We start from the raw sequence: 60,948 nt of genomic DNA, 5'->3' as shown, positions 1-60,948 counted from the left end.
AAGTCACCAAACCAGCTAAAAAGCAGATACGTGTGTGGCCAGAGAGGTCCTCAGAGGCACTCCAGGACTGTTTTTCCACCACTGACTGGAGCATGTTCAGACAGGCGGCCACCTACAACAACACCACAGATCTCCAGGAATACACGGAGACCATCACTGCCTACATGAGGAAGTGCATGGACGACATTATGGTCACCAGAACTGTCTCCATTTGGGCCAATCAGAAGCCATGGCTGACAGGGGAAGTCTATAGGCTCCTGTGGGCTTGGAACACCGCCTTCAGAGCTGGGGACGAGGTGGGCCTGAGGACAGCTAGGGCCAATCTGTCACGAGGCATCAGGGTGGCCAAGAGACAGTATTCCAGGCACATTGCTGACCATTTCAATGACAGCAGAGACACCAGGAACCTCTGGCGGGGGATTCAGACCATCACAGACTACAAGCCCTCGCCACAGACCTGTGACAACTCCACGTCTCTGCTGAATCAGTTGAACGACTTCTTCACTCGCTTTGAGGCAGACAACAGCACCACTGCACAGAAGACCCCACCACCGCCCGGCGACCAGGTGTTGACGCTGTCCCCAGACAGCGTGAGGAGAGCTCTCAGGACGACAAATGCATGAAAAGCCCCGGGTCCTGATAACATTCCTGGTCGTGTCCTGAAAGACTGTGCTGAGGAGCTCACAGATGTCTTTACAGACATCTTCAACATCTTGTTAAGCCAGGCTGTTGTCCCCACGTGCCTCAAAGCCACCACCATCATCCCAGTCCCAAAGAAACCGTCTCCCTCCTGCTTCAATGACTACCGCCCTGTCGCACTCGCTCCCATCCTCATGAAGTGCTTCGAGCGGCTAGTCATGAGGCATATCAAGTCTGCCCTCCCCCCCCGCCCTGGATCCTTTCCAGTTTGCATATCAATCCAACCGTTCGACCGATGACGCCATCTCCACTGCCCTCTACTCAGCCCTCACCCACCTGGAGACAAAAGACTCGTACGTCAGAATGCTGTTCATAGACTTTAGCTCAGCATTCAACACAATCATTCCTCAGGAGCTCATTCATAAACTGGACCAGCTGGGACTCAACACCTCCCTGTGCAACTGGCTACTGGACTTCCTGACGGGGAGACCACAGACTGTACGGGTCAGCAGCAACTCCTCCAGCACAATCACACTAAACATGGGGGCCCCCCCAAGGATGTGTGCTAAGCCCCCTCCTCTTCACTTTGCTGACCCATGACTGCACACCAACATCCAGCTCAAATATCTTCATTAAGTTTGCGGATGACACGACTGTGGTGGGTCTCAACAACAGCGATGAGACAATCTACAGGAGTGAGGTGAGCCGCTTGGCCATGTGGTGCAAGGACAACAATCTCCGCCTGAACGTGGAGAAGACAAAGGAGATTGTTGTGGACTTCAGGAGAGAGCACACCCAGCATGCTCCACTATCTATCAACGGTGCTGCAGTGGAGAGGGTGAGCAGCACCAAGTTTCTGGGTGTACACATCTCTGAAGACCTGTCCTGGAACAACACCACCGCATCACTGGCCAAAAAAGCCCAACAGCGTCTGTACTTCCTCCGCAAACTGAGGAGAGCAAGAGTCCCGGCCCCCATCATGCACACATTCTACAGAAGCACCATCGAGAACATCCTGACCAGCTGCATCACCGTGTGGTACGGCGCCTGCACTGTGTCCTGCTGCAAGACTCTGCAGCGCATCGTGAGAGCAGCTGAGAAGATCATTGGTGTCTCTCTCCCTTCTCTTATGGATATCTATAACTCCCGCCTCACCCGCAAAGCCATCAGGATTGCAGGTGACCCCACCCACCCATCTCACAGCCTCTTCAGCCTGCTGCCGTCGGGGAGGAGACTGCGGAGTCTCCGGGCCAAAACCAGCAGGCTCAAGAACAGTTTCTTTCACCAGGCGGTCAGGAGGCTCAACTCCCTCCCTGTTCTGCCCCTCCTCCCCCCTCTGCCCCCTGCCACAGATTCTGCTCGCACACCCCCCTTCAGCATCTGACATGTCATCCTCACAGTTCCTCCCCCCCCAAACACACGCACACACATATATACATACATCTCATCGTTCATTAACACACTGAACTCAGGGACTGCACATCTCACTTTACCTCGCTCATTTGCACTATTCCGCACTACCTCACCTTAACAGCTGCTAGTTTGTTTATTCTGCTTATTTCATGTTTCATGTTTACCTGCTATACCTCAAGTGCCCTTGACTGTTTGGTTATTGTACCAATTTGTGTGTGTGTGTGTGTGTGTGTGTGTATATGAGCGTTTAGTCTAGTTAATATCTAGAATGTTTATACTGTTTCTATTGTCTGAGTATTTAGTCTGTCTTGTTCTTATCTAGTGTTTATACTGTTTATTTATACTGTTTATATTGTTTGTTTAGTCTAGTTCATATCTAGAGTGTTTTATATTGTTTATATTGTCTGAGTGTTTAGTCTGTCTTGTTCTTATCTAGTGTTTATACTGTTTATTTATTCTGTTTATATTGTTTGAGTGTTTAGTCTGTCTAGCTCCTATCTAGGGTGTTTATATTGTTTTGTTTTTTTTCAATTATTCTATTTTTATTTATTGCATTGCCAGTTTGCACCGTGGGTCAGAGAGGACTGATATTTCATCTGTGCTGTATGTCACCATGTATAGCATATTTGACAATAAAGTTGACTTGACTAAAATTTTACTGTGCAAAAAGAAAGCCTTATGTTAACTGTGTCCAGAAGCACTGTCGACTTCTCTGGGCTCAGAGGCATCTGGGATGGACCATCACACAGTGGAAATGTATTGTGGTCAGACAAATCAGTATTTCAAGTCTTTTTTTATAAAAAGTAGACACCATGTATTCCGGACCAAACACAAAAAGGACCATCCAGACTGTTACCAGCAACAAGTCCAAAAGCCAGGGTCTGTCATGGTATGGGGTTGTGTCAGTGCCCTTGGCAAAGGTAACTTACACTTCTGTGATGGAGCATTAATGCAAAGAATTACATTTAGATTTTGGAGCAACATATTCTGCCTTCAAGACAATATATTTCCCATGGATATTTCAGCAAGACAATGCAAAACCACATTCTGCACACATTACAAAGATATGGCTGTGGAAGAAGAGGGTGCCTGTCCCCTCTGTCCCCAATAGAGAATGGGTGGCAAATTTCGAACAAAAACATATATTGCAACAATGATGACCCCGTACTGCTGCACATCTTAAGACCTGTTTTAAAGAAGAATGGGACAAAATAACACCTGAAACAATCACTTGATGTCTTCAGTCCCTAAATGCTTAAGTGTTGTGAAAAGGAATGGCAGCATTATAAAGTAGTAAATGGGTTGTTGGGCTGTATGTTCACCAGCTTCATGAGGTACTTGCAGTCAGAAGTTTACATACAGTACATGGACATTGTTGGAATGCAGGCACTTATGGATGTATGCACAGAGGAGAGTGGGGAAGTAGACGGTCGACAAAGCCAAAACAATAGACAGAAACGAGGTCAGGAAACAAGCGAGGGTCAGGTGATCAACAAACAAAGTAGAATAGGCGAGACAAAGATCGTAGCAGACATAAGGCAAGCTAAGGTCAGAAAATCGAGAGACAATCAGAGAATGCAAGGCTTGGTATGTACTGGGAAAACAGGATGATACTTCATACTGGAGTGTTGTGAGAGAGTGGCTTAAGTAACAGGAGAGCTGATTAGAGGCATGCATGACAGCTGTGATTAGTACTCAGGTGACAGGGGGTGCTGTGGTTCTTGGGGATTGTAGTTCTGAGTGTCCATGTTTGCAGTTTGTGTGTTCTCAGCAGATTTACTGACAGACATGAATGTTACCAGGGACACTTTTATTGTTATAACAACATATGACTTATCTTACACATACTTATTACAATACCATTGTAATAATGGTATTGTACATACCATCCACCGTGCTGAATACCAGCAGAATCTTGCCGTGTTTCAAACCAAACATGAAGGATTTTTTTTTTAACAATTTGCGTAAATGACCCAAATTCCTCAGTTTATCTTTTCTCTTCATACCGTTTCTTCATTCAGTCATGAGTTTCATGTTATAGCCTAACAATATAACTTATCTTATTAGAACTTAAACATTTCATGTTCTAACAATAATTTGTCACTTTATAACAAGATAAATAACATTGTGAGAACAAAAAAAGTATCTTGCTCATCATCATCTCCTTTGTACAGCACTGTTGCCAGGTTGGGGTCCATTTGGACCCTACTGATCCACACCTCATATTAATTGGAGCATAGTTTTACACTGAGTGCCCTTCCTGCTGCAACCCTCCCATTTCTGAGCTTGGGGAACAACCATTCACACCTACGGTCAATTTAGAGTAGCCAGTTAACCTAACCTGCATGTCTTTGGGCTGTGGAAACCCACGAAGATATGGGGAGAACATGCAAACTCCATACAGAAAGGCCCCCATCGTCCACTGGGCTCGAACCCAGAACCTTCTTGCTGTGAGGTGACAGTGCTACCCACTACACCACCGTGCCACCCTAGAGAAAAGTATCTTGTTATAATGTGATGTTTTTATGTTGTAATAACATGAACGCTATCTTGTTAAAACGTGAAAAACACCTTGTTATAACAAACATTTCAAGTTATAATGTGATACTGGTCCATTTTCCTTCTCTGGCACAGCAGCAATATGTTTCTTTACTTTTCTCCTCTGTTCTTGGTCAATGTTTGTTTTCGTTTTAAATTGGCTATAGCATTTCCCAGAGGAATCCAATTTTATCTGATCCTGAACAGTGTTGTTTTCGTTAACGATGATGACGAAATGATTTCGTTAACGCACCTTTTTTTCATGACTAAAACGAGACAGTGACAAGCTAAACATAACTCTTTGATCACGAAAATATGACGAGACGTATCTGTTGTTTTCGTTGACGAGACGAAAATGTTAGTGTGTTGGCTATAGGACTATCAAAATGCATGGCGTTTCCTCCAACAGTGCGTGCAATCTGTCTGCCAAATGCTGAAAATATCAGCAATGCACCTGCATCCTGTCCTTGTTTGGTCACGCCCACCATCAGGCATGTCGAGGCACAGTGCACACCGGGGCAGCCACACACAGTTCATGGACCATGGCGGCGGCAAAGCCAGCACAAGGGCTTGGTGGGCGGAAAAGACGTGATGATTTATGGACATACTTTACACATAATCCAGCAGAAAATAAAACGGAATGCCTTGTAGTGGGAGACAGAGGTACACACTGTGGCTATAAACTACGTGGCAAGAATACAGCGGTGCTTGAAAGTTTGTGAACGCTTTAGAATTTTCTATATTTCTGCATAAATATGACATCATCAGATTTTCACACAAGTCCTAAAAGTAGATAAAGAGAACCCAGTTAAACAAATGAGACAAAAATGTTATACTTGGTCATTTATTTATTGAGGAAAATGATCCAATATTACATATCTGTGAGTGGCAAAAGTATGTGAACCTCTAGGATTAGCAGTTAATTTGCAGGTGAAATTAGAGTCAAGTGTTTTCAATCAATGGGATGACAATCAGGTGTGAGTGGGCACCCTGTTTTATTTAAAGAACAGGGATCTATCAAAGTCTGATCTTCATAACACGTTTGCGGAAGTGTATCGTGGCATGTACAAAGGAGATTTCTGAGGACCTCAGAAAAAGCGTTGTTGATGCTCATCAGGCTGGAAAAGGTTACAAAACCATCTCTAAAGAGTTTGGACTCCACCAATCCACAGACAGACAGACTGTGTACAAATGGAGGAAATTCAAGACCATTGTTACCCTCCCCAGGAGTGGTCGACCAAAAAAGATCACTCCAAGAGCAAGGCGTGTAATAGTTGGCAAGGTCACAAAGGACCCCAGGGTAACTTCTAAGCAACTGAAGGCTTCTCTCACATTGGCTAATGTTAATGTTCATGAGTCCACCATCAGGAGAACACTGAACAACAATGGTGTGCATGGCAGGGTTGCAAGGAGAAAGCCACTGCTCTCCAAAAAGAACATTGCTGCTTTTCTGCAGTTTCCTAAAGGTCATGTGGACAAGCCAGAAGGCTACTGGAAAAATGTTTTGCGGACAGATGAGACCAAAATAGAACTTTTTGGTTTAAATGAGAAATGTTATGTTTGGAGAAAGGAAAACACTGCATTCCAGCATAAGAACCTTATCCCATCTGTGAAACATGGTGGTGGTAGTATCATGGTTTGGGCCTGTTTTGTTGCATCTGGGCCAGGATGGCTTGCCATCATTGATGGAACAATGAATTATACCAGTGAATTCTAAAGGAAAATGTCAGGACATCTGTCCATGAACTGAATCTCAAGAGAAGGTGGGTCATGCAGCAAGACAACGACCCTAAGCACACAAGTCGTTCTACCAAAGAATGGTTAAAGAAGAATAAAGTGAATGTTTTGGAATGGCCAAGTCAAAGTCCTGACCTTAATCCAATCGAAATGTTATGGAAGGACCTGAAGCGAGCAGTTCATGTGAGAAAACCCACCAACATCCCAGAGTTGAAGCTGTTCTGTACGGAGGAATGGGCTAAAATTCCTCCAAGCTGGTGTGCAGGACTGATCAACAGTTAACAGAAACATTTAGTTGCAGTTATTGCTGCACAAGGGGGTCACGCCAGATACTGAAAGCAAAGGTTCACATACTTTTGCCACTCACAGATATGTAATATTGGAAAATTTTCCTCAATTAATAAATGACCAAGTATAACATTTTTGTCTCATTTGTTTAACTGGGTTCTCTTTATCTACTTTTAGGACTTATGTGAAAATCTGATGATGTTTTAGATCATATTTATGCAGAAATATAGAAAATTCTAAAGGGTTCACAAACTTTCAAGCACCACTGTACGACCAACCTCAAGAGCCATCTAAAGGCTCACCATGCTGCTATTTCTGTGACGGTAAGTTAACGTTACAAGAAGTCCTTAACAGATCATGTATACATTTGCTAGCTTTGGTTAATGTCACTCAACAATCAGTCTGTGATGAATTTCCTATATAGTTTTCCAAAACACCGTGACCTGGAGAAAATGAATGGGACCGCTAGCTTCATGCTAAAGTTGGCTTGGTTAAGCTAACTTAAATTCAATTAACATGTCATGAGTAAAACTTGTCCTGCAGGGATTTTTGGTGGGACAGCAACTGAATGCTTTGTCATATATTGACCCATATTTGAGTTACTGTGAACATATGAAATGTAGCTTTTCAGACCTGTTGCTGTGCCTTAATATGTCTAAATGAGCAGCAGCACACCTGGCTACTCTAACGTTAGCAGCATGTTTAGCCATCATATTTACATTAACGGACAGCGTGGTCATCTTCTAGTTGTGTGTTCATCATGACATGTTTGTGCTCTATCAGCGCATTGTGACATGTTAAATGGAGGCAGGAACACGAGTCTGTGAACAATGGAGTATGCACACTAGACAGCATTTATGTAGAGAGCATGCACACGAGACAGCATTTATGTAGAGAGCATGCACACTAGACAGCGTTTATGTAGAGAGCATGCACACTAGATAGCGTTTATGTAGAGAGCATGCACACTAGACAGCGTTTATGTAGAGAGTATGTTATGCACAACCTGTCAACCTCGAGTACAATTTCCTATCTCTGTATTGGCCCAATTTAATGTTTTAAAATAATTATTTTTTCGACTAAAATGAATGACTAAACTGGACTAAAACCCTTTTAGTTTTCGTCGAGTAAAACTAGACCAAAACTATCAAGGATAGAATTGACTAAAATGTGACTAAAACATAAGCATTTCGTCCAAAAGACGAAGACTAAAACTAAATCAAAAATGGCTGCCAAAAACAACACCGCTCCTGAAGCTTAACACATTTGCATTTGAATCAGCCCATTTTTTGGCAACTACACTTTCTATAAATGTCATGACTGTGTGCATAGCTACAACTTGGTTCAACCTTTTGTCTGTAAAACTGACTGTTATTTGGAGACTACATGCATACAGAACGTTGTTACAGATTGTCCTTCATGCTAATATTTCCACTGGTTTAATTTCAGATATGTAGCAAAGGTGCGCGTTACTGTGCACATCAGAAGAAAGTCAGACAATTTTGAATACAGGCATTTTATGCAAAAGTAAAAATGAACATGCGTTAGGACAGAATGAAAAGGTTTTAATGAATTTTTATTAGGCTGTCATTATCAGTCATTGCTGTTTTACCATCACCATGGTCGACAAAATAGGTAATGTCTCATCTCATTATCTCTAGCCGCTTTATCCTGTTCTACAGGGTCGCAGGCAAGCTGGAGCCTATCCCAGCTGACTACGGGCGAAAGGCGGGGTACACCCTGGACAAGTCGCCAGGTCATCACAGGGCTGACACATAGACACAGACAACCATTCACACCTACAGTCAATTTAGAGTCACCAGTTAACCCTTGACACAGTGTGATGGTGCCCCGCCCCCTACTTTGAGTGGATTTGAGCATAAATATCTACAGCTCACGTTCACGTTTGTTATTATTTACCTTGTTTCTGAATTCAGCATGTAGTGTCTCTAATAATAATAATTAGTGCTGTCAAGCGATTAAAATATTTAATAGCGAATCGCACATTTTTGTCACATGAGAAACCATTGTAATTCTCTGATCAGCATAAAAAAGTGAATGGGCTTGCTTTGTACCAATGTTTTTTTTTTTATTGCAAAGCAGAGTTAACAAGAGAACCATGAGTGAACAACTCTAATCAGAGAGACAGGTTACACAGTGACGGTAGGCTTGACTCAATGCTATCCCAGAAATCCTTCCTGTAATATGCAAATTTGGCCGCCTCTGATTGGACAGCCAAATTTGCATATTACAGGAAGGATTACTGGGATAGCATTGAGTCAAGCCTACCGGCACTGTGTAACCTGTCTCTCTGATTAGAGTTGTAGACTAACTCAAGCAGTAAATCACTTCACTCATGGTTCTCTTGCTAGCTGGGTGTGAACAGCGAGTCATTAGAGTGATCAAAGGATTTCCCGTTAGGGTGATCAATGGCAAATTTAAGATGCCATTTCTGGCAATCTGACTCTCTCTGCAAATTTAGGCATCTTAAAATGTTTTTATTAATGCCAAATAAAATATCCAGCACAAATTATATATGATAGACATAAATTAATAATTTATAAATTTTATTTCAAACACGTTTTTAGTTAGCGGGACTGCAGCTTATCACCGCTCCCGCCCGCGCTGCATATGTGCACTCCCGCTCCCGCTCGCATATGTGCACTTCCGGTCCCGCCCGCGCCCACAATGAGCTTTCAAAATTTGTCCCGCGCCGCACTGCTTTGCGGCGGGTCCCGCGAGAGTGCAGGGCTCTACCCCACAGCCACACTCCATAATCAAGTGGAATGCCAACCTTTTTATTACCTTCTTATTAATGCTCATGACTGTGGAAATCAGCAGGGATCCACATACTTTTTTGGCCATACGGTGTATTTTAAAAATGGATACCAAAAAATTAACATAATTCAAGTCCAAAATTGGGTGAAATTAATGTTTTTGGAGCCCATAGCTTTAAAATGTTTGTTAAATGTACTTAATTGTATATTGAAATGGATCTTTGTGGTGATCATGCACAGACACCTCTCACACATGAACTATATATCGTTCAATTCGCTAGACCAGCAGTAATGGCTGAAGTGCCCTTGAGCAATGCACCTAACTCCCAACTGCAACCTGGGCAGCTCTGGGTAAGAGTGTCTGCTAAATGCCATTAACGTACTAATGTAATGTGTGTATAATTTATATTCATAACATACTGATTTAAATAATTATTTACAGTGGTGCTTGAAAGTTTGTGAACCCTTTAGAATTTTCTATATTTCTGCATAAATATGAGCTAAAACATCATCAGATTTTCACACAAGTCCTAAAAGTAAATAAGAGAACCCAATTAAGCAAATGAGATAAAAATTATTATACTTGGTTGTTTATTTATTGAAGAAAATGATCCAATATTACATATCTATGGGTGGCAAAAGTATGTGAACCTCTAGGATTAGCAGTTAATTTGAAGGTGAAATTAGAGTCAGGTGTTTTCAACCAATGGGATGACAATCAGGTGTGAGTGGGCACCCTGTTTTATTTAAAGAACAAGGCTCTATCAAATTCTGATCTTCACAACACATGTTTGTGGAAGTGTATCATGGCACGAACAAAGGAAATTTCTGAGGACCTCAGAAAAAGTGTTGTTGATGCTCATCAGGCTGGAAAAGGTTACAAAACCATCTCTAAAGAGTTTGGACTCCACCAATCCACAGTCAGACAGATTGTGTACAAATGGAGGAAATTCAAGACCATTGTTACCCTGCCCAGGTGTGGTCAACCAACAAAGATCACTCTAAGAGCAAGGCGTGTAATAGTTGGCGAGGTCACAAAGGACCCCAGGGTAACTTCTAAGCAACTGAAGGCTTCTCTCACATTAGCTAATGTTAATGTTCATGAGTCCACCATCAGGATAACACTGAACAACAATGGTGTGCATGGCAGGGTTGCAAGGAGAGAGCCACTACTATCCAAAAAGAACATTGCTGCTCATCTGCAGTTTGCTAAAGATCATATGGACAAGCCAGAAGGCTATTGGAAAAATGTTTTGCAGACAGATGAGACCAAAGTAGAACTTTTTGCTTTAAATGAGAAGCGTTATGTTTGGAGAAAGGAAAACACTACATTCCAGCATAAGAACCTTATCCCATCTGTGAAACATGGTGGTGGTAGTAGTATCATGGTTTAGGCCTGTTTTGCTGCATCTGGGCCAGGATGGCTTGCCATCATTGATGGGACAATGAATTCTGAATTATACCAGCAAATTCTAAAGGAAAATGTCAGAGCATCTGTCCATGAACTGAATCTCAAGAGAAGGTGGGTCATGCAGCAAGACGACGACCTGAAGCACACAAGTCGTTCTACCAAAGAATGGTTAAAGAAGAATAAAGTTAATGTTTTGGAATGGCCAAGTCAAAGTCCTGCAGCCGGTTTCACTAAAGTAGTTTAGACTGGTCTATGGGTTAAGATTGGTCTCAAGTTTCTTTATAGACCAGTCTAATGCAAGTAAGACAGTTTCACAAAAGTTAAGACTTATTTTTTAAGTCTAACTTTAGACTTAAAAAATAAGACACCCTCCCCCCCGGTCTAACATAGGTCTAAGGCACGGGCGATTGCTCTAAGACAACAAGGGAGGCTCAGCCTCCTCTAAAAATGACGAACATCGTGTAGGATAATTGTGTTAGGCTTATGTTATAGCCGACCTTATAACATTGCTATTTCAGATCCAGAATCATAGAAATATATGTGCTCAACCCAACTACAGTGCAAAATCATTCCTTTATAACTTTCCCCAGTTCGCCTAATGTGTGCGTGAGTTTTTCCCCCTCGTGACAGCGCGATGCAGCCCAGCCTCAGTGGATTGGGAGCTATGTGCTTGTCAATCTCAAAATGCAAGACGATTATTGGACAAATACTGCGAAAATGCCCGCCCACGGAGTCTCACGGACTCCCAGCCTCAATGGACTTCAACGGCATTTGGGAGCTATGCGCTTTTCAATCTCAAAATGCAAGACGATTATTGGACAAATACTGCGAAAATGCCCGCCCACGGACTCTGAGCCTCACATGGGAGGGACATGGCAGTTTCCGCGAGGAGACTGGTGATTGGTGAAAGCGGCCGGATATTTTCTTTGATTGACAGCTCATTTCAACTATAGACAGGCAGCGGTACAGTGTTGCCAGATTGGGGGTTTCCCTCCCAATTGGGCGGTTTTAAGTGCATTTTGGCGGGTTTTGAACATATTTTGGGCTGGATAACGTCAGCAGTATCTGGCAACATCAGTTCAGTCTCATGCGGATTCGCAAGTGCTGTGGTGTATTGTAAGAGATCAGCTTACATTTCGATTTCATTCATTACATACGGTTTCTACCAGCTTTTTTAGTTTGTATATATTTTCATTGTAAATAAAGTGTAAATATAGTGTTGTCAAGTTTGCTATCTTAGTTCCAGAAATTTTGTTTTTTTGAGTGACTGAACTTGAACTTGAGGGGGCTAGTCAGCTAGCAAGAAAGCTACGCACGGATGCCAAGCATTGCTGATTTAATTTTGGCGAAGCCATTTGCCAGTCTTCCTTTCGAGGAAAAAATTAAAATTAAAGAGCAGGGTAGACCAACGCCTCAAATTGACTTGGTGAAAAAGGTAGGGAATAATACTCGTTCCTTTCAGCTCTCCTGGTATGAGAAAGTGAATTGGCTAACAGCAAGTGACCCACATCAACAACAGTAAATAGGCTACTTTAGTAATATGTCATGGATGGACCAAAAATATAGAATCTATTTAAAATGTTTATGCTGAGTATATTATATTGGAATATATATTTTTCTGAATATGAATTAAACACCGCTACAATTTGGAAAACATTTTTAAACAAAAACACAGCCGAGTTCAATTTTTAAACAACATGCCACAATTTTAAAATATAAAATGTTAAAATATCCCTCCCCTCAACACCACCATCATGTATATTGGACAGTAGGCTAATGGGCCAAAAGAACCTGTTATTTCACAGTTTGTGATGCTGCCAACAATCAGCCAGATCAGAGGCAAGAGTATGGGCAAAATTGATGTGTTTTTTCTTTTAAAATCTGGAAATATCGTAACCGACCAGCCTCCCCTGTTTGAAAGACTACCAGCCGCCACTGGTCTAAGGGCTATATCACCATGGTAATGACAGAAATAACAGACAAAATAGCAACAAGGGAGAAATGGCACAAAATGTGTGGCTTGCTGTATTGATGGAAAGAGCAGTGAGATGGGAAAGAGTTTTCAGGGACTGGACTAACCCACTGGAGGTTTATAATGATGATGAAATAATTTCTCGGTTTAGATTGACTAGAGAAGCCATCCTTAGGCTGACAGATGAATTGGGAGAAGTGCTAGGGCCTACAACAGCAAGGAGCCACAGCATTCCAGCTCTGCTGCAGGTTTGTACCGCATTAAGATTTTATGCCACAGGCAGCTTTTTAAATACTGTTGGAGACACAGTGGGCCTTAGTAAAGCCTCTGTCTCCCGGGTGGTGTACAGAGTGTCGGGGCACTCTCAGAAAGGCTTCCCCAATTCCCTACCGAACCCGCTGAGTTATCCCATCTCAAAAGGGGTTTTTACAACATCTCAAGGTTCCCCAACGTTGTGGGAGCCATCGATGGGACACATGTGAAAGTACAGGCGCCATCTGCAAATGAACATTTGTTCGTTAACAGAAAAGGCTACCACAGTCTCAACATTCAGGCTGTGTGTGACCACAATTTAAAGTTTTTAAATTGTGTGGCCCGCTGGCCAGGATCGGTTCATGACTCGAGGATCCTCCAAAATTCTCAACTGTGCGAGGCATTTGAGGAGGGTATCATTGATGGCATCTTGTTGGGCGATTCTGGGTACCCTCTGAAGCCATGGCTCCTGACTCCCTTCTTGAACCCCACCACCCCTGCACAGAGGAAATACAATGCAGCACACTGCTCAACAAGAAACACAATTGAGAGGGCCTTTAGAGTCCTGAAACGGAGGTTCCACTGTCTGCATGGAGAGCTGAGGAGGATCCCTGAGAGAGTGTGCAACATTGTGTGTGCAACTGTTGTTCTGCACAGCATGGCAAGGTAAGCCTGCCTGTCCAAAATAAATAAAGACCTTTATGATATGGTTTAAGGACATATGTCATTTACTGACACATGATACTTATACGCATCTTTTCTTTTCAAATTGTAATTCATAAGGGACCTTCAGCTACCTGACCCAGAAGAAGAGGAGAGAGTTGTCCATCACAATGTAGAAGACAGAGAGGATGAAGAGGACCAGCAAGGAGCTGGTCGATTTGTACGTCAAATGTATGTGGAGAGAATCTTCAATGCACAAGACTGACCCATCTACTAAAAGAAACTAAAGACCACTTGAAACACGTCATTATTTACTATAGTGTTGTTCTTGTTATTATTGGGGGCCAAGCAGCGAAGCTGCGAAGGCACCCATAGTGTTTCTACTGTTTCTTATTATTATTCAACGTTCTTCCGCCTCTGCAAGTCTATGGCAACCCATAGAACCGTCTGGTAAAAAGTTGGGAAATTTTGCACACTGATTCTAGACAGTCTCAACATTACTCTCAGCAAAGTTCAGGCCTCTACCTCAAACCCCCTAGCGCCACCAACAGGTCAAAGTTGCAGTTACATTTCTGCTTGTAACTTTTGAACCGTTGGTCCGATTTTCAAAAACTTGGTATCCCTGTAATCCTTGGGCCAAGACTAATCCAACGCACCCTATGACATCATTTTCCGCCCATATAGTTTTCCCGCCATTTTGAATTTTGTGAAAAACAATTAAAATGCTTCTCCCTCAATTTTTGACCAATTTTTCCCAGACTTGGTTGATAGTATAAGTGGACCAAGCCGCACAAAAGTTATGCTCAGTGTTTTGAATTTCATAAGCATTTGGCCGTGGCAGCCAATCAAATTTGGCTGCGCAGACGCAAAACAGGAAATGTGCTCATATCTCAGCCGCCCTTTGGCTTATCTTAACGAAACTTGCTGGCATGATGCCACACCCCTCCAAAAAGGCCCACAAAACAATTGGAACAAATTGGCCGCTAGGTGGCGCTATAACTAGGAAAAATGACTTTTGGCTCATATCTCATGATGGTTTTTGGGTAGAAACAAAATTCCACTATCGCTGGAATCCTTGGGTCAAGCCGAATCCATCGGATCCTATGACGTCATATTCTGCCTTGCGGATTTTCCGCCGTTTTGAATTATGTTAAAATCAATGAAATTCTAAGGCAACCCATAGAACCGTCTGATGAGAGGTTGTGAAATTTGGCACACTGATTCTAGGCTCCCTCAAGGTTCTGGTCAGCAAATTTCAACTCACCACCTCAAACTCTCTAGCGCCACCAACAGGTCAAAGTTGGAAGTACATTTCTGCTTGTTACTTTTGAACCGTACATCTGATTGTCAAAATCTTAGTATTGCTGGAATCCTTCCGTCAACACGAATCCAACAAGCCCTATGGCGTCATATTCCACCTGGTAGATTTTCCGCCATTTTGAATTTTGTGAAAATCAATTAAAATGCTTCTCCTCCCTCAGTTTTTGACCAATTTTTCCGAGACTTGGTAGGTAGCATAATTGGACCAAGCCGCACAAAAGTTATGCTCAGTGTTTTGAATTTCATTAGTTTTTGGCCGTGGCAGCCAATCAAATTTGGCTGCGCAGACGCAAAACAGGAAGTGTGGTCATACATCGGCCGCCTTTTGGCGTATCTTAATGAAACTTGGTGGCATTATGCCCCACCCCTCCAAAAAGGGCCAGAAAACATTTGGAACAAATTGGCCGCTAGGGGGCGCTATAACTAGGAAAAATGTCTTTTGGTTCATATCTCATGATACGCTTTGGGTAGAAACAAAATTCCACCATCGCTGGAATCCTTGGGTCAAGACGAATCAATCGCATCCTATGACGTCATATTCTGCCTTGAGGATTTTCTGCCATTTTGAATTTTGTTAAAATCGTTGCCATTCTATGGCAACCCATAGAACCGTCTGACGAGAGGTTGTGAAATTTGGCACACTGATTCTAGGCTGCCTCAAGGTTCTTCGCAGCAAATTTCAGCTCACCACCTCAAACACTCTAGCGCCAACAACAGGTCAAATTTGGAAGTACATTTCTGCTTGTTACTTTTGAACCATATGTCTGATCATCAAAACCTTAGTATTGCTGGAATCCTTCAGTCAAAATGAATCCAGCGCACCCTATCTCGTCATATTCCACCTGGTAGATTTTCCGCCATTTTGAATTTTGTGAAAATCAATTAAAATGCTTCTCCTCCCTCAAATTTTGGACAATTTTTCCCAGACTTGATATGTAGCATAAGTGGACCAAGCTGCACAAAAGTTATGCTCAGTGTTTTGAATTTCATAAGCGTTTGGCCGTGGCAGCCAATCAAAATTGGCTGTGCAGACACGAAACAGGAAGTGTGCTCATATCTCGGCTGCCCTTTGGCGTATCTTAACAAAACTTGGTGGCATTATGCCACACCCCTCCACAAAGGCCCACAAAACATTTGGAACAAATTGGCCGCTAGGTGGCGCTATAACTAGGGAAAATGACTTCTGGCTCATATCTCATGATGCTTTTTGGGTAGAAACAAAATTCCACCATCTCTGCAATCTTTGGGTCAAGACGAATCCGACTGGCCGCTAGAGGGCGCTATAACTAGGGAAAATGACTTCTAGCTCATATCTCATGATGCTTTTTGGGTAGAAACAAAATTCCACTATATCTGGAATCCTTGGGTCAAGACGAATCCGTCGCACCAGTGCTGCTTGGCCCCCACATTGCTGCTTGCAGCTATATTTATTATTACTACTGTTATCGTATGCTCATATTTTTACTGAAGTTAAATTTAAAAACATATTCAAGTCATAAGTGCCATGAGTGTCAATAACTAAGAGTAACTTTTAAATGTTAAGGCAGTGAAGTGCATTGCACGTGTTCAATACATAAATTTAGGTTATTATAACCTAATTATAAAGTATGAAATAAAGTATGAAATAAATAAGAAACAGTGTAATGACAGCTCATTCATTTTTACATTTAGTTATATTGTTTATAGCAATTAATTTACATAAATAATTGTCATCACCCATTCCCCTCTCTCTCTCACACACACACGCACGCACACACACACACACACTACTGCTTTACTCCTCCATCTGTCTCTTCAATTTAAGCTGGAGTCTTTGTTTTTGGAGCTGTAGGACTTCAATCTCCAAAAGGAGTTTTTTCTCTTCCAAATTTAGATTGGTATACTGCTTCTCAAGCACCATGGCCATGGTGGGGGTTCTAGTGGTGGTGGTGGTGTTGGGGGTGATGGTGGTGGTGGTGGGAGCAGCTGTCACAGTCTGGGAGTACTCAGGCACCAAGGTAACTTAAAAAAAAAAAAAACAGACCAACCAAGGTGTTCGTTAGATACTGTAGCCTATTCACAGCACAACGTAATATAGGTTAGCTTGTTCCAAATGTCTTTCTATACCAGGGGCGATTTCTCAGAGACAAAAAGGGAAGCCGAGCTTCCCCTAAAATTCTCTCCCCAAACTGCGGCATCTATGACGTTGAATTCTCATTAAAAAAATAACTTGCATAACATAATATATGCCCAAGATTGTATTTACGTTCATAACTATCCTGTAACTTATTTGAGTGATGTCTGACGAACTTGCAGTTCGCTACGAGAATCACCTTTGCTGCCAGGCTGTAACCAGCGTTGCCAGATACTGCTGACGTTTTCCAGCCAAAATATGTTCAAAACCCGCCAAAATGCACTTAAAACCACCCAATCTGGCAACACTGGCTGTAACCTTTCTTATTTCAATGGGCTCTATGGACTGGCAGCCGGGTATCCATTGCAGTCTATGAGAGGGCTCTGAACAGCCAATTTCGGCTAGTTGTTATTGGTTAAAATCGACAAAATCGTCACTTCCAGGGAAGCCGGGCTTCTCTGGGACTAAACGAGACAGTGGGAGGGGCAAGAAGCCGGGCTGATGAAGGATTATTGGAGGTGGTGTTTGAAAGACATGAGGAGGGCGGGCTCTGTACTTCGGCGTCGGCGAGGAACACGGAAGCATGATCAGTCCCTAGCGGATGTCGAGAAAGTGTAGTCGTGTGCCAAAGTGCTGTCCGAATTTCTTTTCATATAAATGTTTCTTCTCATTGATGTCTCTGTACATTACTCTGTAAATAAATGTAAATCTTACTCGTTGTGCTCCGTTAACTTTCATCCATTCTATCAGTTTGATCATTCACGAATTCACTCATCTCATCATCTCTAGCCGCTTTATCCTTCTACAGGGTCGCAGGCAAGCTGGAGCCCATCCCAGCTGACTATGGGCGAAAGGCGGGGTACACCCTGGACAAGTCGCCAGGTCATCACAGGGCTGACACAGACAACCATTCACACTCACATTCACACCTATGGTCAATTTAGAGTCACCAGTTAACCTAACCTGCATGTCTTTGGACTGTGGGGGAAACCGGAGCACCCGGAGGAAACCCACACGGACACGGGGAGAACATGCAAACTCCACACAGAAAGGCCCTCGCCGGCCACGGGGCTCGAACCCAGGACCTTCTTGCTGTGAGGCGACAGCGCTAACCACTACACCACCGTGCCGCTGCGAATTCACTCGTTTATTTCATTTGTAGTTCAATCTGGTTGTAGGCTAGCTTGAGCCTTATTGGGATCTGCAGTGCTAGCTGCTAACAGAAATTGGTGAAGTCTCTGGAAAGCACAACCAGCTAGTATGACAGGGTCACAGACCATTTTCTGGAAAAGGAGCGGAGGGCAGAATTTGTGTATAAATAGTGTGCATCATATAATGTTCATGAATCTGAAGTGTGTATTGTTCAGTAATGTTAAGAGAATGGTGGGCTCTGTGTTATAGGTTATACCTGGGTATAATATTCAAGGTTCTGTGTGTTGCATAGCCTACCTGGTTATGAATTTCCAGACTGTGTTGCAGATGATGTTCAAGGATGTGTTGCACAGCTGGGTGTTGTGTTAAAGACTCTGTGTTGCATATCAGGGTATGATGTTCAAGGCTCTTCGTTGACTAGCCAGTGATTTTTGGATGTTTGATATTTTTGATTAAGGATATGAGGCACTAGCCTGGCAAGCCAGACTATAACATGAAATGTACAAGCAGAAATACTTTCTGCCACTAGGTAGGGTTGTCTAGTTCACTATGCTAATGGGGCACACCTTTCTATGCTTTGATATCCGGCCTACAGGTTTTACGATGAATGCCTAAAATGGGCTTCCCCTGTTTTAAAAACCAGCAGCCGCCACTGTTCTATACGTATACAACTTACTGTAGTAGCACCATTCAAATCCATGTTGGTCAACCCTATGTTCTCACAGGTTAGCATTAGGGATGGGTTTGGTCTGGGCACAGCTTAGCATTCTTTCGTTTAGTGCACAGACCTTGGTATCAACCCAGTGGGAAATTTTGCCAGCAAGCTAGCTTAGCACAGTGCTGTGGGAGCATACAGCTGCGGGAGCATATAGGTACGCTCACCTACTGTTTATGCTGAAATGACGATAAAACCCACTTGACTTAACAACGTTTATAAATAAAACAATTTAATTACCTGCAATTTCCTCCTGGTCGGCAGGCTCTTCTTCTTCGGGTACTGCTAGTATAACATCCACACAGGCACTGGGTGATGACAACTGGGAAGGTGAAGGAGCGTCCTCAGTTTCCCCGTTGCTAGGGGAGTTGTTGCTGGGTCTGGTAACTCCGCTCTCCTTTCCCCCTTTCACTCCCCAAAATAACGGTGACTCGCCTCCGTAGAGCTCTATCACCATTTCGGTGGTGACTTTTAGTTTCTTCGCTTTCCCTCCTCCCGTTGGGGGTCCCGTTTTCCGCTTGTATATTTCCTTTTTTGCCTCTTGCACCATATTTTTAAACCTCTTCTGCACAGCTGACACGTCTCGTACCGCAGCGGGGTTAACGCTGTTCACCGCATCAGTGATTTTTTTTCCACACCTCATGTTTCTTTTTTGTTGGTGCACTCCTCATTGAATTTCCCCAACAAAACCCCTTTGTAGGAATTAAATTCTTCAAGAATGGCTAAATTCTCTGAGTGCATGAACGGCACTGACCGGTTGCTGTCCGCCATTTTTTTTGTTTTGAAAAAAAGAGTCTTAAATTACCAACAATCCTTTGCGGCATAGTACGACTTAAGATAGTCAGAGTCTTAACTGCTGTGTGCAACAGTTTTTGTTAGACGTCTATGCTAAGTCCGACTATACCCTCTGTCTAAGTTATAGTCATAGTCTATCTTAGTGAAATTGGCCACAGGGCTCGAACCTGGACCTTCTTACTGTGAGGCGACAGCGCTAACCACTACACCACCGTGCCTGATATAATAATAATAAAGTAATAATCAGTTCTTCTCTTAGAATTGGCTATGTACCCAAATCCTTTAAACTAGCAGTTACCAAACCCTGGTTTAAAAAACCTGACCTTGACCCCTGTCCAACTATAAGCCAATATCAAACCTCCCCTTTATCTCCAAGATCCTAGAAAAAGTTGTGGCGCAGCAGTTATATTCATATCTACATGGGAATAACATCCATAAAACGTATCAATTAGGATTTAGACCTCATCATAGCACAGAGACAGCAGTGGTTAAAGTAGTAAATGACCTACTCCTGGCCTCTGATCAGGGCTGTCTCCCCCTGCTTGTATTGCTTGACCTTAGTGCAGCCTTTGACATCATGGATCATTCCATTCTCCTAGATAGACTAGAAAATGTTGTAGGAGTTAAGGGAGCAGCTCTTTCCTGGCTCAGGTCTTATTTAACTGATCACTATCAGTTTTCTTGATGTAAATGGTGATTTTTCTATACATACTGAGGTCAAGTTTGGTGTTCCACAAGGTTCTGTCTTAGGCCCACTGCTTTTTTCTTTATATACATGTTACCTCTGGGTGATATTTGTAAGCATGGCATTAGCTTCCACTGTTATGCTGCTGACACACAGTTGTATGCTTCTGCAAAGCCAGATGAGAGACACCAGCTTAATTAAACTGAGTAATGTCCTTTACACATTCGATACTGGATGCTTATTAATTTCCTTCTGCTTAATTCTGACAAGACAGAAGTACTTGTACTAGGACCACGTGCAGCTAGAAGTAGGTTTTCTGATTACACAGTAACTCTGGATGGCCTTTCTGTTTCTTCACGTGCAGCAGTAAAAGACCTCAGTATGATAATTGACTCCAGTCTTTCATTTGAAACTCATTTCAATAACATTACCCGGATAGCTTACTTTCATCTCAGTAATACTGCTAAGAAATACATCACTACATGACAGAAAAACTGGTTCATGCTTTTGTTACGCCCAGGTTGGATTACTGTAATGCCTTACTGTCTGGGCATTCCAATAAGTACATAAGTTAGTTCAAAATGCAGCAGCAAGAATCTTTACTAGAACTAGAAGATATGACCACATCACCCCTGTCTTGTCCACACTGCATTGGCTCACAATCAAATTTCGTATTGATTATAAAATACTACTATTAAATTTAAAGCATTGAATGGTCTCACACCACAGTACCTGAGTGAACTTCTGGTCCTTTATGACCCACCATGCCTACTTAGATCAAAAGGTGCAGACTATCTGTTGGTACCTCATATAGTGAAGGCTACATCAGGGGGCAGAGCCTTTGCTTACAAAGCTCCACAGTTATGGAGCAGCCTTCCAAGTAGTGTTTGGGACTCAGACACAGTCTCAGCATTTAAGTCTAGGCTGAAAACATACGTTTAGTCAAGCCTTTTGTTAATAGTGTTTGAGGTAAAGGAGTAGATCTGGAGGGTCCTCAAGCATAGTGTGTTTTGGCAAACTGGGATGTATGGACGTTGACGCCCCTGCCCCCCCAATTCTCACTCATTCACTCAGGTTTGTTGACAGTGTAGTGGCTGGCTGTTTTATGTCCCAGGGTGCCCTCATGACTGTGATAGCTTTTGGCTCTCCCCTTTTAGGTATGCTCTCAGTTAGTCTTGCCAGAGTCCCTGCTGGCACTCAGTGCAAAATGTATACTGTTCTTACTCATTAGGTGACATTGGGCATATCTAACCATCTGTGCCCCCCCCCAAAAAAAATCTCTTCCCTCAGTCTGTCCATCTCTGTTGAGTTACATGTCGATCCTGAGACACCAGTGGTGCTGACTACTTCTGCTCCTCAGACTTGCCTGAACCCCTACGTCTGGCTGGAGTCGCATCACATTGCTCCCATGGAGGTCAGGGCCGTCTTATGGACAATCGAAAGTTGCACTTGGAAGATGGCTCTGGCCACTTACAGTAATGCATTTTTGTCATTAACAGTTTTGCACTCAAATTTCCATCAATGAAGTTTATAACTTCAACAAAACAGACTTCATATTAAAACTATGATTGACACTGTTATGGAAGCCAGTTATTTATAAAATCACGCTGTTATCACCCAGATGAGGATGGATTCCCTTTTGAGTCTGGTTCCTCTTGAGGTTTCTTCCTCATATCGTCTGAGGGAGTTTTTCCTTGCCACTGTCACCACAGGCTTGCTCATTGGGGATAAATTAAGAATAAAATTAGCTCATGCTTAAAGCCTTTAGTTTTCTGTAAAGTTGCTTTGCAACAATGTCTATTGTTAAAAGCGCGATGCAAATAAACTTGACTTGATAGTAATGAATCATGTCCAAACTTTTGACTGGTACTGTATTTGAAAATGAGTCATTTTACAGTACAGACTCCCACTCAAGGGCAGGGGCTGGATGAGGTGGGCCGCCAACCTCAGATTAGAGGACTCTACATCAGCATCGCAAGGATCAGGATGATTTAATGGCATGTTGAGCTATTTTCAACCCATTAAATTAACAGCAGCATTGATGCGTTTCATCAGAGTACAGTAGTATTATCAATTTAGTTTACAGCTTAAAAAAAAAAGAAAAAAAAACATTCAACTCTGCAGCACCGGTTTAATTTAGTTCAGAGCAATTGATTCATTGTGCTTGAACAGTTTGAATGAATCATAGTTACGATAACTAAGACAAATCAGAATGGAGAAATTGCTGGACCATGAAACATTTGCACGCTGATTCTTAAGGCAACAGCTGCTTAAGGTGGTGTTCTTTAATTTTAAACCATTTAGGCAACATGGGGAAAATTACACTTAAGTCACAGCAGGATACATTTTTTTTCCCAAGAGGACTACAGTGGTCAAAGTTTGTGCATTCCTAATGCGTTTAATTAAAAAAAACTCCACAAACCTTGGGCCACTGCGTGTGTTAATTTACAGATGAAACATTTTTACTTGCTTGATAACACCGAGACAGACCTGAGCTAACACTCCGATTCAAATTAGAACAATTAAACCTATTCTGTGCATCATAGATTTTAAAAATGTATCTGCATTACTATGATAAAATGTGAGATACAAAGATCACACTGAACAAACCCTATCAAGTAATCATAGTAATACAACTGCTGGTTAAAGTTTTAATGACTTAAAGAATACATGTGCACCATTAAAAAGTTAGCTCATAAATGTTAGGTCAGGCATCTCTTCTCAAAACAAGCAGCTGGAAAAAGACTGAATTCACTTCTACAAAGGAACAGGTTCTGTACATGTCATTTTTGCTGGGTCATCATGATTAGGAGCCACAGATTATAAACAAAATTATTTTTTATACATCTATTTTAAAAAAAACACACATGGGTAACATGGCTAATCATTTCGTCTCTTATTACACAACTCAATCTCTCATCACAGGTAACAAAGTTAAAAGTAACATCTTGTGGTGCAACAGGAAATTAAATAATCTGCTAATTCGCCAATTGATGCTTGCCATCAGGAAAGACTAATTCCATTCAGATATACCTTTCTTCCCAAACTTCTAAAAATTATGTAAAAACTCACTCATGATATTTATAAAAATTACATAAAAATATTTGAATAAAAGCCAAATGAAAAGCCTTTCACTATGATGCCCCTTTTCCACCAAATCAGTTCCAGGGCTGGTTCAGGGCCAGTGCTTAGTTTAGAACCGGGTTTTCTGTTTCCACTGACAAAGAACTGGCTCTGGGGCCAGAAAAACCGGTTCCAGGCTAGCACCAACTCTCTGCTGGGTGAGAGGAAAGAACCGCTTACATCAGCAGGGGGGCGGAGTTGTTAAGACCAACAACAATAACAAGACCGCGAAAGATCGCCATTTTTAAGCGACGAGAAGCAGCAGCTGTACAAACGCGAAGTCATCCATTATTATTGTTGCTGCTGCTTCTTCCGTGTTGTTTTTGCTTTGATATTCGCGCCAAGGTTTATGCAAACGTAGCGACGTAACTGACGTATACAGCGACGTAATGACGTGGCTCCCCTTAGCACCGCGAGCTATGGAAAAGCAAACTGGTCCTCAGCTGGCTTACAAGTTGAACGAGTTGTGAACCAGCACCAGCCCAGAACCAACCCTGGAACTGATTTGGTGGAAAAGGGGTATGAGTGGGCTTTTTTTTTTTTTAAATCAGGTTCATGCCCCTACAATTCTGGCATATGTGAGACACGAATTTGATTGTGTTATATATTTTAAATTGTGGCCCAAACCATATACTATGCCACAGCTATAAAAACATGTCAAAATGAAATGAGGAAGCCATATGGGACTTTCGGGTTTCCAGTTTCCACATAAAACTCTAAAGAGTCTCATCCACTCAAAGCATCTCAAGCCTGTCTCCAACCTATAAACCAAAACATGTTTTTCTTGTCTTTCGTCTGCTTTGCAAACCTTGAAAACCTAACCCCTTTCTGTCAAAGCCTCATTCCTCCCTTATGCACAGCTTATCTCTTGCCACCCCCAGCAGATTTCTCATCCTCCTTCCCATGGCTCTGTTGGTGAGCTTTAAGGTTGCTCTCTCTGCCAAAGCTCTTGCCACATGTTGAGCAGGAGTAACGGCCAGCCTTATGCGCGCGGGCCATGTGGGCCTCCAGCTGCTCAGCACGGTTAAAGCTCTCCTCACATTCTTGGCAGGGATGTGCCTTGCGCTGTGTGTGCTTCTCTTTCTTATGCACCCGGAACTGAGCTGGTGTAGAGAAAACAAGGTCACACTCTGGGCATGGGACGTGGCGAGCTGTTGGAGAAGCCGCCTTTGTTTTTTTACTGTCAGATTTGTCTTCGTCAGCTCTGGGATCCTGTGAGGCAGATTTTGGTGGCCGTCCTCGCCTTCCCACTGTTTTAGGTTTTGCCTCAGCTGCTGGGGGTGCATCCTCCGACTTCTCTGCCATTTCATTTTCGCCCAATTTTTGCTTCTTTTCTCCAGTTGCTGAGCTTGTTTCAGCTTTAGGAGGCCGGCCGCGCCTCTTGACAGGGCCGCTGCCATTGCAGTGCTGGTTTGCCGCATGGTTTTCTTGATGTTGCAGCAGCTCAGACTCCTCTTCAAATCCCCTGCCACATTTACCACAGCGGTAGGTTTTACTTGGATTGTCAGTGTCGTCTCCATCTGGGGGTGCAGGGTGCTGGGCTAGACGGTGTGCACGGAGAAGTGCTGGACTCCGGAATGTCTCGTTGCATTCTTTACACACAAACTGACGCTCAGGACACACCTGCCGCCGGTGTGTGGTCAACTAGGGACATGAGAAGACAAACTGACTAATTAAATACAGCTGATAAGAGCTTTAGTTTATACAGGTTAGTTACAGCCTTAAATTGCTTCTTTGCTGCAATGCAGCCAAGAACAATGTATGAGGGCAAACCAAAAAAATAAAGACAATATGAAACTTGTGATCGCGATGAATGAATGAATCAAATCACAATAACCAATTAAACTGGTGGGGAGAAAAATAGCCAATTAACTCAATCATATTTTTATTAGATCCTTCAAACATTTTTAGGAAGTAGATCTGGAGGGTCCTCAGGCATAGTGTGTTTTGGTAAACTGGGATGTATGGATGCTGTCATCCCCCACTCACTTGCTCACTTGAGTTTGTTGACTGTGTAATGGCTGGCTGCTTTATGTCCCTGCTTTATATCCCTGTTCTTACTCATCAGGCGACACTGGGCATACCTAACCCCAGAATTTAGCCATATCAAAATGTGACCGGTGTTTCCCAGACTGCCATACATTTGTGAGCTCTAAATAGGTCACAAGATGAGTTGCTGGAGTCAATGCTCCTGCTCCAAGGACAGAGACATGAACTATGACACAATGGAAGAAAACTCATAGGAATATTCCTTCACCTCTGAGAATGTACGGAAACACTCTCTGCAGTGTGCACACTTGAAGGGCTTGTCTTCCTTGTTGTGAGTAGACTGATGCAGTGTCAGTTCTTCAGAAGATGGAAATGTGCGATCACACACATAACAGGTGAAGAGTGTGTCACACTAGAAAGAAAAAAAAAAAAGCAAGCAAAATATATTCTAGTTTTATAACGTAACTCAACCAGACATCAGCAAAAAAGTTTTAGGTCAATTTATGATTTGAACAATTCCAACTCCTCTGAAAAGCACTGCCATGACCTACAAAATATTAGGAGGGATACAAAGACTTTTCAGATAAAGCATGAGCACAGTTGCAATCAGAAATATTCAACACTCCTCACTTTAAAAAGTTATGGTGATTTTTTTTTAAGAATTGAATGAAAATACAAGTCTCAATGAACAGAGAAATACACTATATTGCCAAAAGTATTTGCTCACCCATCCAAATTATCGGAATCAGGTGTTCCAATCACTTCCATGGCCACAGGTGTATAAAATCAAGCACCTAGGCATGCAGACTGTTTTTACAGTTTGGAGCTGGCCCCTTCCTCTTCCAACATGACTGTGCAACAGTGCACAAAGCAAGGTCCATAAAGACATGGATGACAGAGTCTGGTGTGGATGAACTTGACTGGCCTGCACAGAGTCCTGACCTCAACCCGATAGAACACCTTTGGGATGAATTAGAGCGGAGACTGAGAGCCAGGCCTTCTCATCCAACATCAGTGTGTGACCTCACAAATGCGCTTCTGGAAGAACGGTCAAAAATTCCCATAAACACACTCCTAAACCTTGTGGACAGCCTTCACAGAAGAGTTGAAGCTGTTCTAGCTGCAAAGGGTGGACCGACGTCATATTGAACCCTATGGATTAGGAATGGGATGTCACTTAAGCTCATATGTGAGTCAAGGCAGGTGAGCAAATACTTTTGGCAATATAGTGTATTTCTTGATGCAAGCAAATCTGATAATTTGAGTTTAGATGAAAAACATCTCATTCGCTTGACACAGTACCAGTCAAAAGTTTGGACACTCACTACTATGAATGACTAAGTGTAAGCGTGTCCAAACTTTTGACTAGTAGTACATGTCCATGTGCAGTATTATTCAACCCCAACCTCAGTACTTGGTGGAGCATCCTTTTGCCTTGATAACCTCTAATAAGTGATTCAAGCAAGTGCTGACAAGCTTCTGACACCTTGCTCATGGAATCTTTGCCCCATTCTTCTCATGCAAGAGCTCCCAGCTCACTGCGGTTTGATGGCTTCTGTACAGGAACTGCTTTCTTTAAATCCCACCAAATAGTTTCCATGGGATTTAAATAGTAACAACAATAATGGGGAGGAAAAGCAGATTAAGCAGTAAAAGGAGGAAGTGTTCACTGAAGAGTCTTTAATTCAGACTTGAAAGTAGACAAAAGAAGTCATGGAGAGATTGAGGAAGAGAGCATTCCAGAGTTTAGGGCCATGGTACTGAAGGACCTGCCTCCCAGAGTCAAAAGTCTGGTGAGTGGGCCAGCATGGAGATTACTGGTAGAAGATCTGAGAGCACAAGCAGGGCAGTAAGAGGTCAGGAATTTCTATGGGAGACTGAGAAGGCTGCTCCAGAACAGATTCCTTAAGCAAGCTTTGGTTGACTTGGAAGTGTACTTGGGATCATTGTTTTGCTAGAGTGTCCAATTACCACCAAGGTTCAAGTTCACATAACATTCCTTCTCAAAATGGCTTAGTTTCTCTGTGAATCCATGTTGCCAGTCATATGGTAAAGACTGCCAGTTCCTGAAGCAGAAAAATCTCCCCACATCACTGCAGCACCTCCAAGTTTGACTGTGTGGAGAGTATTCATCTGGTCAAGCCTCACCTTTTTGCACCAGACAAAATGCTAATCCAAACGGCCAAACAGTTCCAGTTTTGTTTCATCACTCCATAGAGTGGTGTCCCAGACTTCTGCAGGCCTATCCAAATATCTTCTGGCATATTCCAGTTGACCATTCTTGTGCTTCTTGGTCAAGAGTGGTGTACATTGTGGAGACTGGCCATGAAGTCTTTGGTTGCCAAGTGATCTTATGATTGCCACTGACACATTTGTCCCAGCTTTAATCAGGTCATCCTGCAAGTCATTTACAGTAACACCGGGGTTTTTCCTTCATTGTCCTGCTCTCTCCCAAAGCCAGGTAGTTCTGTTTGCTGTGCCTTAAGTTTTGAACAATGCTGCCAATGATAAGAGTCTAGGAAATTTTCAAGGTCTTGGAATTATTATACCCACCACCTTTTTGGTGCAATGAAATTATTTCCTTGCTCAGCATTTGAGACAGCTCCTTAGTCTTTACCATGGACACACCTTGAACACATCCCTGGGTGGTGTTTATATAAGCACATCACAGCTGAAGCAAATTAAGGGTCACTGAGTTCTCAATGGGTTGATCACGTTTTAACCAATTTAGGTCATACAGACTAGCAGCAAGTTTTAAAATCAGCAATATTATATAGGGGTTGAATAATAGTGACATTGCAGTATCAACAAAATATCCTGCTACTCTAAAATACTACTTTCGTTTTCTTTGTTCAATTACGATAATCAACTGATAAAGACTTAATTTAAAGCAAGATCTCACTCTGCAGAAAATCTAAAGTTATAAATATGTACTTTCATTGAGGGTTTGAATATTTGATTGCAACTGTACATGTTTTTTGGTACTCATCAATACCAATACAAAAACGTGTAAACTATTTAGTGTGAATCAATCAGGGATGTCTCAGACATTTTATCATCTTTTCATTGCACAGGAACTGTCAGTGCCTGATGCCAAATTTTATGTTTAATAGGTTTTATGTGTTACATACAAATTACATGGATTCTAAGATGATGCTGTAATCACCTCCTCTTGATATTTGCATGATAAGCATAGACAAATAAGCACGGTATCAGACTAATACATCAGAGCCTAATCTAGGAATTTGAAATAGAGGACAGATCCCTCACTAGTTGTAGAAACAGGGGACAGAAAATATTAACATGGGTAAAAATATCCCTCATTTGTTCCAGTTAGTGGGGACAGAAAAATAAGTAATATTTTCAAGAGTACATCTATAAACAGAACAGTTTTATTAATCTTTACTTTTAGAATATCATTAACATAATACTAAATTGAACTTTCAACAAGAAAAATTAAACAAATTACTAAAAAAAAAAAACCCTAGCAATCATGTAGAATGTGTAAGATTACCAGGACTACAAAAATGCAGAAAAATAGGCTTTACTTATGCAAATGCACCTGTTGGTTCAAAAGTTAAAGTGCATAGAACCTCACAGCACAACATGAAGTTACCTTAAAATATAATAGAAATGCCTCAGCTTTCATGTAAGAAAAAAAAAACTATTAATACTAGTACTGTGTGCAGGCAGTCTCTCCTGAAGACTAAATTAAACAATAATTATAAACTAATAAAATAAATGGCTCAGGCTTCATAGAAGAAAAAAAAAAATTTGAACAGAATCTCACAGTATGATGCTGAAGCTGCCTAAACAATGGAAAATAAAATACCATTTTGGCAAAAATGTTGGCATCCATTAATTTCTTGTATTAAGTAAAAAAAAAAAAGTGCACACAGTCCTTCACTGTAAACATAACACACTTTCATGCAGTGTTGCCAGATACTGCTGACGTTTTCCAGCCTAAATATGTTCAAAACCCGCCAAAATGCACTTAAAACCGCCCAATCTGGCAACACTGCGCACATGCTGCTTCTCTTGAACGTATACACGGAAGTAAGGTGGAAGGTAGTTTGTCGACGTCACCGCAAGACGACGCCAACGATTGGTCAAATTTGCGGTGATTGGATAGAATTGCAACACCGCCCTGAATTCACGGGGATTGGTTGAATTTGCGTTGATGTTGCAAATCGCGAAATCCTGGAGGCTCTGAATGTTATGTTTGGATGAGACAGAATGATATGCCATGTGCTTTTGGGTATTTTTAAAACACTTCACACGATTGGCTGAGATGCACTGTCTTCCGGTTCAGTGACCAATGATATAATAGTTCACAAAACTGTTTTACCCGCCAAATAAACCATTCGGAATACTTCGGTCCTTTCCGATTGGTGTGTAAACAACGCTATATAGCTATATAACACAGTGCTTGCTAGCGGGTGCTGACAAATTGATACGCACAAGATTCAGTAAAACGCGACTACATGCTCTCTACTTATAAATGCGCGACAAAATGAATAGATGCGCGATATCACTCTCACGCCCGAAAAGTGGCTGTACGACAGACAGATAAACGCGCATTATCGCGTATTACACGCCCTAGATTAGGCTCTGATACATGTCTGGTATTAATATTACATTACAGTCATAAAACAGTATTAATACTGTCTGAACCCTAGTTAAAGAAGAGTGGTCTGAGAGCACAGTAACCCCCGCTGGAAACTATGCCATAACTCTGGTAAAATGCGACTGAATTGAATGAAATTACAATATGCGTATTACCGACATGTAACAAAGAATCCTGTCACGTTTCATGAAATTCCTCCAAAAATTGTGAGAGGAGTTGATTTTTGATTTCAGAAGGTGAGCACCCTTCCCAGGATGGACAGACACCGCCACGATATAATCCCCCTTTGGGCCTTTCGGCCAGTGGGGGATAAAAATTGTGAGGGAAGTTGATTTCAGAAAGTAAGCACACACTGATGAAATTGCCAAAGTACACGTTTGTTAGTAATCAAGGGCATAACTCTGGTAAAAGTTGCCCAAATTTAATGAAATTTCAATATGCGCGTAACTGTCATATAACAAAGCCTTTTGCCAAGTTTGGTGAAATTCCTCCACAAATTGTGTGAGGAGTTGATTTCAGAAGAACGTACACACTCATGAAAAGGTCAAAGTACAAGCTATTTAATCAAGGGTTAAAAAACTCGTCAAATTTTCACAAATGAAATTAAAATCGCAATAAATAGATTAGATTAGATAGAAAGAACTTTACTGATCCCTTTGGGAGGGTTCCCTCAGGGAAATTAAGATTGCAATATGCATATTACAGTCATAAAACAAGGCCTTTTACTAAGCTTTGAGAAATTCGTCCAAAAATTGTGAGACGAGTTGATGTCAGAAGGCAAGCATACCTTCGTGAAATTCTGAAAGTACAAGGTTATTATTCAAGAGCTGTAATCCTGGTAAAATGTGACCCAATTGAATGAAATTACAATCTGCGTATTACCGACATAGCAATGCCTTTTACCAGGTTTGGTGAAATTCCTCCAACAGCTGTGAGAGGAGTTGATTTCAGAAGGTGAGTGCCCTTCCCGGGACAGACATCGCTACGACATAATCCCCCTTCAGGCCTTTCGGCCAGCGGGGGATAACATTATAGACCCCAGTGATTTAAAACTAACCTGCTGCAGTTGTTGTTTGTATTCTTCACGGTGACTCTTCTTCATATGCCTTTCCTTGGCTTTAGAGTTACAGAAGGTTATAAAACACTGGAAACACTGCAAGCTCTCGTGCTGGTCTGTAAATTTAGCCAAAAGAGAAATTTTAACACCTACGATATGAACACGTCTAGATGACCAACAAAGTACAAAATATTCCTGGTTACTACTATAAACAAGATGTCCCTTATCTTGTGCTCGGTGATTACACCTCAGTTAGATGAAAAAACAGAAGCAAGCTTCAACTTGTCCCATTTTCGATTTTAGTTATTAACACGCATATTTCCTACTGTATGACCTGAAAGGGTGATATTATTTAGATGCATTATTTAATCCTGTGTAATCTTTCTTTATTTCCTATTTAATCATTTATAGTTATCTGAACTGCAAATGGTTGCTATAAAAGCAGGACCATACAGAAAGTGGCAAATTAATGGGATTACTTGCACTTTGTGATCACAGTACAGGCTTTACAATCAGTAAAAGCTTAGGACCCTCTCAAATCCACTTGCAACCACCAAAAAAAAAAAATGTGCCTCAAAAGTTTAGACTGCACCTCTGAGACACAACATACATTGGAAAAGCGAAGTTAATCCTCCTACTGCAAGGTGTGAAAGATGAGCCGTGCTCAGAAGTACAGTAAATCCAGGGAATCGTGTCAGAAGTTTCAAGGTACAAGAAAGCAGTACTAATCAGTCGATTCAATACTATTATACTTATCCTAACTTTGCCTAGCTATCTTAAGCCTCTTATGGGCAAAAAGAACTGTTCTTACAGGGCTGAATGACAGGGGCTGGAGGAGGATCCTGGATGATGATTGTGGTGTATGGTGTCCCCACTTTCTCAGCGCTCGCGTCAGCAGGGGCAGCAGTCTCCCCACCTCCCATCACGATTTCCTCTATCTTCAGTAAATCAGAATCCATTCTGAAGAGTGGGACGAGATGTATATCTACAACTGAAAGGAAACACGTCTATATTTATGAACCTACTTAGATAACTGTAATCACAAAAACAAAAATGCTAATAATTATTTTTTTCGCAGTCCAAATCCTGCGCTCTGATTGGCTGGTGAGCAGGTCCGTATCCTACGGTACGGACCCCAGTTACGGACCTCTGGTGACTCTCTCGTTCACAACAACAAACATAGCAATTTTTGTCAACATTTACCTTTTTTTTTTAATAAGATTTATTTATAAGATTATCAAAAATCTTATACATTTTTGCCAGCATTTCTCAGCATAATAGCATTAATTTTACAGCATGGATAGCAATAACGACAGTGTTCACAGCAAAAGCGAGTTTTACTACCCTGAGGATGAAGAAATAAAAGAAAACATTTCAGGAGAAAGCTAAAAACCTGTCATTTGCCAACGCCGAGCAAAAACATGGCTGAATCCTGAATGACTCCTATTTGTATATACAGGGGACTACATAGGCACAAAATGTAGTTTTTTTCCTGCCATGGAAGTGCACTTGTATATTGAGGAGGAAGCAATTTGCATTACAGCCGTGAACGAGGATTCAAAATGGCGGCTTGGCTCGGTTTTCCCTTTCGGGCAATCTCGTTTTCTGTTAGAATTTGGTAAAGAAAAAATATAGTATTTACCAACTTAAGTTTGGTCCGTATGGTGAAATACCATGACCAGGGTATCTGCACATTTTTCAAGTACAAATTTAAAGACTTTTAAGACCTTTTCAAGACCTCGAAATGGAAAAATTAAGACTGTACCAGGGCAAAGAAAATGATAAATACGACAACTTAAAACTGTTTTCTGCAATAGTTTTTTTTTTACTAACTTTAAGAAGAATGCACACAATTGGTGAACAACAGGGTGCATCAATGGCAACTGTTAGACATGCAAACAGCTGAAGCAAAGTCGTGTGTTCTGGGCCTGCAGAACTACTGTAGCAGCAAGGAGAAGACTGGTGTTTACTGGAGAAAACACCATGAATCATTTTAAAAATGAAAACAATAAACGGCAAGTAGAACCAGCTGAACAACCTTAGCCAGCATTATTTCAATCCCCAAAGATTATCTTTGATGTGTGATTTTGTGTCCGACAGCAAAATCAGTCTGAGTGTCGTACAGTACACAGCTGGCTGAGGAAGTTCTCAAGTATCTTCTGCATTATAGCAGGTAACAGCATAAACCTGTTTATGCAGTCATACAATCATCAGAGCGTTACATTAAACACAGAAAAACAACTGTCACCTTTCATAACCATTATCTCATCTCATTATCTCTAGCCGCTTTATCCTGTCCTACAGGGTCGCAGGCTAGCTGGAGCCTATCCCAGCTGACTACGAGCGAAAGGCGGGGTACACCCTGGACAAGTCGCCAGGTCATCACAGGGCCGACACATAGACACAGACAACCATTCACACTCACATTCACACCTACGGTCAATTTAGAGTCACCAGTTAACCTAACCTGCATGTCTTTGGACTGTGGGGGGAAAACCGAAGCACCCGGAGGAAACCCACGCGGACACGGGGAGAACATGCAAACTCTGCACAGAAAGGCCCTCGTCAGCCTCGGGGCTCGAACCCGGACCTTCTTGCTGTGAGGCAACAGCGCTAACCACTACACCACCGTACCGCCTCATAACCATTATTATCAATATTAATCAATGTGTTGTAATAACTAAACTAATTATCATCAGTGCAATTGTTATATTAATGTTCATTATTCAAAAATAATCATTAATTATCTATAATCCATGAATAATTGTTTGTATTACTACTAATAACTACTTTTTTAATAATTAAAAAAAGAACTCAATTTTATAGCATTTTAATTACTACTTAATTAATAAGCAGTGATTATCAAAATGTAATTTAATAATTAATAAGTAGTAATTATCAACTACTACTTAATTATAATAATTAATAAGTAGTGATTATTAAAATGCTATAAAATTGAGTTATAAGATTAGTTAAAATTATTATTAAAAAAGTAGTTATTATTATTATTATTAGTAGTAGTAGTAGTAGTAGTAGTGGTGGTGATACAAACAATTCATGGATTATAATAATTTAATAGTGAACATTGATATAACAATTGTACTGATAACATTAACAACAAGTATTACTAGTAGTATTATTGTTCATTAGTAGTAGTACAGTTATATCAATGTTCACCATTTTAAAAAATTATCTATAATCCACGAGTATTTGTTTGTATTCTACCAATTACTACTTTTTAATAATTTGTAATAATTTTTAATAACTTAATTATAACATTTAATAATCCCTAGTACTTAATCACTAATTCATAAGTAGTAATGATTAATAATCAATAATAATTACTACTACTAATTATTATTAGTGGTTGTTAATATTCTTATTGTATTAAAAACACTGTTGTAGACGATAGGTAATGAAACTAAAAAAAACTTTGTACAAATTATTTATATTGTACTATATTTAGAATTATTGTATTTTCTGTAGTTCTTTTTAATTGAGTTTTGAAATAAAGGTTTACAGGGTTTCCCATACACAGACCATTGTGTGGCGCAGCGCCACACAATGGATTCCTATCGCCACACAATCAGACTCGCAATTTTGAAAAAAAAAAATAATAATAATAATAATAATAATAATTATTCCATTGCGTATCGCTCCGTTCATTCATAGTGCTCTTTCTTCTCGTTCATGCGCGCGCACACACCCACACAGAGAGAGACAGAGAGGGCCTGTTAGGCTAATTAAAAATAACGCAGCCTTCCTGATTCGCCTTCCAACCCCTTATTTTAAAAGGTAGCCTACGTCGTGCTCGTGATGAGCTTTATCACAGCCTTCTTGGCTTACAGGAAACAGACATCCCCGAGTCAGGCTAGAAACCAATTTTGATGCAGACAGTAGCAGCTTGACGCGAGGAACCGGCCTTATTGCATTATCCCGTTTATCCCGCTTCAGCAATGACTTCCCTTACGATAGGGGACTTGAGTTTTTTTCAGGAAGCCACGCAGAATTAAATGTTCTGATAGGGCATGCAGGCTTTGCACCAATTAGGGTAATGCTTTTTCATTATTATGCCGCTTTTCCACTACCAACGCGGCTGAGTTGGGCTGAGCCGTGCTGAGTCAAGCTGAGTGGGGCTGTTGGAGTTGCATTTCAACTACAACCGCGCTGAACCGTGCTGGCTGGAAGTGGGTGGACACATTGGGTGGAGTTAGCGAAAGTGGGTGGACGTCACGTGATGTCGTTAGGCGGTGCAAACAGTGACATCAGTGACCTTTTAAGCAGTAGTCTCACGACCCAGATAGTAAACAATAAACATGGAGGACATGGAGTCGTTAGTGTTGCTGGTCTTGGTGCTGTGGCTTGTTGTTACCGACAACGCCAACAGATACTGGCAAGAGCGTATAGATGAGGCGAGGCGCATAAGGCTTCAGAAATTCTCGTAATTCTTCTTCTTCCGGGTTTACGGTGTTTACAGATCCCAGCGTGCTCGCGGGGCGTGTGTGGGCATGTGAGGACACTCCTCCTCACCAATCAGTGCACAGGGGAGTGTCTGCTCACGCCCCTAGCCCCACTCGGCTCGGTTGGGCTCGCTTCAGCCCTACTCCAAAACCGTGCGAGTTTTGGGTGCTGAGTAAGGCTGAAGCGAGCTGAGTGGTGCTGCTCTAAGGTAGTCGAAACGCGAGCCGTGTCGGGCTGAAGTGAGCTGAAAAAGGGTAGTGGAAAAGGGCCATTAGTTGCCTTGGTGTTACCTTAAGTGGTTTCTTACATCTAATTATTTTATTTTATTATTATTTTGTTACATTATACTATTTATTTCATTTTAGTATTGGTTGAGGTAAGTGTTGAGTTCAATATTTAAAATAAAAACCTCCAGCTTATTTTTTGCAATTTATTCCTTGAATGTCAACTAAAGAATGATTGAAAGATTGCCACCAAAAAGGCAAAAAACTAAGGTAAAAACCAGAGATGCACCGATTGACCGGCTGCCAATCGGAATTGGCCGATTTTCACGTGATTGGCCATGACCGGCGACCGGCCAGTCAAAATTAAAATATGCCGATTTTCTGCCGATCAAAACTTGTGTATCACAGAGATGAAAGTGGAAATACTCGTAATTCACAACTAAAAAGACTGCAGCTACACTGGCACAGGGGTGATAGCGTTCCGGTGCCGCGCCGGATTTCCGGCGTACCGTGGCTGGGGGAAAAAAAAAAAAAAAATCTAGTTCGCCCATTGTCCTGTGTCATTCTGAGATGCGCAGATAGACAGTAAAGGGAATTCCCTTAACTGTCTATCTGCGCATCTCAGAATGACACAGGACAATGGGCGAACTAGATTTTTTTTTTCCCCCCCAGCCACAGTACGCCGGAAATCCGGCGCGGCGCCGGAACGCTATCACCCCTGCTGGCAGCTTGAACATGCTTTCTAGCGCGATTGTGTTGCGCAGAACGGTGTCAGTCCTGCGCGCCTAACTGGCTCCGGCGCGCGCGCTGTTAAAAAAAAAAATTTCCACTATATTTGGATATCCAAATATAGTGATTTTTTTTTTGGGTGCCAGATATTGAATGTGAAAAGAAGAAAACATTTGTGGTTGTGTGAATTTCCCATTACAGGAATTAATATGTTAGCCTGTTACCAAATATCTAGTTAGATTTGTACAAAGAGACAGAGAAAAAAAAAAAAGTGTCTTTTTGTTTGTTTTACGACCTTGGTTGCGCTTGATTCCATTGGAAATTACTCTACAAATACACATTTGACAAAGATGATAGAATGGCTATGGTATAAGTATGACTGGAAATTATTTTTGTATTTTGATACTGAATGAAGAAATGGGTTGTTCTATAAGGCACAAGTTTTCAGATCTAAATAGGCTTATGAAAGTGTGTTCCATAGCAGTAGGCAAATAATATATGAGGGGGAAGTTGTTTTTGTGCCAGATATTGGATGGGAAAAGAAAAAATGTTTGTGTGAATTTCCTATTTCAGGAATTAATATGTTAATACCAAACATGAAGAAAGATTTTACAAAGAACAATGCCTTTTTGTTTGTTTTCAACCTTTGAGGTGTTGAAAATGTATTACTGAAAATCTGGCAGAATGTTCGATTAAAGAAAAGATAAAAAGAAAATAGTCTTTGTGTGTGCTGTGAAGTGGTTTGAAAAAATGAAATCGGAATCGGCCAAAATTAGTATCGGCAGGTCACACTCCATGGAAAATCGGAATCGGCCCAAAAAATTGCAATCGGTGCATCTCTAGTAAAAACTAAACTTTAACTTCAATTTTGGTGAGTAATTTTTATAAATTTAAAAGACAGGTTTTACACCAACATCAAGCCCAGCAAACTAATGGCCTGCCCTGTAATGTAAAGTTGGGTCAAGGAATGAAACCAGGCAGGGTTCTGGGAAAAATTGTTTTAGCTGTCTTCTCTTAAAGAACTTAAAAGAATTTAGATTGAACTGAATAATCTCAAATGCTTCTTGTAGCTTTAAAATAGTCCCAGCAGGTGACTCTGAAGAAAAATAGTGTGTGTTTGAACACCGCCCGCTGTAAACACTTTGCATACACCCCAATGACCGACTCCACCGACCGCCACGACGACACCGCGCACGATTCCCTCATCGGCACAGTGGAGCACCACAAATTGCTACCTGGTCTGTGGGAAATACTGGGTTTATATATTTATATTAAACTTAGTACAATAAACAATGTTAATTATGTAAAAAAAATGATGCTAATCATTATTATTAGTAGTAGTATTATTATGTCCTATAAGTCCCATTTTCCACCTGACTCTTGTGCGCATGTGCGAACCCCCCTGTGTTTCACTCTGGAGCGCTTGACCTCTAACGCGCGCACGTGCGCCTCGTGTCCGTGAAAAAACAGGTTTCCCAGTCCGCCGTGTCCCCAGCGCTGCGTTATCGTCTTTAAACACATTTGTGCGATCCAGCGCTTTTTATCGCAAACGATTCTTCTCCTTATTTTGGGGGCGCTTTCTAGCGCCCACGAAAGCTACCTGCGCATCTCTCACTCTTCACACCCACCACACCACACCACACTTCCTCCAGTAGCCTCCTAACGTTAGTTCTTGATCTACAGAATGCACAGAACCAATGCTGTCCCCAAAAGGTACGCTGGTCACTTTTAAAATTACGGTTAAAAAGATACCCCAAACTGAATGGAGACATTTCACTCGTTCGGTCCAATATTAAATTTAATACCTCCCTTGCGAAAATTCCAGTCATTCCAAACAATTTAAGACGTTTTAAGGCCTTGAAAACCGAAACTTGTATTTAAGACTTTTTAAGGACCCGCGGGAACCCTGATGACCTCGGCATTTCACAATACGGACCTCCCAGCTAGTAAATTAAATAAATGAAATTTTTATATATATATATATATATATATATATATATATATATATATATATATATATAGCGGCACGGTGGTGTAGTGGTTAGCGCTGTCGCCTCACAGCAAGAAGGTCCGGGTTGGTGGTGTAGTGGTTAGCGCTGTCGCCTCACAGCAAGAAGGTCCGGGTTCGAGCCCCGTGGCCGGCGAGGGCCTTTCTGTGCGGAGTTTGCATGTTCTCCCCGTGTCCGCGTGGGTTTCCTCCGGGTGCTCCGGTTTCCCCCACAGTCCAAAGACATGCAGGTTAGGTTAACTGGTGACTCTAAATTGACCGTAGGTGTGAATGTGAATGGTTGTTTGTGTCTATGTGCCAGCCCTGTGATGACCTGGCGACTTGTCCAGGGTGTACCCCGCCTTTCGCCCGTAGTCAGCTGGGATAGGCTCCAGCTTGCCTGCGACCCTGTAGAAGGATAAAGCGGCTAGAGATAATGAGATGATATATATATATATATATATATATTTTTTTTTTTTTTTTAACAATTATTCACCGAAGGTGAAGTGAATATTGGTAAATAATAACTGAGACGAAGCTGAGGTTATTATTCACCAATCTTCACTGAGCGTGAGGCGAATAACTGTTTTTTTTTTTTAAAGATATTTTTTTGGGGCTTTTTGCACCTTTATTGGATAGGACAGTGTAGAGACAGGAAATGAGCGGGAGAGAGAGAGACGGGAAGGGATCGGGAAACGACCCCGGGCCGGAATCGAACCCGGGTCGCCCGCATTCATGGCATGGCGCCCTAACCACCTGAGCCACGACGCCCCCCGAATAACTGTTTTAGTATAAATACACAGGTGATTATTTTTTTTTAAAAATCATTTATTTCAAACTTCAAAAGCAGCATGCAAATGTAACAAAGGCGCGGCGCAGACTTCGGTCACTTATCTACACCGACTCACATAAAATGCTTTGTTCTGAAACAGAAAAAATTAATGAGAATTCCACCTTACCTTTGAATAGTTTTAGACCAAACTTCGTAGCATCTTTAGTACTTTTAGGAACAGTGTTTTCTTTCTGAATTTGCAATTCTTCCGCACTTACAGTGACGAAGTGCTTGGTCGCCATTTTTGCCGAGTCGCTCAAGGTGATTATCGAGAAATAGTCCAAGTTTCTCAACCAATCAGCGCATGCAATTTCCTACGATCACCTCTGTGTTCATACTAAATGACCATATTTAATTGTGAAAGGAGTAATGATTTAAAATCAGGTCATCTGATGTCACCCAGAAGAGGATGGGTTCCTTGAATCTGGTTCCTCTTGAGGTTTTCTTTTTGCACCAGTCACTTGTGGCTTTCTCATTAGGAATCAGAATATAAATAGACATCTGAATTTTTGTAAGCTGCTTCATAATGAGCTCTATCATTAAAAGCACTCTATATATAAAACTGAACTGAAGTCATTCCTCATTTAAAAGGTAGACTACCCTTCAGATTTTTCAAGTGTAGGTCATAAAAAGGATTTTCCCTGACACCCAATTATTTTTGTCTAGTGGACCAAAAGCTACTGAATTCGAATCACAGACTTCCAATTAAATAAAAAAAAAAGAACAATTAATAAATTTAGGGCCACATGGCCCTAAATTCACTGCTATTTTTTTCTTGCTTCACCATGACGATACTACGTCATGCATCGCGTGGTGGGCTTTCTCCATTCGAGCAAGGCATTGTGGGATACAAATTTGAAACAGGAGAGAAAAGTTGTGGACGTGCGCATGCAAATGAAACGTGAAAGACTGATGACAATAATGGAAAGTGAGAAGAAAAGACGTTATGTTGCGAAGGAAAGGAAAGGCCATTATTAAAAAACTTTCTGTTTCCAGTCCACTGGCCAGGTGAGTGCTGTTTGTGCGGTTGAAATTTTTTTTTTTTAACGTCGGTTTTTCGACATTTCTTCGGGTTCGTAAATCTAAAATCGAACTTGACATTTACGCATTCTACGCAGAATAGAGAATCAAATCAGCTTTGCGCATGCGCCGTGCGGCACAAAAAAATGGCAGCCACCATGAAGGAAGGAGATCCGGAGTTTTCAAACATCTGCTTAAGTGTGAAATCGCAAAATGGTATTCTAGCGAACAACAAAATAGTAAAGATTCAGAAAAACAAATCATTCAGTGATCATTTTAATAGTGTAATTTCATCCGAACTAGGCCTAACGGTCGATTTAGAACTACAAAAAGTCCGTGTGTCGGACCATCACAAACCGTTACTGGAAAATTCGTTTGATCTTGATCCATCCGAGACGTTACAAACAGCTTTTGAGTTTTATGCGAAATTCATTACCTACTTTGTTAATGACCCTGACAGATCTGTAGGAGAACCTAATAGAGCTATTCAAAATGAGAACGGAACTGAACAAAAAATGCGTTTACGGAACTAATGCAGGTTGGCTGGACAGAATTAAAAACTGTCTGTAGCAAATAAAAAGAATGAATTGCACAACGAAATTATAAAAGACATCCAGGGAGAAGGACCATGTCTATCTAGACATACTGGCCAAACTGAAGGAACAAATGTATTAATGAATATTACAAACTGCTTGTGGTATTTAGACGGCCGCCAGGACATAATCAAAGAGGCAGTGAAATGCCGAGGACCGTCTGTGGTGATGCCTGCTCCTGCACGGTAGGTTTTATAATAATATTAAAGTTTTTGTACAAGTTTCAGTTGATTAAACTGTCGTCATTTTATTAAATGTGTCTGCTTTTGTAATAAAAAAGTACTGAAAGAAAAAGCAAACAGCATTGCGATTTCTTATCCATCCATATTTTTTTATATATAAAATAAATAAAAATCCCTCCCTCCCTCCCTACTGAAAATTTTTTTGCTCACCCGGTGGACAGGAAACAGATTTTTTTTTTTTTAAGGATGGCCAAATGCAGGACCAAACTAATAAATACTGGCGGTCAGCGAGCACCTCAGTGTGATCAGCTGTTTGTTTAGCGACAGAAATAATGTAACTGTCAGTGCACAGTCAAGGTAAACCTGTTGATGGCAGTAATGCAACACTGGATGCCAGCTACCATAAAACCCTAAAGAAGAAAGTAAATCTGCGCATGGGCACATGGACTTCCTCTGTCTGCTTGACTGTGTGAAGTGAGCAATTTCATGCACGTTATTTGCTTTAATCCCCTCAAATTAAATAACTTCCCAGCCACAGAATAGCCTGTTTTTTGTTTAAGATATTACAAAAATAAACATACAATGACCAAATTTCAGAGGGAACTAAATTTCACCAATTTTATGAAATTGAAAGTCCATCTACTTTTAACATAAGAGGCATAAATAGTAAGTCACTGAAGAAACATTTCCTTGCTTTTGTTAAATAATGAAATTTGATAAATTTTATACTGTGTTTAGTCTTAGGCATCTCATTTTTATTAAATACAAACTATATAAAAATAGACATCCATTTTATGAATTCTACATTATCGTGTCAGTACAAAAACATTTCCAAACAATTTTCCAGTACAAAATTAAGTGTTACAGAAATGTCCATAAAGAATACAGTGTATTATTCAAGACTCTCTGACTGTCTCTCTCTCATACACACAAACATATTGAAGGCTGCTGGGTTTTGCTGCAAAGGGTCATGATACCAAATATTTAATTCATTATTGTTCTTTATAGTATATATTTTAAATGAAATAACATTTAATTTCATTGTTTTCAAGGCATGTTTGCGCTACAGCATTTGCCTAAGGCTGTGTGTGTGTAGAATATAAAATCTCTCTCTCTCTCTCACACACACACACACGCGCACCTATAACATCTCCATGAAGTAACTGGTGTATTTCAGTAATAGAGCGGTGGCTACAATTATCGACAGTCCATAATTATCAACACCTTTTCAGATTTACCAATAAAAAACAATTTTAAAAAGGCAAGTTTCAGGGCCTGTTTACACGAGGACGCTGTCGGGTAAAAATGACTAAATATTTTATCGGAAGTGCCTTTCGTCTACACGGGGACGGCGTTTCCGAGGCTGAAAAACGGAAAAAATTGAAAACGCCTTCCAGAGTGGATAAGTTAAAAACAGCCCCCATTGCATATCCGTCTAAACTACCCAATACGTGAAACTCTGCTCGGATCTGCTCACGTCGGGTACGCGTTTACGTCATACATATGTCATATACTGTACATGCCAGCTCGGGAAGTAAGAAAGTAAGTAAAAAAGCAAGAGCATGTCTGATTACATCGATCCAATGGACCGTCAAGCTGCTCTGGCAGCTTTAATAAACGTCCAGGAGTCCTTCGAACATCTATACCGAATCTGCACATATACCGTTAATGAACAGAGGCGGGTATAGTATGCCCTTACTTTTTTACTTACTTTCTTACTTACCATAGCAGTCAAAGTTTTTGCGGCGCAGATGTGCAGATCAGACAAGACGGAAGACGTTGCGCATGCGTGCAGACATAGCGGAGGTCTTTCACAGCACCACCTAGCTGCCTGGCATGCACATCCAATTGAATTCCACACATTTATGCGTCACCGTATAGACGCAGACTTCCTCCTTGAAAACGGTCGTGTAGACGCGGAAAAAAGTGAGAACGAAAACGGACTTTTGCGTTTTTGTTTCAGACCGTCCCCGTGTAAAGTGGGCCTCAGTTACAACAGTTATTATTGGTTAATCAACCAAAAGACCCCCCCCCTTGCCCTTGTCGTCTGATGACACAGCTCCTTACCTGAGATGGAATTTTTTTTTAGCACGATCAGCAATTTGAAGAAAACTCAGACGTCATCACCGCAGGTAAACATGGTGGAAAGATCATGGACATGTTTTTACTTATCATATTCACCGATATTTCATGATATCCTTGTCGAAACCTACTTTGTTCCTTACTCTTTCATTTGAAGGTCGCCATTTTGTATCTAAACGCGCGTTTGAGAAGTCACATGAGGTGTCGATAATAGTGATCACTTTCACCGGTGTCCACCATTATCGACACCCTGTGGAATTAAGCGACATTTACAACTGTTATGAATCGATCTTTGTGCAACACTGTTGAAGTAGATGAAGTATTTAAAAAAAAAAGTGCTGTGATTTAAAATATTTTTTTTCTGATTCATAATAGAATTAAATGCTTATAGAGTATTTGGAATCCTACTGCAATAAATAGAATTATGCCAGAATTAAATTCCTAAAAATGACATGCTTGAAATATTCAGATTTTTCCATTCGGATTTTTTTTTTTTTTGCAGTTTGTTGTAAATATCTACCACATATTACAATATCAGCAGACATTTTATATTTTGGTTCGAGGAATGACATGCGACCTTTGACCTGGATTTTCATGTGGTTACAGCATCAATTCGCTGTAGAGGTTTACTGGTAAACTCCAAAACTAGAAACTAATACAAACAATGAATGATCAACAAAATGTGAAGTATGAAAATATTTACAAAGTGGAACAAAAAAAAACAACAACTTTGACACAGGTTAAACATTATCAGTTCATTTGTTTACAAACATTATAATTACTTCCTCATTTACATAAACACCGACGTCGATATTTATATAAAAGATATTTTGTACTAAATACAAGTATATGTAAAACAAACTTGAAATAAAAACTGTTTTGTTAACTTAATACCACATATCGATTTTTTTTTAAATAACTAACCATCTGAATGTCGATAAATGTGGACTGGTGTCACGTGATCTGATATCACGCTAAATAATTGGGAATCAACTCATTTCCCCCCAGTGGAAGTTTGAGGAATTATTCATGCACAATTTATGTATTATAAGTCTTTTCTACTTTTGCAATGGCCAAAAGATCGTTAAGATAATTGTATTGTAAAAGATAATTGTAGCCGCCGCTCTAATAGGAGGTGATGAAAGTTCAGTCTGGTCAAAAAAAGTTTCCAGTGAAACATGATAAGGCTTTCATCAGCTGTGCAAGAAGGCTTGAGTTAAACCAGTGGAAAGTCAGGATGTAGAATTATCTGTTTACTCTGGGTTTTGGTGTGTATTTATTGATTGATTTTCTCCCACAGTTTATGTATGATTTCCCTAATATCATCTACTCCAATGCACTGCGTTGGACGCACAGATTACAGCAAACTTTCTTCATACAATCGTTATGTTTTTCAGTACAGGAGAACTGATCGAGGACATTAATAACAATGAAGTCATTAAACAACTAATAGTAGTTAGGGCCTAAATCTTTAAAAAGCTGAACAATCCCCCGTCCTGGATATTCTGCTGTCTGTGACCAACAGAGACGGCACGGCTAGCTAACGAATTAGCCAGTCAGCTTTAAGAGCAAGAAGGACAGATAGATGGAAATGACTGACTTTAGTAAATGGATGGAAAGATAAATTTAAAAAGTTCCTTTTTTCCCCCCTCACAGAGAGTCAAATAAAGCGAGTCAGCGTCGTAATAAGCTGCGAAACCGTTAAAACATTAGCGAACAAAGCTAACAAACCAGGGCCTAAATCACACGGCCTTGTCCCTGCTGCATGAAAACACAAACACACCCGATAAAGAGAGCTATCTCTGGGATAAACAACAAACCATAAGGAAGTGTACGACTGATTTGTTACTTGGTTAGGGGGGAAAGCTAACCTTAAGAGCATTCTTTGCCAAACAAACCGTTGTTTGTGCACGTTTTAGCTACACTAGTCCAGATAGCAAGCTAAGGTAATAGCCCGAGAAATTAAACTAGCTGACTGCTGACCTGTATTGGTGAGCAAACTAGCTCCTAAGCAAATTCTTAACCAATACATATAAACATGACATGATTTGTATTAGCTATGAAAAAAGATTAAGACACAAACAACGTAAGCTACATGCTCACCTTATATAGCTGCACTTTTTATGGAGGGAAAACACCAGCAACAACTGCTCATGCAAAGGGGGCGCAAGTGCGTCGAAGATGTTACTGTAGTCAACGGTTAGCTGCAGGCGCGGAGATAATAGGCCGAGAGAAGGAGACTGCGCGTGCGCAGACTCAAGTCCGCATCCCATCATTGATGAGTGAGTCAGATTACGTGGTTCGGCTCAACGAACAAGAGTCGACTCTTTCGACTCCGAAACAGCTCACTGGCATTAGACAAAAGCTTGGGCTATTGTCCCTCGGGGTTGTTCTCGTCATGGCTGAATTTATTTCTTGAGATCTCACGATACCTTTTAACAAACAAAATAGCATTACTTTTCCATACTTCCCAACTTTTCCAAATTCTCATGGGAGAGAAAAGTGCGTGAACAACATTCAGAGGTGATTCTAGAGTCTGTTGTGGCCCCAAGCAAAAATTTCCAGGGTGCCCTTCTGACCAGTGTTCATCACCAATGTGTTATAAATAATCTGACACCAACGAAAAATGTATGAAACCAAAGTTATTTTTAAAATTCCAAATGTGAAAATACAATAGTAAAGAACAATAAAAACAAAAAACAAAATAAATAAGCCCTCGGGCCCCGACTCTCAGGGGGCCCCTGGGCCGGGGAGCCGCAAGCAGTTGCCTGCCTTGCCTGTTCACAAGCTGCGCGTCTGACGACATTTTCAATTGGCCGAAGGTCTGATGTGCGGTTGAAACGATAAAAACAGTGGATCCCAATTAACTGCAAACCATTTGAAATGTATACAGTTAAAGAGGTTTTGAATTCTTGATATTGTTCTATGAATGAATGAGTGAAGGCTTTATTTCAAACATAAAGTAGTACAAAACAGAAGAGAAGAAAAGCAAACACAAAAAACAAAAAAAACAAATAATTCAATTAAAAACAATGGAAACAATATTAACTTAACATGTTTGAAAAGGAGTAGGAAGAAGCATTAGCTTATTTAATCCTACCCCTTTTCCAATTAATTAATAATACTTTTTACTTCCTGTGTGTGTGTGTGTGTGTATATATATATATATATATATATATATATATATATATATATATATATATATATCTCATTATCTCTAGCCGCTTTATCCTTCTACAGGGTCACAGGCAAGCTGGAGCCTATCACAGCTGACTACGGGCGAAAGGCGGGGTACACCCTGGACAAGTCGCCAGGTCATCACAGGGCTGACACATAGACACAGACAACCATTCACACTCACATTCACACCTACGGTCAATTTAGAGTCACCAGTTAACCTAACCAGTTAACCTAACCTGCATGTCTTTGGACTGTGGGGGAAACCGGAGCACCCGGAGGAAACCCACGCGGACACGGGGAGAACATGCAAACTCCGCACAGAAAGGCCCTCGCCGGCCACGGGGCTCGAACCCGGACCTTCTTGCTGTGAGGCGACAGTGCTAACCGCTACACCACCGTGCCGCCCCATATATATAAAATTTATTTTTATTGTTATTATTTTTATTTACTATTCTTAAATCACATACTCCTAAACACAAATAATTAAACATATTTACCCGTACCAACAAAATAGAAAATAAACAAAATAAACAAAGTTAATAAAAATATGTGCAAAAAAACCCTAGTGCTCGTCCCATCCTTCTTCCTCCCTGTATCTAGTGAATACCATGTGTTTGTACCGCTGTTTGAATATACTCATGCTTGGACATTGCTTCAGCCCCCCCGACAGTCTGTTTCACAATTTCACTCCACATACTGAGATGCAATGTGTTTTTAAGGTTGTGCGAGCAAAAAGATGTTTAAAGTTCATTTCCCCCCTCAAATTATATCCCCCCTCTTTCTGAAAAAACAGTTTTTGAATGTTAACTGGAAGCAGGTTCTATCAATCACTATAGGTTATGGGATTCATGTATCAGGCATGAGAGAACTCAGAGTGTAAAATCTGAAATAATACTCGTCTTAAATTTTAATATAACAACAATGAAAAGGAAGTCTGCTTAAATCAGATTTTTAGCTGAAAAATCTCATGCCTGAATATTGTATACATACAGAGACCCACAGAAAATAACACAAGTGATGCTTTAGAAGAATGTTTATAATTTCTTAAAATAGTCACAGTGAGTGAAAGTATTATTGGATTGCATCAAATGTGTTTTCCATCTGTAAGCTCATTTAAAAATACAGAGAACTATATCAATTAAATTTTAATAAGATTTAACCAAAATAACAACTCAATTAAATAAATACTGCATTGTCTTAGTACTACTAAAAGGCATCTCTCTCACTAAACACTTTCCAACAGAATTTTTAAAAAGCACTAGAAATCCTATCAAAATCCTATCGGAATTTGCTCATTTGCAAACTTTGAAAGTTTTCAAACAAAATTTAAAAATGGCACTATAAATACTACCATACTATCAAAATATACTCCACAAATAAATTCACTCGAATGTAAAATTTTAGTACTACCAAAATACACTCACTAGTAATCTTTCACTTAAAACCTCAAAACTCTATCAAACTCAATCACTTTCCAGATAATTCACTTGTAAACTTTCACTTAAAACTTTCAAACAAATTCAAAATAGCACTAAGACACTACCACACTATTCAAATACACTCACCAAACAAATTCTCTGTCATGCAAAATTTCACTAGACACTTTAGAAGTTGTACAGTTTATTTCTGAAATGGTACGGAAGACTAGTTTAATTTCACACTCAAATGTCCATTATATTCTGATTTAAGGTATCTTTACCTTAAAATGTGCAACTGGCTGGTCAAACATTTGATTATCCATGGAAATTCATTCTCCCATGCAACCTGGTATTTGCATTCATATTTTTGCTGTTTGGTATTGGGTTTAGTGGCCATGATGAATGACTGCTTGTAAAAAACCGTCGGACAGCCTGGGTGAATCCTACATTAAGGAAGTGACTGTCGTTCTGTTCGTTGATTGGTTAAAAATGAGTTGACGTCAGCAGTGTTTCTCATACGATTCTGATTGGACATAATCGGGAGTATTTTTAACTTGGCGGTAGGGATTTCCCAAAACCAGGAGATTATCCAATTTTTAACAAATACGATTGGGAGGCGGGAGACGGAGGCTAAAATCGGGAGTCTCCCGCCGAAATCGGGAGAGTTGGCAAGTATGCTTTTCACAAAGTATATTTAAATGATTGCAACCAATCACCATTCAATAATTAAATAATATTGGCTGGGTTTGAGTGATATACAGTGGTGCTTGAAAGTTTGTGAACACTTTAGAACTTTCAATATTTCTGTATAAATATGACCTATAACATGATCAGATTTTCACACAAGTCCTAAAAGTAGATAAAGAGAACCCAGTTAAACAAATGAGACAAAAATATTATACTTGGTCATTTACTTTTTGAGGAAAATGATCCAATATTACATATCTGTGAGTGGCAAAAGTATGTGAACCTTTGCTTTCAGTATCTGGTGTGACCCTCTTGTGCAGCAATAACTGCAACTAAACATTTCCGGTCACTGTTGATCAGTCCTGCACACCGGCTTGGAGGAATTTTAGCCCATTCCTCTGTACAGAACAGCTTCAACTCTGGGATGTTGGTGGGTTTCCTCACATGAACTGCTTGCTTCAGGTCCTTCCACAACATTTCGATTGGATTAAGGTCAGGACTTTGATTTGGCCATTCCAAAACATTAACTTTATTCTTCTTTAACCGTTCTTTGGTAGAATGACTTGTGTGCTTAGGGTCGTTGTCTTGCTGCATGACCCACCTTCTCTTGAGATTCAGTTCATGGACAGATGTCCTGACATTTTCCTTTAGAATTCGCTGGTATAATTCAGAATTCATTGTCCCATCAATGATGGCAAGCCATCCTGGCCCAGATGCAGCAAAACAGGCCCAAACCATGATACTACCACCACCATGTTTCACAGATGGGATAAGGTTCTTATGCTGGAATGCAGTGTTTTCCTTTCTCCAAACATAACGCTTCTCATTTAAACCAAAAAGTTCTATTTTGGTCTCATCCGTCCACAAAACATTTTTCCAATAGCTTTCTGGCATGATCTTTAGCAAACTGCAGATGAGCAGCAATGTTCTTTTTGGAGAGCAGTGGCTTTCTCCTTGCAACCCTGCTATGCACAGCATTGTTGTTCAGTGTTCTCCTGGTGGACTCATGAACATTAGCCAATGTGACAGAGGCCTTCAGTTGCTTAGAAGTTACCCTGGGGTCCTTTGTGACCTCATTGACTATTACACGCCTTGCTCTTGAAGTGATCTTTGTTGGTCGACCACTCCTGGGGAGGGTAACAATGGTCTTGAATTTCCTCCATTTGTACACAATCCGTCTGACTGTGGATTGGTGGAGTCCAAACTCTTTAGAGATGGTTTTGTAACCTTTTCCAGCCTGATGAGCATCAACAACGCTTTTTCTGAGGTCCTCAGAAATCGCCTTTGTTCGTTCCATGATACACTTCCACATATATGTGTTGTGAAGATCAGACTTTGATAGATCCCTGTTCTTTAAATAAAACAGGGTGCCCACTCACAACTGATTGTCATCTCATTGACTGAAAACACCTGACTCTAATTTCACCTTCAAATTAACTGCTAATCCTAGAGGTTTGCATACTTTTGCCACTCACAGATATGTAATATTGGAACATTTTCCTCAATAAATAAATGACCAAGTATAATATTTTTGTCTCATTTGTTTAACTGGGTTCTCTTTATGTACTTTTAGGACTTGTGTGAAAATCTGATGTTGTTTTAGGTCATATTTATGCAGAAATATAGAAAATTCTAAAGGGTTCACAAACTTTTAAGCACCACTGTATCAGGTATATTCCATTCAGCTAGCATGATATTGAACGAGTCGAAGACGAGTAGCTGAATGGAATATATCTGATATACCATGACAAAAGCCAGCCAATATTATTATGATAATACATACACATTCAATGGAACAATTATAGATTTCACAAAAAGTTAAGAGCAGAAGGGTAACTTACCAATATTGAATGCCAATTCTGATTGAATGTAATTCAATGTTCTGTCAATCCAACGTACATGTACAAAGTCAAAGTTATAACAATAATTACAAGTCCAAAAACCCTGAACAACCTCCCAACTTATATACAAGCTATATCCAGGTTGACAGTTCAAAGTTACTTTTGGTAGTAGTTCATTGTTACATTGCAGTTGTTCAAAACAAAAGGGCTTTGCTGAGTGAAGTCCACAAGTGAAGTCCTCTTGTAAAAGTCTCCGCCTCTTTTCCTCACCTCCAAGTAGAACTTTGACAATATTTCCGCTATTGCTCTCTTTTCCAGTTTTTCGATGTCCATTGATATGTTCTTCTCTTGTAAATACACGTGAAGAATATCCAGTGTATATTTGGTAGCCTTTCAGGTATTCAGCGGGTCTCTCTCTTTCAATCCTCCACTTTTAATGAAGCAAATCTCACAGCCATATTTATGTACAAATTGCCAATGACTCGCTAGCGCGGAAGTTTTACATCTCCGACATGTGTCTCTTCCAGTTTTTCAGTGTCTGTTGGTATGTTTTTCTCTTGTAAATATGCATGAAGACTATATAGTGAAGTTTTGGTAGCCTTTTGGGTGTTCAGCGCGTCTTTGTTTATTCAGTTTATTTATTTAGTGCTTATTTAGTCCAAGCACTGAATTAACCCCGTCTTCTCTCTCTCCCGGCTGACAAAGAAATGATGTGCGCATGTGCAGCAGAAGTTGTCATTGGATCTTCACATGAGCTCCAAAGTGTGACATTGTGTTGTCTTGACAATGTGCAATATTATAACAATATTGCACGCTCATTCTCCATTGGGGAGCATGGCATAATACATGGAGAATAAGCGATATGATGATATTGGATGCCATCAATAAACCCATTAGAAGGGAATAGAATACATGTTTTTATTCCATGGAAAAAGTGGCCCATGTGTAGTATAATACATATTATACATACCAGACAACTGTTCAATGGAATAAACATGTATTCTATTCCCTTCTAGCGGGTTTCATTCATTTGGTTTGATAGCATGCAATATTATTAGCATATTGCTTATCCTACGTGTATTACGTCAGTCTACCCAATGGAGAATGAACGTTGAATATGGTTTACGATATTGCATGTTGTCAAAACAACTTGACGTCACACATTGGAGCTGATGCGAATATTCAGTGAGAAAGTTTTCTGCTGCACACGTGCAGAAGCATTTCTTTGTTTGCCAGGAAAGAGAAAGATGTGTTGAACACCTGAAAGGCTACCAAAACTTCATTAGATATGCTTTACACATATTTACAAGAGAAAAACATACTGTGGCAGCAGGGGCGTGGTCAAGCGTCGGTCTGTGAATGGAGGGCAGAGTCAGGGAAGGTAAGTGGCGGAATTACTGCACCTGATGGGAATTAACCTGTATTTGTGTGTCTTCCCCAGTGACCGGGCCCTATAAGAGGAGAGGGAGAGCGGAGGGAGGGAGCTACTCCCAACCTGGATACTTGTGTGTGTGCGTGCATGTGTGTAATTAAAAGCTGAAAATCTACAATAAACGAGTTTTGAGAACTCAGTTCTGGCCTGCCGTGCTTCTGTGCTCCACCCACCTAGAACACTTGCTACACATACCAATGGACATCAAAAAAGTGAAAGTGTGTGCATGTATAATAATAATAATAATAATAATAATAATAATAATGTTGGATGGGGGTTTTATTTGCATGGTATATCAGATATATGCCATTCAGCTAGCATGATATTGAACTTGTCTTCAACTCGTTCAATATCATGCTAGCTGAATGGAATATATCTGATATACCACTCAACACCAGCCAATATTATTTAATTACAACAATAATATATAAATGTAATATATGAGTGCATGTCAAAAAATTACAATATCTGGAAAAAGTTTTTTCATAATTTAATTCAAAAAGATAAACTTTAACCTATTTTATATTCATTACATGTAAAGTGAAATATTTCAAGCCTTTTTTGTTTTAATTTTGATGATTATGGCTTATAGCTAATGAAAATCAGAAATCCAGTATCTCAATTTATTAGAATATTTCATTTCGTGTTTGAGTAAAACAGTGTAAAAATACTGTGCATCTCTCGGTCTAGTTCAGTACACACAACCACAATCATGGAAGACTGCTGACTTGACAGTTGTCCAGAAAACAATCAACACCACCCTCCACAAGGAGGGTAAGCTACAGAAGGTCACTGCTGAAAAAGCTGGCTGAAAAAGGTGCACAAGCAACAGGGATGACAGCAATTGAGGTTTTTCACCTGACGTCACAGGGTCACGTGACGCCCCGGTGTCCGCCATTTTGAAGGTCAAGCTAGCTAATGTCAACATCATAGCTGGTATGTTACTGTAGCAATGTTTACGTTCAGTCATTTGGATGACTGTTAAAACCTTTCAGTCTCAAGTTTTTCCTTTACTGTATTTACTAGTTTACTGTAATTATGATCCGGCAGCTATTTACACCGGATCCAGTGTAAATAGCTGCCGGAGCGCGCTCCGGCTTGCTCCCCCTCAAATTAAGCAGCGCGCTCCGGCTTGCTCCCGGAGTGCTCCGGCCGAGGTTCCGGAGCGCGCTCCGGCTTGCTCCCCCTCAAATTAAGCAGCGCGCTCCGGCTTGCACCCGGAGCACGCTGCTTAATTTGAGGGGGAGCAAGCCGGAGCGCGCTCCGGCAGCTATTTACACTGGATCCGGTGTAAATAGCTGCTGGATCATAATTACAGTAAACTAGTAAATACAGTAAAGAAAAAACTTGAGACTGAAAGGTTTTAACAGTCATCCAAATGACTGAACGTAAACATTGCTACAGTAACATACCAGCTATGATGTTGTTGACATTAGCTAGTGCTAACAGCTAGTTGCTAGTACACTGCTACAACACAGACACCGACCCTAATAATACAGTTCTTAGTCATTGCCTGGTAACAGCAAATTTATAACGGGCCATGTCTCAACAGACTAAGAAGTTATTTCAATGACATTTAATAACATTTTGTTTATCCTGAGGACCGAAAGTAAATGAAAATGTGAACAAACCTTAGCTGTAATAAGATGGCGACCACCGGCTCCAGGGACGACCCACTGATGTAGGCATGTTACCCAGTCTGACACAAAATATTTGTAGGCATCCAAACTCTTATACGCTTTCAGATCAATACCTGTGTATGGCGATGGGTTTTTAACGACATAGGTATACAGATCATGTGGGCCAAAGTCAGGTAAAGACGAGGGCTTCATGTACTTCGGTACGTCAGTGAACAATCCTGGTGGAAGCAGGTAAACGTTGTTCTCTAAGCCTGCTAACCTCAATTTTTGCAAATACCTCTCCCTCTGCTCGCCCTGTAAATGCCCTACGTCGCTGGATAGTGAAGGTGTTTTCTGCATCTCGCTCCTTTTTCTTTTATGTTTTTCGTTTGTCGCCTTCCTCGCATTCAAACTGATTCGAGCCGTGACGTCCAAAATGGCAGCCTCACATGACTTGGTCACGTGGGTGAAAAACCTCAGTTCTCTTACTATGGGTGGTAAAAGAGAGCAACTGGACTTGCTTGAAGATTCTTGAAGACGTTTCACCTCTCATCCGAAAGGCTTCTTCAGTTCTGTCTGACTGGTAGGGAGTATCAGGTATTTATCCTCTCATGGATGAAAAGCTCATCTAAGGTGTCGTTGAGTCATCCTGTTGGTGTGGGTCACTGGGGGCTGAATGTGAATGGCCTCGAGAGTCGTTAGGGTGATCAATGGATTGCCCGTTAAGGTGATCAATGGAATGCTGATTCTCTCTGTCCTCCTGTGAGCCACTGAAAACAGCTGGGTTTTGGTGTGCATACAGTTGTCTGGGAAGTGTGCCAAGGACTGCATTGTAGGTGGCTGATAAATTATGTCTTAGACCCCCACCTCTGTTCAGTGATGGCCGTTCCAGGTTGACAAAAATGGCTTCTTTAACTCCTCGCTCATACCAACGATCCTCTCTGGCTAAAATGCATACGTTGGAATCCTGAAATGAGTGTCCTTTGTTGTTAAGATGAAGGTAGACAGCAGAGTCCTGGCCTGAGGAACTGGCTCTCCTGTGTTGAGCCATACGCCTGTAAAGCGGTTGCTTGGTTTCACCAATATACGAGTCCGTGCATTGTTCACTGCACTGAATTGCATACACCATGTTGTCCTGTTTGTGTCTGGGTATCCTGTCCTTAGCGTGGACCAATTTCTGCTTCAGGGTGTTACTGGGTCTGAAACGTACCGGAATGTTGTGTTTGTAGAAGATCCTCCTGAGTCTCTCAGATAGACCAGAAATGTAGGGAATGACAATGTTCTTGTGTTTGTTCCTGTTATCCTCCTTGTCCGTTATGTTCCTTTTCCTGCTCTTGAAGAAAGACCAGTTGGGATACCCACAGTTCTGAAGTGCTTTCCTGATGTGATTCTGCTCCTTCTCTTTTCCCTCTACCGTTGTAGGGATGTTCTGAGCCCTGTGTTGCAAGGTCCTAATGACTCCCAATTTGTGTTCCAGTGGGTGGTGAGAATCGAAGAGTAGGTACTGGTCCGTGTGTGTGGGTTTCCGGTAGACCTCGATGCTAAGGCTTCTGTCTTGTCTAATGTGTACATCACAATCCACGAAGGCTAGATTATTCCCACTTACGTCCTCCAGAGTGAAATTGATGTTGATATCCACTCCATTGATGTGTTTAGAGAAGGCTTCCACTTCATGGGCTTTGATTTTAACCCAGGTGTCATCCACGTATCTGAACCAGTGGCTGGGAGCAAGTCCTGAAAAAGTGGTCAAAGCTTTGTGTTCCACTTCCTCCATGTAAAGATTGGCCACAATAGGGGACACCGGTGAGCCCATGGCACATCCATGCTTCTGTCTGTAGAAACTTTCATTAAACTGGAAATAAGTGGTAGTCAGGCAGAGGTCAAGCAGGGTTAGAAAACGACTCCTTCAAGACAACACCTTACTGGATAGAACGAACCTCACCACGGACCGGATTTGCACCCTGCTTGACCTCTGCCTGACTACCACTTATTTCCAGTTTAATGAAAGTTTCTACAGACAGAAGCATGGATGTGCCATGGGCTCACCGGTGTCCCCTATTGTGGCCAATCTTTACATGAAGGAAGTGGAACATAAAGCTTTGACCACTTTTTCAGGACTTGCTCCCAGCCACTGGTTCAGATACGTGGATGACACCTGGGTTAAAATCAAAGCCCATGAAGTGGAAGCCTTCTCTAAACACATCAATGGAGTGGATATCAACATCAATTTCACTCGGGAGGACGTAAGTGGGAATAATCTAGCCTTCGTGGATTGTGATGTACACATTAGACAAGACAGAAGCCTTAGCATCGAGGTCTACCGGAAACCCCCACACACGGACCAGTACCTACTCTTCGATTCTCACCACCCACTGGAACACAAATTGGGGATCATTAGGACCTTGCAACACAGGGCTCAGAACATCCCTACAACGGTAGAGGGAAAAGAGAAGGAGCAGAATCACATCAGGAAAGCACTTCAGAACTGTGGGTATCCCAACTGGTCTTTCTTCAAGAGCAGGAAAAGGAACATAACGGACAAGGAGGATAACAGGAACAAACACAAGAACATTGTCATTCCCTACATTTCTGGTCTATCTGAGAAACTCAGGAGGATCTTCTACAAACACAACATTCCGGTACGTTTCAGACCCAGTAACACCCTGAAGCAGAAATTGGTTCACCCTAAGGACAGGATACCCAGACACAAACAGGACAACGTGGTGTATGCAATTCAGTGCAGTGAGCAATGCACGGACTCGTATATTGGTGAAACCAAGCAACCGCTTTACAGGCGTATGGCTCAACACAGGAGAGCCAGTTCCTCAGGCCAGGACTCTGCTGTCTACCTTCATCTTAACAACAAAGGACACTCATTTCAGGATTCCAATGTACGCATTTTAGCCAGAGAGGATCGTTGGTATGAGCGAGGAGTTAAAGAAGCCATTTTTGTCAACCTGGAACGGCCATCACTGAACAGAGGTGGGGGTCTAAGACATAATTTATCAGCCACCTACAATGCAGTCCTTGGCACACTTCCCAGACAACTGTATGCACACCAAAACCCAGCTGTTTTCAGTGGCTCACAGGAGGACAGAGAGAATCAGCATTCCATTGATCACCTTAACGGGCAATCCATTGATCACCCTAACGACTCTCGAGGCCATTCACATTCAGCCCCCAGTGACCCACACCAACAGGATGACTCAACGACACCTTAGATGAGCTTTTCATCCATGAGAGAATAAATACCTGATACTCCCTACCAGTCAGACAGAACTGAAGAAGCCTTTCGGATGAGAGGTGAAACGTCTTCAAGAACCTTCAAGCAAGTCCAGTTGCTCTCTTTTACCACCCATAGTTACCAGGACTTGGATGACTGAGAATATTCACAGACATCTCAATTCTCTTAAGGCTGCAAAGTCTATTCAAGAACTTGGGAGAGCTTCATAAGGAGTGAACTGAGGCTGGTGTCAGTGCATCAAGAACCACCACCCCACACACACACACACACCTTCAGGAAAGGGGCTACAACTGTCACATTCCAAATATCAGGTCACTCCTGAACCAGAGACAATGTCAGAAGCGTCTTACCTGGGTTAAGGAGAGAAAGAACTGAACTGTTGTTCAGTGGTCCAAAGTCATCTTTTCAAATGAAAGTAAATTTTGTATTTCATTTGTAAATCAAGGTCTTAGAGTCTGGAGGAAGAGTGGAGAGGCACAGAATCCAAGATATTTGAAGTCCAGTGTGAAGTTTCCAGTCTGTCATGATTTGGGGTGCAATGTCATCTGCTGGTGTTGATCCACTGTGTTTTATCAAGTCCAAAGTCAACACAGCCATCTATCAGGAGATTTTAGAGCACTTCATGCTTCTATCTGTGGACAAGCTTTATGGAGATGCCGATTTCTTTTTCCAGCAGGACTTAGCACCTGTACACAGTGCCAAAACTATTGCTGACCATGATATTCCTGTGCTTGTTTGGCCAGCCAACTCACCTGACCTGAACCCTGTAAAGAATCTACGGGGTATCGTCAAGAGGAAGATGAGAAACACCCGACCCAAAAATACAGACAAGCTGAAGGCTGCTATCAAAGTAACCTGGGCTTCAATAACACCTGAGCAGTGCCACAGGCTAATCGCCTCCATGACACGCTGCACTGATGCAGTAATTCGTGGTAAAGAAGCCATAACCAAGTATTGAGTGTATAAATGAACATACTTTTCACAAGTTGGACATTTCTGTATTGTATACATGAAAGTTTAACTTTTTGAATTAAATTAGGGAAAAAAAACTTTCAAGATGCACTTTATACATATATATACACACACATACATTTTATATATATATATATATATATATATATATATATATAAAAATGTGTGTGTGTATGTATATATATATATATATATATATATATATATATATATATATATATATATATATATATATATATATACATACATACACTTACTTTGATGATGCTTTGCACACTATTGGCATTATCTTAACCAGCTTCTTGAAGAGATCACCTGGAATGCTTTTCAATTAACAGCTGTGTTAATTAGTGGAATTTCTTGTCTTCTTAAATGTGTTTGAGATCAAACAAACAGTAAATAATATAAATACAGTAAATAGCCCTATTCCACAATTGTAGTAATCCATATTATGTCAAGAAACACTCAAATAAGTAAAGGGAAATGACTTCAGTCTTTACTTTAAGACATGGTCAGTCAATCTGGAAGATTTCAAGAACTTTGCATGTATCTTCAAGTGCAGTTGCAAAAACCATCAAATGCTGAGAGCCTGATGAAATTGGTTCTCTTAAGGACCATCCAAGGAAAGGAAGACCAAAACTTACCTTTGCTGTAGAAGATATGTTCATGAGAGTTTCCAGCCTCAGAATTCACCAATTCACAGCACCTCAAGATTAGTGCCTTCACAGAGTTCAAGTAGCATACATCAACTGTCCGGAGGAAACTGCATGAATCAGGCCTTCACATTTGAATTGCTGCAAAGAAACCACAACTGTAGGAGGCCAATAATAAGAAGAGAACTGTTTGGGTGAAGAAATGCAAGGAATGGACAGTAGACCAGTGGAAATCTGTACTTTGGTCTGATGAGTCCAAATTTGATATTTTTGTTTCCAACCGTCGTATCTTTGTGAAAGGGGGGAATGGATGGTGTCTGCATACTGTATGTAGTTCACACTGTGAAGGAGGTGGTGTGATGGTGTGGGGGTGCTTTGCTCTTGACACTGTTGGCGACTTATTCAAATTGAAGGAAACCAGCATCACTTCCACAGCACTCTGCAGCAACATGCCATCCCATCTGGTTTGTGCTTGGTGGGGCCATCATTTGTTTGATAGGAAAATAACCCAAAATGCACCTCCAGACTATGTAAGAGTTATTTAACAAAGGAGCATCAAATGACCTGGCCGCATCAGAATCATCCAACCTAAACTGCATTGAGATGGCTTGGGATGAATTGGAATGCAGAATTGGGGGATGGGCAACCAACAAGTGCTCATACTATACGGGAACTTCTGCAAGACTTTTGGAAAACCATTTCAGGTGACTAAATCATGAAGCTGGTTGAGAAAATGCCAAGAGTGTGCAAAGCTGCTATCAAAGCAAAAACATGTTGCATTGTTTACACTTTTTTGCTTAATTCACATAATTCCATGCATGTTATTTCATAGTTCTGATGCCTTCAGTATTGTTCTACAATGTAGAAAAAATAAAAACAAAAAGATAAAACACTGAATTAGAATAGGTGTCTAAACTTTTCACTGGTACTCTGTACATGTACATGCAGCCACGGGGGGTGTACATCAAATGGACATTGTAGACTTTTCACCATATTTAAAACAAGCAAACATTTCACCCTTTTGATACAGTGCCTACAGATAAAGGTGATGTACCTGAACAAAACAAGAAAGAAAATTAGCTCTTTCAGTCGTTTATTCATCAAACATATCAATAGATGTAACATTTTTCTCTGGAGAAAGCAGGTACACGCTTGGCTTCAGAAGTTTGCATTTTCCCCTTTAATAGAAATAACTTCTTGTATGCATTTTGCATTATTGTCCACCAGTCACTGACTTGAGTTTGCTGAAGTTTTTGACCACTCTTCCATGCAAAATTCCTTCAGTTGCAAGATGTTTGAGGCTGTTCATGCATGTACTGTCCTTTTCAAATCTCCCCATAACATTTCAACGGGGTTCAAATATGGACTTTGACTAGGCCATTCCATAACCCTCTGTAGTACGTTCCCTATGTGTGGGTGGAGCACAGAGGACGGCAGGACAGAGATCAGGTTCACAACTCGGCTTTATTGCCACACTTTTCAGTCTAACAATATGCAGTTACTAACACAGACACACACACAACCAGCGTCTGGTTTAGGGATGAGCTCCTTCCGCTCTCGCTCTCCCTCCTGATATAGGGCGCGGTCACTGGGAAGACACACAAACACAGGTTAATTGCTCTCAGGTGTAGTGATTCTGCCACTTACCTTCCCTGACTCTGCCCTCCTGTCACAGACCGGCGCTTGACCACGCCCCCGCTGCCACATACCCCCACCGCCCGACTCAGGCCGGGCGGCCGTCCGGCCTGCAGCCGACTCTCCCCCCCCCCCCCCTTGACGGGAGAGGAAGTCTGCCACGACCATCTGCGCCCCCGGCCTGTGGACCACCTTGAAATTAAAGGGTTGGAGCACCAGATACCAACAGGTGATCCGCGCATTGGCATCTTTCATGCGGTGGAGCCACTGGAGGGGCGCGTGGTCCGAACAGAGGGTGAAAGGGCACCCCAGCAGGTAGTACTGGAGGGCGAGAACCGCCCACTTGATGGCCAAACACTCTTTCTCTATGGTGCTGTAGCGCCGCTCACGCACCGACAGCTTCCTGCTGATATACAGGACAGGGCGGTCCTCCCCCTCCACCTCCTGGGACAAAACCGCCCCCAGCCCTCTGTCCGACGCATTGGTCTGCAACATAAAGGGGAGAGAAAAGTCAGGGGAGTGTAGAAGTGGCCCCCCACACAGTGCAGCCTTTACCTCTGAGAAAGCCTGCTGGCATTGCTCCGTCCACTGGACCGGATCTGGTGCCCCCTTTTTAGTGAGATCAGTCAGTGGGCTGGTGATGTCCGAATAATTAGGTATAAACCTACGATAGTAGCCAGCCAGCCCCAGGAACTGTCTCACCCCCTTTTTGGTCTTGGGCCTCGGGCAGGCCGCAATTGCTGCCGTCTTATTAATTTGGGGACGCACCTGCCCGTTGCCCAAGTGGAAGCCCAGATACCGTACTTCCACCCGCCCAATCGCACATTTCTTTGGGTTGGCTGTGAGCCCCGCTCGCCTCAGCGACCTAAGGACGGCCCTCAGATGTTCGAG

The 60,948-nt window shown here is 41.3% G+C and overlaps 1 protein-coding gene across 1 annotated transcript; it reads right to left on the bottom strand.

The window, feature by feature from the left end:
* Window positions 1–23,107: 23,107 nt before the first annotated feature.
* LOC132886544 (zinc finger protein 628-like) lies at window positions 23,108–45,600 on the bottom strand. The gene is made up of 5 exons (XM_060921312.1): window positions 45,480–45,600; window positions 32,078–32,257; window positions 31,267–31,382; window positions 25,851–25,994; window positions 23,108–25,237 (listed from the first exon to the last, which is right to left on the bottom strand). Exons 2-5 carry the CDS (start codon window positions 32,223–32,225, stop codon window positions 24,455–24,457), a joined length of 1,191 nt encoding a protein of 396 aa, XP_060777295.1. The 5' UTR covers window positions 32,226–32,257; window positions 45,480–45,600; the 3' UTR covers window positions 23,108–24,454.
* Between the last annotated feature and the right edge of the window lie 15,348 nt (window positions 45,601–60,948).

The sequence above is a fragment of the Neoarius graeffei genome, chromosome 5 (assembly GCF_027579695.1).
Source record: "Neoarius graeffei isolate fNeoGra1 chromosome 5, fNeoGra1.pri, whole genome shotgun sequence".
Taxonomy (NCBI): Eukaryota; Metazoa; Chordata; class Actinopteri; order Siluriformes; family Ariidae; genus Neoarius; species Neoarius graeffei.
This window is presented reverse-complemented; position numbering and strand designations above follow the sequence as displayed.

Excerpts from the sequence above, each read along its gene's own strand:
- LOC132886544 (XM_060921312.1), bottom strand. The coding sequence starts at position 32,225 with ATGGATTCTGATTTACTGAAGATAGAGGAAATCGTGATGGGAGGTGGG. Across the intron at positions 25,995-31,266 it reads ACAAACAACAACTGCAGCAG|TGTGACACACTCTTCACCTG; the intron begins GTTAGTTTTAAA and ends TTTTCTTTCTAG. Across the intron at positions 25,238-25,850 it reads GTTTCCGTACATTCTCAGAG|TTGACCACACACCGGCGGCA; the intron begins GTGAAGGAATAT and ends TCATGTCCCTAG.